The sequence below is a fragment of the Marmota flaviventris genome, chromosome 2, assembly GCF_047511675.1.
Source record: "Marmota flaviventris isolate mMarFla1 chromosome 2, mMarFla1.hap1, whole genome shotgun sequence".
NCBI lineage: Eukaryota > Metazoa > Chordata > Mammalia > Rodentia > Sciuridae > Marmota > Marmota flaviventris.
The window spans coordinates 77604046-77676134 of NC_092499.1; the positions used below are offsets into that span (position 1 = coordinate 77604046).

Below are 72089 nucleotides of genomic sequence, written 5' to 3' on the forward strand. Positions count from 1 at the left end.
TTGTCAAGCTGTTCAGCCTCACCTCAGGCCCAGAGCAATGGAGACAGGCAACCATGAACTGAAACCTCTGACACTGTGACATGAAATAAACCTTTCCTCCTTTAGGTTGTTTTTCTAAGATATTTTGTCACAATGATGAAAAGTTGGCTAACACACCAGTTTGAAGTTAAACAGAATGCACAGTCTAAAGGCCATGAACAGCTGTGATTGATCTTCAGGAGCCAAATTGAAATGTGAATTGGATAAGTGTTAATTCTATGAAGGAAAAAAAAAAAATACCCCCCTCCCCACTTTCTTCCACACTGGGAATCAAATCCAGAGCCGTGTGCATGCCAGGCAAGCCCTCAACCACTGAGCTACACCCCAGCCTGAAAAAAAAAAAAATTAGTGTTGTGAAATATACAGATGCCTTTAACCATTCTTAGGTGTAATATAAATGGCATTCAGTACATTCTAAATGTTGTACAATTGCCACCACTGTCCATTTCCAAAATGTTTCCCTCATTCCAAACTGAAACAAGACCATGAAGCAGTGACTTCCCTGCTACTTTTCCTCTCAGTCCCTGAACACCACTATTCTATGAAGTTGACTTTTCTAGGAACCTCACATAAGTGGAATCACACAATATTTGTCCTTTTTTGACTGGACTTCTTTATTTAGCATAATGTCTTTGAAGTTGTAAAAAAATACTGACATAAATACATATTCTATATAAATATATATATCATTTATAAATATATAAATCTATTTATTTATTTATCTCTAAAACTGGCTCAGGGAGTGGAATGTAGAAGGTACTTAAAAAGTAAGACTGGGACTGGAGCTGGAGCTCAGTGGCAGAGCACTTAACCTAGCAGGCATGAGGCACTAGGTTTGATCTTCAGCAGCACATAAAAATAAACAAATAAAATAAAGGCATTATGTCCATCTACAACTACAAAAAAAAATTTTTTTTAAAAAGTAATACTAAATAATATACCATGAAAAAAATTTTTGAGTCAGCTTTCTCTGGAAAGGAGTTAGTTAAAAAGGGTTAATTATAATATTTCAAAAACTTATATGCATTTCTTTTTGACTGGTTTCTAAACAACATAATCCAAGTCAATTAACTGGTACAGTTATTCAAATAAAATAAAAATATAAACGAATGAACCACAATTTCAAACACAAATGCAGATGGCTTCTCACTTCTTAAAAATAAACAAATGTGTGAAGCATTAATTATAGTTTTTTTTTTACAGTAGAACATGTCATAATGTGTTATATAAACTTTCCAATAAATACACTCAGAAGGTTAAATGTAAGCACTGCAAAACCGCTCCTATTTACAGGATTTATGTAGGTTACGATTGCAGAAGTGAAACTTTTGTATTTGTGGAACTTACGGAGAGATAACTTGCTCTCTGATTGGTATAAGGAAAAGAAAGTAAAAACCGCTTATCCTGGAAGTCATCAAATCCTAATTCTGATCTTGGCTATTGATTCAAGAATTGCCTATGTCATTTTTTCAACTGAAAGTACAATGGAAACAAATCTACAGGGTTAAATAGTTAAGATGCAAAAATTACAATCTAAAATCATATTTTTTAACTTAACCAAAGATCAGCATTACTTTTCCCAATATTTTTTAAACAGCAACTTCTGTTTAAATTGTTATGGGATGTTATGAAAACATCCCATAATTCCTAGTATGAGCAACTTTCTCCTAACCAGGCACTACTGTTGTACAGGATACATTGGATAATGATTAACCCCTGTATTAGTCTGTTATTGTAACAAATACCTAAGACAATAACTCATTAACAAATAAAGTTTATTTGGCTCACAGTTTTGAAGGTAACGGTCCATGATTGACTGACCTCTGTTGCTTTGGGCCTATGGTGAAGTAGCCTGGCAGAAACATGTGAGAGCAACCATTCACTTCTCACCCAGGAAGTGAAAGAATGGAAGAGGAAGATGCTGGAGTCCCCCCATCCCCTTCAAGGGCACACCCCTAATGATGTGAAGATCTCCCACTTAGCCCCATATCTTAAAGCTTCTATACCATTCTGGAGGCAGGCATGGTGACCCTTGCCTATAATCCCAAAGACTCAGGAGGCTGAGGCAGGAAGATCACAAGTTGGAGGCTGGCCTAGCAACTTAGCAAGGCCCTGTCTCAAAATAACAAATAAATAAAATAAGAAGGTCAGGGGCTGTAGCTCAGTTGTAAAACAACCCTGGGCTTAATCCCTAGTATCAAAAAAAAAAAAAAAAAAATCTTCTGTAACTTTCTAATAGCACATGCTGGGGACCAAGGCTTTACCACATGGGCCTTTGTGGAGTACTTAAGATCCAAACTAGAGCAATCTCATATTTTCCACATTTTTGAGATGTTCAGAAAATTTATGAGAAACTGCCTCATTCTATATTTAAATCTTATGGCAAGATTTCTCAGAGTCTTTGTTATGCTAATGTTCGGTGTGAGTCTTTTGAAGAGGCCAATACATGACAGTTTCCTAAGCTTTCTTAAATCCAGAACCTATATTTCACAGGTCTTCTTGTACTGCTAGTGTTGCCTGGGATATATTTTGGGAAATGCTGGGTCCAAAAATGGCTTAGAGAAAAATAATAAAAATGATAAAAGGACTTGGAAATTGTATTTATACCTCCATGTTGAGTAGTCATGTGTTTCTCAGGCAATTTAGAAGGTGACTAGACATTGGCGTTCAGGGCTTTGGGCAAAAACAAAACAAAACTTGGTTCAAATTCCAATTCCACCACCTAGTGGCTGTGTGTTATGGGCTAATTGTTTAATGTCATTTTGTCTCAGTTTTCTGTCTATCTTAGTAAATTGTGCCAGGATGATATGAGATAATAACTAATTGTATTGATTGAAATCCAGCTGGGAGATAGTAATTATTTATCAGAAATTATTAATAAAAAGAGTTGTTAACTGAAAAGTGGAATGGAAATCACAGAGGTATAATAGAGAGAACAATTGCAGGATGCAACTACCACCTACAGGGCTGAGGAAACAAAGTGAAACTGAACTTAGAAAAATTTAGACATTTGGAGGAAGGGCCCCCACAGCACTGAAACTCAGACCTCTGCTGGACTGCAGCTGGGGTCCTGAATCAGGGTGAGGAAGCAGGTTTGGCAAATGTTGGAAGAACTATAATCTTGAACAAAAGTTGCTCTTGGAATAAGTGAGACCTGGGATGATGGTCACAGGAACAGGAAGCAATCAGGAAATCCACAGAAAACAAACGGGAAGGAGAAATCCCTTCTTCCCTATCTTAATTCCTTCTATTGCTCTGATTGGCGAAGCCTAAGGGAGTCCTAACCTCAGCACCACAAAGCAGGGATAGAAGGGTAAGTTTGGAGTTGAGAGACAAAAACTTAATTGCTGGCAATAATACAAAGCATTCACAGCAGAGAAAGATACATACTAGCTGTTCCTTCTCCTCCTAACCTGCTGACTCAGTCCTGTGCTTGGTACATATCTGCAGAATTTCTGTAGGATCTAGCTATGATAAACATAGAAGATATTAACTGCCTGAAGTTTCAATGACTTAAATAAAACAAACAAGGTAGGCTTAACAGTGCACCTCACTCTTACAATGTTTAAGATCGAACTCTTGATTCATCAACTCCTGTCCCCAAACACCTTCTTCCCTCAGATTTTTAAAAGTGCAACTCAGACAAGGTTACCTCCTTGCTTTAACTCTGATGTCTTCTCACTGCACAGACAACAATGCTCACTTCTGCCCATGGCCAGTAAGGCCTGCTTGCCCTCTGTCAAACTCCGCCCATACTGCTCCTCCTTGTTCATTCAGTTCCAATCACAGGCCTCTTCTCAGTTCTTCTTACAACCCCAGCTCTATCTCCTATTTGGTCATTGAACTTTCTGGTCCTTCCACCCAAAATGCTGTATCCAGACTCTTGACAAGGCTGGTTCTCTCTGAACCCTCAGGTCTCAGCAAAACTATAGGCTCTCCAAGGAGGTCTTCCCTGACACCATCATATCTGCAGTAATTGCACTCATCCCCAGGATCAAAATTCAAGTCTTCAGACCCTTTCTGTTCCTCATCTGAATCACTGTAATTGCATCTTTTTTTAAAAAACATTTTTCTTAGTTGTAGATGGACACAATACCTTTATTTTAATTATTTATGTGGTGCTAAGGATCAAACCCAGTGTCTTACATGTCCACCACTGAGCCACAACCCCAGCTCCCCATAATCGCATCTTGATCTCAATTTTCCTACTTCTATAGTTCTCCCAATTCAATGCTAAACCATCCTCCCAACTTGTATGCTTATTTATGTGATTGACATGTTTGATAGCTAATCCAATATTAATAAAATTTAATTTCTTAAGTAGATAAAAATAAACATGAGTTCTAATACCTTCCCTACACTCCACATTGCAGACTGCTACCCTGCAAGCCACCTCCAATCCTGATATTTCTAAACTACGCATATGGTTTTGTTCTGTTTAAAATGACTGTAGATTCCTCAATTCTTTATTTATTCATTCAAGAAATATTTGTTAAATGGTAACCTCTGTGCAAATCAATGGGAATGCACAAATAAGTCAGTACCTCTCCTGAGCAGTTTCTTAGTTTACTGAGAGACACAAAGAAGTAAATAAGCATTTAACACATAATGTGATAAGTGTTAAGAGGGCTTAAGCATGGTCTATTATGAAAACATATGAAAAATGCACTACTTCATATTTGTAAGTCATCCTGTAAGAGACAAGAAACAAACAAAAAATCTATACCTGAGAGACACAATTAGGTGTTGGCTAGGCAGAACTAGGAGCCAAAAGTGAGGTTGGTGTAGAAGGAAAGAAAGGAGACAGGCACAGACATTAATAACATAAAGTGAAATCAAGATTTATTAACTGAGCAAGTGTAGGATGAGGGGTGAAGGACCAGAAGGAGTGGAATATAATTCTGTGGTGTTTAGATAGTTGGGAAGACAGCAATGTCACTAGCTAAGGAGGGGAAAATGGGAGAGAGATTTTTATAGAAAAATATGTTCTACTTTGGATATGTTGGAAGAGCATAAGGGAGATATGAGTAGAACTATCTATTAGCCACTAAGAAAGTTTAAAATTCAGCAGAAAGATCAGAAGTAGATAACTGGATGGAAGAAGAATCGGCCTACAAGTAAAGTTGAACACAACAGTGAGAACACAGGCAGTAAGCTCTCAAATAGGTACTACTTGACTGCCAGGTGCACCACCTGAATAGTGCTTAACAACAAGACATGGGACCAATGAGTGATGTGTGAAACTCTTAGAGAGAAAGAAAGAGAAGAAATCCATGACTGTGAAATCTGTGGGCTGCCTGCATTAGAAACATCTAAGGGCTTATTAGAATAAAGATTCATGGGCCAGATTCCAGATCTATTGAATCAGAATTTAAGAGGAATGAGACTGGGGGCTTGCATTTTTCCCTGTCCTCCAAAAAAACAATTTTTTTCCCCCAAAACAATTGTTAAACACCATTAAAATGTAATGGAACATGATGACTCAGGAGCCAAGGGAAAAGTTAGGTATGGAATCCTTCACGGGACCATGATAAATGAGGCAAGAAAATATCATTGGCTGGGGTAAATCAGAGCTCAGAGCTCAGTGGGCATCCATGGGAATTCAGCTCAAGTAGAACAATGGGAATCTAAAAGAAGAGGTAGAATTAATAATGAATGAGAGACAAGAAAACAAAAATGACTACAGTATAGGCTTCAGAGGCTCCCAGACTTAGCATTGTATTAGAATTACCTAGGGAACTTCTGTCTCAATATGTCAAGGATCACCATCAGCACTGAGAAATTATTGGTGTAGACTTCTTTCTCAAAATATCTTGAGCTAAGGGAAATATAAAAAAGATGGGCACTGTATAGGAATTTCAGGATTGAATGAGAAACAGGGTTGAGGAAGGAATTTTCCTTAGTAGTAGTGTTATCTAGCATAATTTGAGGCTAAAGGAAACAAGTTAGGTTGAAGATGGAAGAGAACAGAAGTACATGTTATTCTTTTGTTTCTCACAGACACCATTCCAGCAATTGTTCCTATTATCCCCAGCATCCTCAATTTTTCCCCTTTCCACTGAAGCATTCTCACAGGCATTTAAACATACTGCCATTTGCTCCCACCTTAAAATTAAATTCTGGTGAACTCAGTATCCCCCTAAGGTTACCACAAAATTTTCCTACTCTCCTTTATAACAAAATCCTCAAAAGAATTGTTTCTATTTGCTGCCTCCAATTCCCCTCCTCCAAAACTCTCCTGACTTCATCTCAAACAAGTTTTTGCTACACATACCACCAAAATTGTTTCTAACCAGACCACAAATCACATCTGCATTGCCAAATCCAATGGTCAATTCTCAGGCCTCACAAAAACAATATCATTCAACATAGATCACTCTCTCCTCTATGAAATTTTCACTTGGTGTCTAGGAAACTTAGTGGTGGTGGCTTAAACTATAATTGAAAATTCTTTACTATTCCTTCCATCAAGAGATGAAATCTGTCTGCTTCCCTTGAATCTGGATGGTCTTGTGACTGCTTTGACCAATAGGACACATTGGAAATGGTGCTATGTGACTTCCAAGACTAGGTTATGAAAGAGAAAGCATCCTAAGACTGACTAGATGCAACACAAGGATGTCCATTCTGCCCTCTTCTATTTAATTTCCAGGGAAATTCTATCCAGGAAAGTTAAGCAGGAAAATGAAATGCATCCACATTAGAAAGGAAGAAGTAAAGGAAACTCTTTTTGCATATGACATGATCTTGCATACAGAAAAGGTATAAGCAATCCACTAAAAAACTATTAGAACTAGCAAACAAGTTTAGCAAATTTGAAGCACACAATGTCCATATAAAATCAGTTGTATTTCTATACTCAGCAATGAGCAATTTGGTGAATAAATTCAATGTGGCATAGATATACAATGAAATAGAATTTGGCAATAAAAAGGAATGAAGTATTGATTTATGTGATAATATGAATGAACTTTGAAAACATTATAAGAAACCAATTGTAAAAGACCACAAATTGTGTGATTTTACTTATGATCCCATGTGATTCCTTTCCATGAAATGAACAGGGTAATCTATAAAGGCAGAAAGTAGACTAGTGCTTGCCTGTGGCCAGGAAGGAATGGGGGAATTGGAGGTAATTTAATGGTCACAGGTTTTTTGAAATTAATACAGAAGATTTAGCCCAGGGGTGTTTTACCACTGAGCTACATCTCGAGCTCCTTTTATTTTTAATTTTGAGACAGAGTCTTACTAAGTTGCTCAGGAACAAGTCACTGGGATTACAGGTGTGCACTACCACACCTGGCTACTGGGTTTCTTTTTTGGAGTAGTAATATCCCAAACTTAATTACTAAAATTCCAATTTCAGTAATATTCTAAAATTGACTTCAGAGATGGTAGTACAGCTTTGGGAATATATTAAAACTATTTAATGATACACTTTGAATGTGGGGGGATTGTATGGTATATAAACTCTGTTGCTTTAAAAAAAAAAAAAAGGCCATGCAGCTTTTGCCAAGGTCATTGCAAACACTTGCTCTTGGAGCTCTAGATCCCTCATTTAGGAAGTTTGATTTCTCTGAGGCCACCAGATGTGTCAAAGAACAAATCAAATGGAAAATGTGTGGCCAGGAAGGGTTGGGGGAATTGGAGATAATTTAATGGTCACAGGGTTTTTGTTTTCATACAGAAAATTTAACTCAGGGGTGTTTTACCTCCTTTTGAGCAACTGTGTTTACTCAGACACTGTCTGAGTCATCATAGCCCAAGGTCCAAATACCTGAGTGAAGAAGCCTTCAGATGATTCTAGCCCTCCAGCCTTTAAGTCACTCTTAGCCATTTAGGTCTCCCCAACTAAGTCCCAGGCAAGGCTACCTACATCATACCCTGTTCTTATACCTGACTACAGAAACTGTGAACATAATAAAATGGTGGTCATCTAAGTACTAATAGATCATCGTAAAGACCATTCTTACGGTTTTCCGCTTTGTTGATTCCTTCTCAGTCTATTGATTCCTCTTTAATCCCCCTGAATATTAGAATATTCAAAATATCAGTCCACTCCATGGATTGACTATGCTAACTCCTATACAGTCTTCTGGCTTTAAATACCATGCTGATGACTCCCAATTTTATATCAGCTGGACCTCTCCTCTGAACTCCATTGTATATTCACCTGCTTACATGGCATCTCTACTTGGATTTCCAATTGTCATTTAAAACTGAATAAAAACAAAATTCCTCTTTTCCTCTAAACCTGTGTTTTTCTAATTGTCTCCATTTCAGTATATTGCAACCCTTGGCCTAGTAAGGGTCAAGATTAAGATGAAGATCTCTTATGAAGATAAACTCATGGCTTACTTCCTGGCCTCCTTCAGGTCTTTATTCTTAAGGAGGCTTTCCCCATATTTGAAACACTACCTCACCTCCATCTTCCACAGGCCCAACACATCCATCCCAGCTGTGGTTTTCTCCATAGCAGTTATCTTCACTTGATACACAGTATCTTTTACTAAGTGATCTGTCTACTAGAATGTGGACCCCACAGGGAAGTGTTTTCACTTGTTTTATTCACAGCTGTATCAGAAATGCCCAAACAAGGGATATCTTTGACATTCAATAATCATGTAATTATTGAATGCACAAAGAGTTCAGGAAGCAAGAACACAAGTAGAGTCTCAAAAGGAGGCAGAGTATGCTCTTCTCTTGGGGAAGAAAGAAAAGAATGTCTACTGGCTTTGAAGTAAGGACAGTAAAACCTATCACACATAGGGCTTACTCTGTGCTATACCCAGCCTAAGCATTTTACACATATTAACTGACACAAGCCTCTCAACAGCCTGTAGGTAGGTTCTATTATCACCATCTTATAGATGAGGAAACTGAAGTAGAGTGAGGTTAACTAATTTGTCCAAGGTGACAAGCAATTTGGGCCCATCATCACCTCACACCATACTACCTCTTGAAGTTTTTCACAGAGACTGATACAGCAGTGGTGGAATATGTAAGTTGAGAAGAGTAGAAGAGATTTGGAAAAACTGAGAGTTTGGTAGGAGGTCCACTGGGACAAATAATAATACATAAATAAAAGCACTTGTTGAGCAGGGCTGGAGATCTGGATGAAACTAAATAGCTTGGCTTTGTAGTGAATTCTACTAATTGGTAAAGTCACTTGAGTTTTGTTTTAATATAACACAGTTAAACCAAGTTTGTGGGTTGGTAAGGCAGGTGGAGTAGAGAAGTTAAGAAAACAAGATAAGCTGAAAACCATTTGAAATAGCTGAACAGGGAACCCAGGAGCAAGTTAATGCATCTTTAGAATACTCAGGACCTGGGAAACAGAAGTCATGGTGACAAGGAAGAAAAGATTTAGAAGAATATACTACAGCAGGTGTGCATACATACATGGAAAGATGGAGATACAGTTGTGGCAGGGGGTGGTCAGTGTTCAAGATCTAGGAAATGGAGCTGGGGAATTATCCAGAGGGATAGGGATAAGCTGAGGCAGGACTGAGTTACTATAGAGTACAGGAGGCTGACGTCACTTCCACCTACTTTTCCCAAATCTTATGTTGATTCCTCAAATTCCCATGAGCCAAGAAAAACCCTTCATTCCATAACTAATGGTAAGGCTTAAAAAGTAGGAGAACCCCATTGGAGATAATTCAATGACTTGTGTCAAGTCCTCAGGTAACAGTTTTTAAGTTCCTTCCTTGGATCTGGTTTAGACATTAAGAATTCTCAGCAGGCACCAAGTTGGGAAGAAAGAAAGAGTCGCTGAGGGAGGAAGTGGCCAGTCACTTGTCAAGTCTGCTGGAATATAGCCCTGGTTGAGATTTTTGTAGCAACTAGCCTATGTAAACTAAACATTTTATATTTCTAATAATCCATTCAAATAAAATGCTTTTCCAGATTGTCTCACACAATGTCACTATTCACTGCTACTGGCAAATTCAGACGTAAACCTCTAGAAGTCAGTGTACAGAGGGTCCTTATGAAAGGGTTATATCCTGATAAACATAAGTGAGTTGAAAATATTGTAAATAAAAAAATGCATTGCATACATCTACCCTACTGAGCATCTTAATTTAGCAACACAGCACACAGCAGACTGTCAGTTGTTTACCTTCAGATGGTGTGGCTGACTGGAAGCTGTGGCTTCTTGCAGATGCCCAGTATTATAGGAGAGTATCATTTTGTATATCATTGGCCTAGGAGAAGAAAAAATCTAAATCTTCAAGTACAATCTACTAAATGTTCATCACTTTTGCAGCACTGTCAAATTCAAAATCATTAAGTGGAATCATTGCAAGTTGGGGGGCCATCTATCCTTGTTTTTATTTGATGCCTATCAAATTCTTCATATTAAGTGCAACAAAGGGCAGGAAAAACAATAACTTTAGCTGCAAGAGGAGCAGAAGGAAAATCACCTTTAAGAGTTAAGAAAAATAATGGATAAATGGATATCAAAATGTAGAATAAAATATGAGAGTTATATTAAAAGGCTCCTTAAAAGGAGTGAAATTCAGATGCAAGGTACAACATGGATAAACCCTGGAAACGTTATGCTAAGTAAAATAAGCCAGTCAGGAAAGGACAAATATTATATAATTCTACTTACATGAGGCCCTAGAAAAAAATTCATGGAAAGGAGGATGGTGTTTAGCACATGCTAGGGGGAAGGCAGAAGGGGGGTTAGGGTTTAACAAGTTCCAAGTTTCAGCTGGTATGATAAAGTTTTATAAATACATTGTGGTGATGGTTGCACAATAATGTGACTGTACTTAATGTCACTGAGTTTTACCCTTAAAAATGGTTAAAATGGTAAATTTTATGTCATGTATATTTTAGTATAAAAAATGGAGTAAGATTCAGGGTAACCCTTGAGAAAGCAACTATGTATCTAGGACAGTTTAGGTACAAGCCAGGACAGAGAAAATGATCTGAGTAACCACCAATTTCCAAAGTGAGTTTTCAGGATTCATTGTTAATTTGTGGGCCAAGTGCAATAGAGACTACAGTTTGGGCTGGCTGCTTCCACTGGCAGAGTTGCAAAGAGCCTTAGGAATTTCCAAGGGTGGGGATGGATGTGTTTCTATCCATCAATACTCTTTTTTAGGCACAAATATTTTAAGGTCAAGAGCCTTGCCTGATCCTTTGTACCCCAGACCCTAAAAGGTATTTATTACATAGCTATTGAATGCAGATGAAAGTTTGATTTGGCTTATAAAACAGAGAACAAGATCTTCTTGAGAGTGTTATCAATATCTGATTGGAATGAAATGATATTTAAAAACACTGATATAAAAGGTAAGGCATTATTTTTAATATAAATAGGACAAAAAAGACTTGAAAATTTTCCTGAATGTTATAGTTCACTTGCCATGGTCTACTTGCCTTGGTGAATCACATTTGACAAATGAGCTAATAAATTTAATTATCCCAGAAGCTTTATTACCCAGGTTTTATATATCTTTCTCCTTTAGATGAGTATCATTTTAATCCATGATACACTGAGAACACTCAATGACTATATTTTGCATTTATGGTTTAAGAACCTATATTAAAAAATTAAGACTTGTATTTGGTAACTATGATGATAAGAGAAATTAGAAACCAAATAGATGGACATTTATAAAAGCATATTTCAAGGAAGGATTTAAAATGAGAAGCCCTTTCTAACTCCTAATTTTTCCTAATATCACTCCAGATTACGTCAAAGGGAAAACAGTTAGGAATCCTGAGACTTTTACCATCTAAAATTTTGGATAGGCTGCTTTCCAGGATGATTTTTCTAATCAACAAATGAAATATTCTAGTAGAAAAAAGGCCAAATGTTTATATTCTTCTCAAGAGTTAAATGAATTTTTATGTATTATCATAGATCATATTCCAACGTTCACCATACTGAATAGGAAGGAATAATTAATTTTCATCATCCATGTACTGTACAAATAAGAAGTTAAAATAGAATTTTCTTTTATGGTCAATACTGTAGATTCCATGTTACGATTAATTCTAAGAACCCAAATTTCTGCATCTTAGGTAGAAAGTGTACTTTTACAGTTGTAACAACATCTTCAAAGAGTTTTCAGTTTGTCTTTATCTTGCTCTTTCTGACTGCAAAGTGCAAAAGATTCCTGCACAAACTGCCTGCACATTGGGCACTGCTGAAAATACTTGACACAGCCGTCACACAGGCACGTGTGCCTGCAGGGCAATAGCACCCAGTTCACACTTCCATTCTGGCAAACCACACAGTCCTTGCTGTTCTCTTCAGACAGCTCCACTTCACTTTCAGACAGTCCAGCCTTTTCCAACAAACTTCGATCTGCATTTTTTTCTTCAGCAGAGGGATTGCTGGAAGGAGGTGAATTATTATTTGCAGACATGAAAAGTTGCTGAAAATCAAAGGAACAAGTGTAAAAATAACTATAAATGACAATTACTCTTTATATCTGGGGGTCATAGAGCTACTCAAAACTTGTGAGCTAGCAAATCCATTAGCAAAGAACAGTTACCTTCTATAATAACTAACTGAAAAATATAATTATCTCTTTGTAAACAGCCGTTCTTTGAAGCTCCATAAACAAAAATGGGAGAGATAAGACAACAGGGTACAACTTACCTTCAGATCATGAAATTGACCTTGGGCCAGAAGTAAATATTGATACAATATTCTGCAGGAAAGTTTATAAGTCTTATCAGGAATATGAATTACTGATACCATGGAAATCTAAAATAAAAATTAAACACTAGTCAATATTTAATCTTATAATATTATTTTAGAATTATGTGAAAAAAATGTTTCTTAGAGTCTATATATTTTTAAAAAATCTAATCTATAAATTATAGTCACTGAAGAACCATTGCTAGTTATACATTTTTGCTATAAGTATCTTAATTATACTCAAATTTATGAATGTGATCCCCATAAAAATTCCAGTGAGCTTTTTTTTATAGACCTAAGGTATTGACTTTAAAATTCTCATATGGAGCTCTTGCCTGGTATGGCACAAGGTCCTCTAACATTAAAACAGTGTGATACTGGCACATGAAGAGTCAGAGAGGTGAAACAGAATAAGCAGTGCAGAGACAGACCTAATTATGTGCAAGAATATGATGAAAGTGTCATCTCAAATCACCAGGCAAAAAACCTTTTTAATAAACAGTATTGGGTCAAATGGATACCTATTTTGAAAAATGTAAAATTAGATGCATTCCTTATGCAAAATATAAGAATAAACTCCAAGCCTGGCACATTAGCACATGCCTGTAATCCCAGTGAGACTGAGGCAACAGGATCAAGAGTTCAAAGCCAGTCTCAGCAAAAGCCAGGCACTAAGCAACTCAGTGAGATCCTGTCTCTGAATAAAATACTAAAAAGGGCTGGGGATGTGGCTCAGTGGTTGAGTACCCTTGAGTTCAATTCCCAGTATCCCCCATCTCGAAAAAAAAGAATAAGCTCCAATCATAAGAAATCAACATGTAAAAAAAAAAAAATAGAATTATACAAGTGATATACAGATGTCCCCAGAAAAACCTCATGTGGTAATGCAGGCATGTCTGGTGGTGAAATTATTGGATTATGGGAGTTGTAGTCTGGTTAGTGGATTAATTCATTTGATGGATTAATAATTTAAGTGGATTACTTGGTGGTAACTGTAGATAGGTGGGTGTGGTTGGAACAAATATGTCACTGTGGGTATGTCCTTGGGGATTATACTTTGTCCCTGGCTGGCTCACTTTCTTCCTGCTACCTGGATGCCATGAGGCAAGCAGTTTTCTCTACCATACCCTCCACCATGGTGTTCTGCCTTACCTCTGGCCCACAGCAGTGAGGTCAGTCAAGCATGGACTGAACCTATATGGGCCCAAAATAAGTTTTTCCTCCTCAAAGTTGTTCTTGTCAGGTCATAACCATGGAAAGCTGTCTAACAACAAGTACTAGAAAAAAACTGGTAAATTTCTTTCGTCTCAGTGTAGGAAAAGACTTTTCTAACTATGACTTAAACCCCAGAGGTAGCCTGGGCATGGTGGCATACATCTGTAAACAGAGCTACTTAGGAGGCTGAGGCAGGAGGATCACAAGTTTGAGGCCAGCCTAGGTAACTTAGTGAACTCTGTTTCAAGATTTAAAAAACAGCTGGGGATGTATCTCAGTGGTAGAACACCCATGGGTTCAATTCCCAGATCCTAGAGGGAAAAACAAAACCCCCAAAACAAACAAGCATAAGAATCAGAGGCAGCTGGTGCGTGCCTGTAATCCCAGAGCACGTCTGAAATCCCAGAGGCTCGGGAGGCTGAGGCAGCAGGATCACGAGTTCAAAGCCAGCCTCAGCAACAGCCAGGCACTAAGCAACTCAGTGAGACCCTGTCTCTACATAAAATACAAAATAGGGCTGGAGATGTGGCTCAATGGTTGAGTGCCCCTGAGTTCAATCCCGGTACCAAACGAAAAAACAAACAAAAAAACCCAGAGACAGGTAAGTTTGATATATTTGACTAGGTAAAAATTTTAAAATACATGATAAAAAGGCACTACAAAGTCAAAGATATGACAAACTAGAATAAAATATTCAGAATGTAAATCACAATTGGTTAATATCCCTAATTTATGAAGAATCTTTAAAAACTGAAGAAAAAAATGACCAAAATTCTATAGAAAAGAGGACAAAAAATACAAATAATTCATAAAAAGATATAAACATGGCCCTTAACCACATCAAAAGACATTCAATTAGAATCAAAACTTTTCTGTTTCTCACTCATCAAATTGACAAAAATTCAGAAGTGACTTTTGAGAAATAGTCACTCCCATATATCACTGGTAAAAATGTAAAAAAAAAAAATGTTAAAAAAATTCTAAAGGTATAATATCCAAAGGTATAATCCCAATTAAGGGAACCTGGCAATATGTATCAACCTTCATTCATACTCCACCTACACAACCCCAGTGATATTAAATTACAAATGCACAGGTTATCCAGTACAAGATTGTTATGGCAGAATACTAGAAACTACCCAAGTATCCAAGCATAGAAGACTGGCTCAATAACTAAGATAACATGCACACCATACACACAATGGAGTGTGGTTCCCAAAGGATAAGATCATGAATGCCATAATTTCAAATGCTGAAATTCCCAAACATCAAAGTCCTCCAAATCAGAAGCCCAAAAGATTAAAACCCCAAATGTTAAAGTCCTAAAAATCACAATTCCCATTTTTTAAAAAAGGCTATATAAATATCATTCACATGGATCTTGTAAACAAGCAGGGGTTTCTATCCTCATATCAGAAAAAGTGGACTTCAAGCCAAAGTTAATCAGAAAAGGAAAAAGAAGGACATTTCATACTGCTTAAGGGAATTGTACATCAACAAGACATAATAATTGTAAATATTCGTGACTGCATGACCAATGTAATTCTGCAACCTGTACACTCAGAAAAATGAAAAATTATATCCCATCTGATTCAAATGTATGATATGTCAAGATAAAACAAAAATAAAAAATAAGTAAATAAATAAAAGAAAAAAATTGTAAATATTTATGCCCCAAACAATGGAGCATCTATGTACATCAAACAAACCCTTCTCAATTATGAGAAACAAATAGACCACAACACAATAATACTGGGTAATTTTAACATACCTCTCTCACTACTGGATAAATCCCCCAAACAAAAACTAAATAAAGCAGCTATAGAACTAAAAGACTATATAAGAGTAAGAAAATCAAACTCTGGGGAAGGGCTTCAGTGTGTTTTTGATTTATCCATAGAACAGTTGCCAAGTTATTTAATTGTGTACTATTTCTGCCCCTTCATACATAGCCCCATGCATCCCTTCAGGAAAGAAAAAAGAATTGGAAAGGCTTAGTGACCTTCTGAACCAAAGATGCTTGCTGACACAGAGGTTCCTCTGTTGTTGAACTATTCCTGGTTAGGTCTTTGACTTCATGGAAAATAGTCAAATCCCTAACCACTTACATTTACCACTAAATCTAACACAGAAAAACTAGTTTGTGCTTCACTTTGGTTAATAGATGACAATTTCAAAGCTATCCCCATTAGGTTTTTGTTTGTTTAATCAAACATATGCCATTCATGCCCCTGTAGGGTCTGGAGGTTCTAGAACTTATCCATGTATGTATTAATGACTAGAAAAAATGAAATACTTTTAAACTCTTATTTGAAAATTTCATAGACTTTGGAGAAGAAAATGGAGTTCAATGAAATCTCTAAATGGTAAAGACAGTTTTGGAATTAAGTTTGATCAAAGAGGGAATTTCAAAGTGTTATCAATAAGGCTTGTTTTTTCCAAGCCCAATACACTTGGGAAAAAATTCAGATGAGATATTTGCCACACCATATAGAAACAATTAAAACTTCAGATTAAAAGTGCCATCATTTATCTGCATTGGCATTCCTTCCAGATAATGAGATTCCAGGGGCTCTTAATGAATTAAAATCACATGTGCCTAAAGAAGCTAGAGGTGTTTGACTGACTGGTTTTAAGTACGTGCACAGAAGGATAAGAAGACATTTAAGCAAGTGTTGCTATTTGATTACCAAATATGTGATCTGAACAAGTGCATGTGGAATGGTCTGTGCATTACCCATATGATGTAAAAGCACATCAAACAAACCAATGATTGGAAAATTAAATAGGGAGTACTCATGGCATATATGAAATTGTAGAAGAATTTCAAAAAGAGAAGCATCATATAGAAAATGTGAACATATTCTCTAAGGACAGCTTTGCCCAAAAGGAAAAAATACAGCTATTCATCACAATGTATAATTTAAAATATAAAGATCATGAAAGTCAGACTGCTCTTATGGACTACCTTTATATAAATACCCATAATCTATCCCTGTAGTATTTCCTCACATGTTAAATTTTTTTTTTCATTTTTTACAATTAGCTATGCTGTGTATTTCAGGTTAGCATTTCCAATATTATAGGCATAAATTATGTAAGACTTTTAGAGAGTTCTAATTTATATATTTTTTTGCAAATATGACTCTATAAAAGTATATTATCACAATGTTGACTTTATAAATATTATAAGTGCAGGTACATTAAAAACACCAAAACTTCAATGAATGAAGCGATGTCCTTTTTGAATATCTACATTTGTGAAAGATAAAATTCTTGAGATCTCAGAACTTTGGAGAGCTGCAAATGTAATGGTAACCCATTATGGCTTTTCCCCCCCCCTTTTTTCTTTTAAGAGGGGAAGAGTAAGAATGCAGTCCCCTGCTACCACAAATTATGCAGTCTAGTTTCCCACATCTGGGAAAATCGCAGGGGTCAGCACATCGCAGTGTAATGGATATGCCTCATCCTGGGAAAACCACCTTCGTGATCATGGTAACTCCCCTGCAAGGTAAGTATCCATTATGGCTTTTGATTATGGTATTTCAGATGACTTCAGTCATACAGCTGGGTGCACACAATTACCATTCACAGTGATGTGTCAGGCATTTTGCTTTTTGACCTATTTCTTCATGAATATGCTTTGTCTGCTCATACCTGTTATCCTCAGCATTAGCATTAGTGTTTAAGCTTGCAAAATATTCAAACAGTATTGCTATTATATTTTATAAAGTGGCCAATGAAGTATTATGTTGTGTTTTTTTTTTTATGTTTCTCAAATAAATTCCCTTTAAAAATGTAAATAAATGTCTTTTAAAGAATTTTAAAAATTATTTTTTCCAAAACTAAAATCTTGGTATTTTTATCTTTTGGAATTTTAATACTCAGGATTATGGCTGTCAACATTGTGTCTTTTGGAATTATAGGTCTGTACCCAATGGAATGCTATGCACCTGTTTAAAAAAAAAAGTGAGAAATATCTCTGGGAACTGATGTGGAATGACTACTGAGATACAATGAAGTGAAAAAAGTCAAATACAAAAGAGCATGTATGGTTATAGTGTGTTACCTTTTGTGTAAGAAAGAAGGGAAAAGAAACATAGTGAAGGTTAAAAAGAACAATGAATTTGGTTATCTACAAGGACTGTGGTATGTGGGGATGAAGTTAAAGAGATGTAGAAGAGAATACCTGATTATATCTCTCAGATTTTTCTGACTTTAAATGCTCAGTCTTGACAGGAAGTGGGATACCAGGAAGTTTGAGCACCAAAATAATTAAATCTAGTAATGAATTATAAACCATGGGGCGGGTATGAAGGTCAAAAAGATAACAAACAGATAAACAAATGGAAGAAAAGGGAAGACTATGACTTCATTAGCCTACTAAGAATTGACTGGAAGGAGGAATGGGGCTAGAGAATAATCATTTTTCATTCATCATAGTAAAGATAAAATCTGGCAAGAATCATCAATGGATATGCAATTCCAGTGGAAATTTTTGATAAAAAGCAGAATATTTACATGGTCTTAAAGTGTCTCCAGCAGAAGACTAGGACTCTCCAGTGATTATCACCACATAAATATCAATTTGAAACTTTCTGCACACAAAAATACCCTCATGAGAGCTAAACTGCCTCTTCACAGATCAAGGGAGAACAAACCAAGAACAATGGAGAAATTATATAATACCTTTTGAGAGATCAAAACTAACATAATCAATGACAGAAAACACACTGCATTCTTCTAGAGGCTATGGCCTGAAAAGGAAGATTCATCACTTAGGCAGTTCATTAGCTGCCAGTGCACAACTCTGATCTGACCATGAGGAAATGTTAGAAAAACATGAGAATGCTCTGCTTATAAAAAGGGTGTGTGCATGCAACTATTCCTCAAAAATGCACTGAATTCTTCAAAAATGCTAAAAACAAAGCAAGGCTGTGGAAATGTTCCAGGTGAAAGGAGGCGAAAAATATATGATAAAGAAAAAACTCTGGATTTAGACTAGAAGTTGGACTATTAGATCAACTGAGAAACTGGAATATAGGTAATAGGTTGGATAAAATATTATGTCAATGTCAAATTTATAAAGTTGGTAACTGTACTATGATTATATAAGAGAACATTCTTAAGCCATATGTGGTGGCACACACCTGTAATCCCAGCAACTGGGGGAGCTGAAGCAGAAAGATTGTGAGTTCAAAAGCCAGTCTTGTGACAATAGTAGAATGAAACAGACATTATTACCTTATGTACATATAAGACTGCATGACCAGTGTGAATCTACTATATGTACAATCAGAATGAAAAATTATGCTCCATTTATGTATGATATATCAAAATGCATAAATGTATTCTGTCATGTACAAATAATTAGAATAAATTTTTTAAATTAAATTTAAAAAGTCTCAACAACTTAACAAGGCAACTTAGTGAGACCCTGTCTCAAAATTAAAAAAAAAATAAAAAAGGGCTGGGGATATGGCTCAGTGTAAGTCTCTGGGTTCGATCCTCATTACCGAAACAAACAAACAAAAACCAACCAACCAAACAAACAAACAAAGACCAGAACATCCTAATGTCAAGAAATACACACAGAAATATTTAAGGATAAAGAGTCATCATGCATGCAACTTGCGCTCAAATCATTTAAAAAATATATGATAATATATCATATGATTACATGAAATTTACACATATAAGATCAACTTAATGATCTGGATGAAAGAAAGTTAACCATATTTAATGCAATGCCAATCAAAATCCCAACGGCATTTCTTGTAGAAATAGAGAAAGCAATCATGAAATTCATATGGAAAAATAAAAGACCCAGAATAGCAAAAACAATGCTAAGCAGGAAGTGTGAATCAGGCGGTATAGCGATACCAGACTTCAAACTATATTACAGAGCAATAGTAACAAAAACAGCATGGTACTGGTACCAAAACAGGCGGGTGGACCAATGGTACAGAATAGAGGACACAGAAACCAATCCACAAAACTACAACTATCTTATATTTGATAAAGGGTCTAAAAGCATGCAATGGAGGAAGGATAGCATCTTCAACAAATGGTGCTGGGAAAACTGGAAATCCATATGCAACAAAATGAAACTGAATCCCTTTCTCTCGCCATGCACAAAAGTTAATTCAAAATGGATCAAGGAGCTTGATATCAAATCAGAGACGCGCCGTCTGATAGAAGAAAAAGTTGGCTGCGATCTACAGTCGGTGGGGTCGGGCTCCAAATTCCTCAATAGGACACCCATAGCACAAAAGTTAATAACTAGAATCAACAAATGGGACTTACTCAAACTAAAAAGTTTTTTCTCAGCAAAAGATACAATAAGAGAGGTAAATAGAGAGCCTACATCCTGGGAACAAATCTTTACTCCTCACACTTCAGATAGAGCCCTAATATCCAGAGTATACAAAGAGCTCAAAAAATTAGACAATAAGAGAACAAACAACCCAATCAACAAATGGGCCAAGGACCTGAACAGACACTTCTCAGAGGAGGACATACAGTCAATCAACAAGTACATGAAAAAATGCTCACCATCTCTAGCAGTCAGAGAAATGCAAATCAAAACCACCCTAAGATACCATCTCACTCCAGTTAGATTGGCAGCCATTATGAAGTCAAACAACAACAAGTGCTGGCGAGGATGTGGGGAAAAGGGTACACTTGTACATTGCTGGTGGGACTGCAAATTGGTGCAGCCAATTTGGAAAGCAGTATGGAGATTTCTTGGAAAGCTGGGAATGGAGCCACCATTTGACCCAGCTATTCCCCTTCTCGGTCTATTCCCTAAAGACCTAAAAAGAGCATGCTACAGGGACACTGCTACATCGATGTTCATAGCAGCACAATTCACAATAGCTAGACTGTGGAACCAACCTAGATGCCCTTCAATGGATGAATGGATAAAAAAAATGTGGCATTTATACACAATGGAGTATTACTCTGCATTAAAAAATGACAAAATCATAGAATTTACAGGGAAATGGATGGCATTAGAGCAGATTATGCTAAGTGAAGCTAGCCAATCCCTAAAAAACAAATGTCAAATGTCTTCTTTGATATAAGGAGAGTAGCTAAGAACAGAGTAGGGTCGAAGAGCATGAGAAGAAGATTAACATTAAACAGGGATGAGAGGTGGGAGGGAAAGGGAGAGAGAAGGGAAAATGCATGGAAATGGAAGGAGACCCTCAGAGGTATACAAAAGTACATACAAGAGGAAGTGAGGGGAAGGGGAAAAATAATACAAGGGGGACAAACGAATGTCAGTAAAGGGGGCAGAGAGAAAAGAGGGGAGGGGAGGGGAGGGGAGGGGAGGGGAGGGGGGATAGTAGAGGATAGGAAAGACAGCAGAATACAACAGACACTAGTATGGCAATATGTAAATCAATGGATGTGTAACTGATGTGATTCTGCAATCTGTATATGGGGTAAAAATGGGAGCTCATAACCCACTTGAATCAAATTGTGAAATATGATATATCAAGAACTATGTAATGTTTTGAACAGCCAACAATAAAAAAAAAAAAAAAAAAAAAAAAGAAAGTTAACCATAGATGATCTGGAGAAAAGTATATGAGTATTCTTTTACTTTTTATTTTTGTAACTTTTTGAAATTATGTATCAATAAAAAGCTTTTAAAAGCCTGCTGTGAATGTAAAAACACAATATATATATATATATATATATATATATATATATATATATATATGAATGTAAAAACACAATATATATATTAAATTGCCAATGGATCTTTATTTTATTTATTTATATGTGGTATTGAGAATTGAACCTAGTGCCTCACACACGCTAGGCAAGTGCTCTGCCACTGAGCCCCTAACAAAATATTCTTTACAGGCTTAAAAGGATATGGAAAAGATATTGAGATATACTATTAAATAAAAACAGATTACAAAATAGAATGTATGACTTGATCCTCTTCTTTAGAAAAGTAGATATATGAAAATCTGGGGAGATAGAGCATATATTCACAGTTGTTATCTTTGGGTGACAGAACTCAGTTGGTTACACTTTCCTCCTAGCTTATCTAGGTTTTCTAATTTTTTTCTGCCACATCATGTTATTTGAATATTACAGAAATAAACCCTAATGTAATTCAGTAAAATTTAACATTTTCAAAATCTTACAGGAATAATTATTGTTTTCGTTTAATTGCTTAAAACAAAAAGCTGGTTCCTAACTATACCATATAAAAGCAATTCTTTCCTATTATAATGGGAAAGGGAGAATTGTGTGTGTGTGTGTGTGTGTGTGTTTTTTTTTTTTTTTTTTGGCTTTTATTTAGACTCCATGACCCTAAAAAAAAATCCCACATGAAAAACAAATATGAAATAATTCCCTTGCTTTTAAAATTAAGAACAGAGAATATTAACATGAACTATACAAACAAGTATGATTTAATGCCAATACTAGCCTCAAACTGAGATAAGGAGAAGGAAAAAAAAATAGGTGGAAAAAGGGGATAGAGCTCACAGACATTAAAAGACACACAAATGACCCAGACAGGGAGATATGAACAACAGATAAAATGTCTGTTCACCCTCAGGAGCCAGGCATCCTGGCTACCCTGTGGAGAGAAGCCTCCACAACTACAGCGAGGCCAAATTCTTCATTCCATTTGGATCAGGGAACCTGATAATAAATTCTTCTCTGTTTATATACCATTAAATTGTACACTGAAAAATGATTAAAATAGTAAATTTTCTGTTATATACATTTTGCCACACACACAAAATCTTTCCCTGCTCAGATGGAGAAAGTAAGTTACAAAACAAAGAAGGAAAACCTGAGCACCTGAAATAAAAAAAGAGCAGTCAGTCAGGGGAAAGGAAGCCCAGGGGAAGTTGGGAAGCAAAATGACTGAGATCAGGTCCTTTTGTTTTGAATAAATGGAAAAATTATGGAACCCAAACCCAAGGAACTCAGAAAAGGTGAGTAACACAATGGTGAGATAAGGGTTACCTTGACGGGTAGGTAGTAAAGAAGGAAGAGACTGGAAATACGTAGCACAAATTTAACAGGTCTTAATTTATCTGCAATTGAAAAAGCAAGGACAGAGAAAGAAAACCAGATCTCTCACATATACTACTTATACATAGGCAACTAAGGTGTTTTGCCATCAAGGTCTGGAAGGTTCACTAACACTACCTGGTATGAAGTACCCCCACTACCCCACTTACTGAACCTTTATTGAGAATCTAGGCACTGCACTAGGTTCTGGAAATACACTACTGTGGATATGATTTTTTTAATTTACATATTTAAGGTATATAACATGTTCTGATATGTATATACATAATAAAATGGCTACTATAGTCAAGCAAATTCACATATTCATCATTTCAGGTACCCCTCCTTTTCCTGTGTCAAAATACTTAATATTTTAGCAAAAATCCCTAAATATATTATTACCGTAGTATACATTAGATCTCTAGATTTGTTCATCCTACATACCTGCAACTTTGACTGTTTGACCTAAATCTCATTTCCTCCATCCCTACTCCATGACTTAAATGAGGGAGGCTGACTTCACCTCAACAGAGCTTCAGTTTGACAATATTAAAAAAAAAAATAGAGACTTAACAGCAAATGATCAGAGCCACATGTTCCAATAACAGTCTGTAGTTTCCAAAGTTCAATGCATTTTTATTTCAGGAAACTATTCCCTTTTTTTTAAGATAGGGAATAGGGATGTAGCTCAGTGGTAGAGTGCTTGCCTAGCATATATATAGGTCCCTAGGTTCAGTTCCCAGCAAGTGGGGGTGGCTGTGGGATAGGGAGTATAAAGGGTATCGACTGGAATTTTTCGTGACTCTGTTAAGTCTGTACAAGGATATCTGCCCTGCCTAATACACAGTTATTAGAAAGAAAAGTAATTTTTGTGAAAGTATTTTTATATTACAAAAGTATCATCAAAAATATTACTATAGGGGCTGGGATATGGCTCAGTGGTACAGTGCTTGCCTAACATATGTGAGGCACTGGGTTCAATTCTTAGCACCACATATAAATAAATGAATAAAATAAAGGTCCATCAACAACTTAAAAAATTCTTTCAAATGTTACTACATCTTTATTAATAAACATCAAACAATTCAGAAAAGTAGTAAACTATAAGGGCAATATCACCATGATCCAATTTCACCAAAATTTATTTCATGTATAGGCTGAGGATCCTTATCCCAAATGTTGTGACAAGAAGAATTTCGAATTTGGGGTTTTTTTCAGATTTGGGAATGTTTGTAAATACACAATGAGATATCCCAGGGATGTGACCAAAGTCTAACTAAGGAATTCATTTATGTTTTAAATATACCTTATACATATACCCTGAAGATAATTTTATACAATATTTTTAATATGCATGAAGTCAGGTATAAAATTTTACACTTGTGGCAACATGTCCCTGCTCAAAAATTTTCAGATTTGATTCATTTTTGATTTTGAGATTAGGGATGTTCAAACTGTGTAGTTTTCTATTATACTTAAAGGATTGTCAAGGCTCAGCTCCTTTTGATCTTTAAGATGTTTTATGTTCCTAAATAGAGATAAACTACCAGACTGAAGAAATAATTTAACACTAATGAGAAAACAAGTTACTGTAGTTACTAAAAATATAGGAATCAGATGTATAAGGTACAGGGACTCTAATGAAAATAAGGTGAGGTGACTGCAACTATCAAAGAAAGAGTGGAGACTCTCTAAAAATTAAGCACTTCAAGCTGGGCATGGTGGTGCACTCCTGTAATCCCAGTGGCTCAGGAGGCTGAGGGAGGAGGATCACAAATTCAAGGTCAGCCTCAGCAATTTAGTGACTCCCTAAGCAACTTAGTCAGACCCTGTCTCAAAATAAAAAATAAAAAGAGCTGGAGAAGTGGTTCAGTGGTTAAAGACTCCTGGGTACCCAAAAGAAAAAAAAAATATGAGTGCTTTAGATCATTACAATGCTTATTTGTTCAGTATTAAAAATGTTAAAAATGGACATGCATCCCAACAGACTTTTTGATATGGTAAACATAACAGAATACAGAGTGATGAGATTAACTTAATAATAATTTATTTCCTAAATACAATCATATTCTTGTGACTAAAAGGGAAAAAAATCATACTCTGAGGGTGCTATTATATGTATAAAAATTGTAAAGGTATACATCCCATGTTTTCATTTTTTAAGAAAATGAGTCCAGGCCAAATACATATCCGCAGAAATTAAAATAAACATTTTTTTTATTTTACCAAATAATTAAGAACCATCATCCAAATCACTTAGAGGTAATGCTTTCAGAATTTTGAAATTACTTACAATATCATAAATTTCTCGGTCATCCTCATGAGCTAAGGTCAACAGCGCTACCAATGGATAACGAGATCTGGGCACTGAACCAAAGTCTTCAATTTTATTATCTCTTGGTAACTGGCAATATATTTCTTCTTTGCTGTCCTTTTTAATACTTTTTGAAAATGTAAAGGCAAATTGCCACTATAGCCAAAAGATTAAAAATATATCAAAAACGATCAACAACGTAGCCACATTTTATTGTATCCATAAAAAGTCTAATTTTCATGTGCTAATGGGTTATCAGATAAAAGGATACAAATACTGTTCTTGGTAGAGATATTCACTATACAGAGCATCTTCTAATGCTTGGGGAGTGCTTATTCTGAAGCAATAAACGTGCTTCTGCAGAGCTTCATATAATTTTTGGACACTGCACCCCCAGTAGCATGTAAGGCGGCTATCTTCAAGGCAGTCTGTTTTTAAGGTTATACCAGCTGCAGAAAATAAAGCAGAAAGAGAACAGAAATTACCTAATGTGACATCTGACACAATTATACAGGGTGAGAAACTCAGGCTTCTTTTGGGATGCTGGACAGGCCTGATGTTGGTTAAAGGAACTTGTTATGGGTATGTACCTAGAAATGAAGGTCCGGCCTCCAAAACAAAATATAAAAATCTCAACATCTATATAGTTTTTTAACAATAATGAAAATTCTTCCTTACTATTTATACATTTAAGCTTATAAATTATCAGATTAATTTTCTTTTTTTGACAATTCCAAGATTTTTCAAAGCACTCTAATAGTGCATATAATCCTAATGACAAGAAACATACAGGAGAGAGGAGATGTCTCCAAAAGTGGATACACACAACCCATGGGGTCCAGAAGATGATCACTGGAGTAAGAAAAATATTAAAAAGAAATTGAGCTTTACTAATATTAATATATACATTGACAACATTAATATACAGTCTTGTCACACAGTTAATGTCCCATGTAATATGCAAAATAGCCTGAGGAAAGAATAGGGATTCAAAAATAGGGAGGGTTTAATAGCAATATCCTTGTTTATTTGTTTTCTTTCACTGAAAGAAATGATATTATAAATTGAGAAGACCTGATAAGTAGATATATAGAAACTAAATAGATATATGAATTATATTTTAGAGGTTTTATTTTTTGTTTTGTTTTGTTTTCTGTTTTGGGGATCAGACCTAGGGGCACTTTACCACTGAGCTACCCACCTGCAGTCTTCCCTCTCCACTGCACCTTTTCTTTAAAATGGTGTCTTGCTAACTTGACAAGGCGGGCCTAAACTTGTGATTCTCCTACTTCAGCCTTCTGAGTAGTTGGAATTCTAGGCATGCATCCTGTGCCTGGCTAGTTTTACTTATTATTCTGCACTCCCCAGGACTTATTATGTACCATCAATATGATTATTTTCTCTAATATTTCCAAATACTGAGTTTTTCACTCTTCTCAGTATAGTGTAGTTATAGCATTATCAAGTGTGAAGGTAGCGACAGCCAATATTGTGGGCAGTGCAAGCTATAACATTTAGTGCTCACGGGCAGTAGTGTACTTGACTAGACCAAAAGGGCATAGTTTTGGTCATTGTTCCTGGCCAAACAGCTTGCTTTCTGATTTTGACTCTCTGAATTTACAAGCAATTCTGTAAACTACTCAATATTCTCTTATTGGAGTTTTTCTGTTGCTTGTTAATAGCCTTTCTGATATAATATTCATTTTTTTTAAAAAAGTGATTCAGAGTATGGAATACACAAATACAATCATATTCCAGACTAATCTCAGCAACTCAGGAGACTAAAGCAGAAGGGTTGCAAATTTGAGGCCAGCCTTAACAATTTAGTGAGAACTTGCCCCCCCCCCAAAAAAAAAAAAAAATTTAAAGGGATGGGGATGAAGCTCAGAGCAATTCAGGATTCAATCCTGAGTATCACAAGAAGAAAAACAAAAAATAAATAAAAGCAAATGCTCCACAGGATTCCAAATATTCAGTATTTACACAGAAAGACTGGGGTTCTGAGTATGTATAGTAACAGTGACACAGCTATTTCTAATCACTTAAGTAAAATTTTAATTGGCAGGAACTATGAATAGGGAATTAGAGCAGAATTTGATTTCAACTACATGATTCTACTCCTCAGGTGTTAACTGAAGAATAGAAAATTTCATTAGCTATTAAGAAGTGGAAGAAAATAATACAAGGGGGAGAAATGAATGACAGTAGAGGGGGTAGAGAGAGAAGAGGGGAGGGGAGGGGAGGGGAGGGGGGATAGTAGAGGATAGGAAAGGCAGCAGAACACAACAGACACTAGTATGGCAATATGTAAATCAATGGATGTGTAACTGATGTGATTCTGCAATCTGTATATGGGGTAAAAATGGGAGTTCATAACCCACTTGAATCAAAGTGTGAAATATGATATTTCAAGAACTATGTAATGTTTTGAACAACCAACAATAAAAAAATTAAATGTGTAAAAAAAAAAAAAAAAAAAGTGGAAGAAAAACATCCCTGATATACAAATTGATACATACGCACATAAAATCACACATATTTTTCTCTATGTCATTGTGGAACCACACAACATGAGACAGGAAAAAAAAAGTTGAATATAGATAAGAAAAAGAAAATATAAAAAGCATACAGAAAAAGTAGATAAAGAAAAAACCCTACAAAGTGATTATTTAATATTGTGACAAAAAAAGTGCAAAGATGTTATGTATTGTAGACTAGATATCATAGCAAAATCCTGGAATCAACCCAAATGTCCATCAATAGGGAATTAAATGAATAAAATACTATACTAGAAAATATTATGTAGTTATTAAAAAAGAACTGAGGCATATTAGAATATCCATATGTACTATTATGCAATGATCTTCAGAGCATGTAAGAAATATAAAATGCAAAGTGGAGATAAGTATATACATATTTTATTTATCTCACATGAAAGGATATCCATATATATGTGTTTATTTACATTAAAAAAGAACAATGTAAATAAGTCTTTTCTAAAAAAAACTTGAGGGCTGGGGTTGTGGGGGCAGTTGTAGAGCGCTTACCTAGCACATGGAAGGCCCTGGGTTAGGTCCTTAGCACCACATAAAAATAAATAAATAAAATAAAGGTATTGTGTCCAACTACAACTAAAAAACAAATAATTAAAAAAAAAAAAAACCTCGACTAATAGAACTTATGTAAGTACTTCTAACTAACTTCTAAAACTTATTTGCTACATAAAAATAATCAGAGCTCTAGAAAAAAAGTCCGGAGACTCCAAGCTGCATAAATAACCCATTTACACACTCTGTATACTTAACTAAAAGGCGGGGGAGGTATCTGATACCAATTGAATATTAATCAGACTTTAATAATGTGTCTCTGAAACTAATATTCAAAATTAATGGAAAAGAACTATAGAGTATAAAATTTTCTCCTCCACAATCTTTTATAAACTTGACCATTATACAAATTGAGAAGAGAATGTACTGATTTTATTATTTGATGATAGTTCAAATACTCCTATGCAAAACTATTTTCCCTTTAGTTTTACCCATTTTTTTCCTACAGAAGAGTTCCTACTTTTACATTTCCTTAGTCTTCTAAATTCCAGTGTACACACAAAACCACTTTAGGTCAATAGCATTAACATTAGTAACAATTGTAAACCAGAAATTTCAGAATAAAAAATGAACAACATGGATGTTCTCTCAACTGCCTTTATCCAACATAGTTATTTTAGGCAAATGAAGCAAGTGTTAAGAGAAAACCTGGTAAGCAATTGAAAAAAATAAGGACTATAAGTCCAATGTATTCAGTCATTTAAAAAAGAGAAACATGGCACACACCTGTAATCTCAGTGATTCAGGAGGCTGAGGCAGAAGGATCACAAGTTTGAGGCCAGGCTCAGAAATTAAGGCCCAAAGCAACTTAGTGAGACACTGTCTCAAAATTTTAAAAACTGGCTGGGGATGTAGCTCAATGGTGAAGTGCCCCTGTGTTCAATTCCTAGTCCTCCCACTCCCACCCCCAAACAGAAAGTGAGTGACAGAGCAAGAAACAATGTATTACAAAAAGAGGAAGGGGATCAAGGGAAGGAGGGGACAAGAGAGAAGGAAGGGAAGGTAATGGGGAGACAGGTATGATCAAAGTATAGCATATGTATGTACAAATATGCCACAATGAAACCACTATTCTATATAATTAAAATGCACTGGGTGGGGGTAGGGAGACAATGGGACAAGAAAGTCACAAATCTTAAAAGAAAAATCTTGAGAGAGAAGTAATATACAAGAAGACCATGCATGAGGATATTAAAGCCAGGGTATGAGAAAATGAAAGTACAGGTCACAGAGAACAGAGTCACAAACTCCTCCCAAAATACTGCATGTGTTATTCTGCCTAACTCTCTTGTTTTTTAGCTCTTACCAAGATAAATAAGCTCAAACACAAGGAAACTGGAAGAAGATGGCCGCTGCGCACGGGGGTTGCTGAAGTGCTGAGCGTGGTGCTCAGAGCAGCGGCTTTAATCGAGATTTCGCACAGCGTGTAAGAGCTCCTTTCACCGTTAATCTGTAGCGGACCACTTTGCCAAGCAGCAGGAAGAACAAAGAGATCGAAAAAGAGACGCTTGGCTCCCGGACACTTTGCCGCCCAGAGCCGCGGGCGCTTTGCTCCCATCTGCTTCCTCTTTTGCTTCGCTCCGGGCAGAGAAGGTGAATGTGTAATCAGCAGTGGATTGTAAGTACCCTAGGCAAAGAAAGCTCAGTGCGCCCCGGCTTTTTTTTTTTTGGAATATTTTTTATATAGGGAGAGTTTGTGGATTGGGATTGTTGGCTGGGCTGCGGTTTATGTGCCGAAAATCCACTCCGCGGGAGCCGCCATTTGCTCTCTGCTAGCTGTCTTGATGGCTATGTCTACATTGTCCGGCAGCCGCACCTAGAGGTTGGAGCTGGGCTGCGTGCCGAGCCCTGTCCTCCAAAGGCTGGACCGCAGCCTTGAGCGCCTGGGTCGCCTGTTCGCCACTGCACCCTCGGGCAGAGCCTGCTCTGGGGTCGTTCTGCATCCCCCTGCGAGGGGACCCGTGCTCAAGAGGAGGGAGCCGGAGAGCTGCGGCGGCAGCCGCTTGGGCCCCGGGGGCTGGGCCCCGGTTGGCAGCGCGGACGAGCGCGGCGCCCCTGAGCGTGGCCCTGGGGAAGAGGCGGCAGGGTTTAATTTCTAGAAATCTGGACTGGAAACAGAAGCAGCAGTTTGTATAATCCCAAGAACTTGCTTATGCCAGGAAGCTGTAAGGGCAACATGAATATCATTGAGGAGATCTAACATGGCAGCGGGCGGGGAGAGATCAAGTCTCTGATCTCTTCAACTGCACGGGCATAGGGAGCTGTAAATTGTATAAACGCTGTTTGCTCAGGATCACTAGGCAATGCTGAGCTGATGTGGATCTGGGGTGTACAGTCTGGGCCCCTCAGAACACACACACCAAGCCCGGATCGGCTGCATCCAAGCTCCGGTTCGCCTGCTTCTCGTGACTCAGCACTAACAATCCTGCTGAAATAACTGGTTGGCCCTTAGGAACTTTCAGAGGTAAAAACCAACCGAGCCTTCATAGGCAGTGGCCACAGGATTGAAACGGGGATTGGGAGAGACAGTCAGGACCCACCCGTTGCATTGGTCACCCGGCAAAGGGAACGAATGGTCACCATTTGCATGTGATATCACCTTGGCAGAGAACTGACGTCACGGGAGGAGGAGATAACTGCATTGAAACCAGCGCAACAGGGCTCCCAGGAGCAGCAGACATAGCGTGTAGCCAGTATTGTGGTGAGCGTCACAGGTGAGCGCGGCCTGGCTTGAGGAAACACAAGAGAAGGCCCTAGGCACTCAGGATTGGAGACCCGCCCAGTCTGTGAGGAAGAGCTGCTACACAGTGATTGGTTCCCACCTAGTGAGAGGAGAAGCTTGACCCAGTGGGCACAGCTCCACCTACTGGAAGAGAAATTAATCGAACTCTATGACTGCATTTATTATTATTATTATTATCATTTTTTTTCTTTCATTTTCAATTTTTTTGTTGTTGTTCTTTAACTTTTTTTAATGTTTCTAATTTTTTTTAATTTTTTTATTTTTATTATTATTATAATTTTTTTAATTTTAATTTTCATTATTTTTATTATCATTATTATTTTTGTAAAAAAAATTTTCTTTTCTTTCTTTCTTTATTTTCTAACTTTTTTGTGTGTGTTTTGTTTTTGTTTCTTTTGTCTTTTCATTTCTTTTCAATTTTCTTATTCCCCCTTCCTTGAATTCTACCTGCCTACGCTCATTCTCTTTAGTGACTTCTTCCCTTCCCTTCTAATATCTTTCCTCCCAAGCATCAAATAAATTTATAAGAGTAAATAGTAACTCAGCAGTCAAACAGAACAAGAAGTAACATGAGCAGCATAAAAAAGCAAGGAAGAAAAGGGGTACAAACAATGAAGGACAGCCTAAATATTCAGGAGGACCTAGAGTCAGCAGAAAAATGGTCATATAAAGAACTCAAGGAATACCTTAGACAGATGGAATGGAACCTTAAAGAGGATACGAGACAGCAAATCCAAACAGTGAAAGAACACTTTGAAAATGAATTACATAAACAGATAAAAGAAGAAGTTAAGCATCTTTATCAGGAGATAGAGATTATAAAAAAAAATCAAACAATAATTCTAGAAATGAAGGAAACGATAAACCAAATTAAAAACTCAATTGAGAGTATCACTACAGAGTGGAGCAAGTAGAAGCCAGAACGTCAGATAATGAAGACAAAATATATCATCTTGAAAAGAGCCTAGCCAACTCAGAAAGGCTGGTTAAAAATCACGAGAGAAACATCCAAGAGATATGGGATAAAATAAAAAAACCAAACCTACGAGTCATTGGGATAGAAGAAGGTACAGAGATTCAAACCAAGGGAATGAGTAGCCTGCTGAATGAAATAATTACAGAAAACTTTCCAGAAATAAAAAAGGAAACGGATATACAAATTTTAGATGCATACAGGACACCGAGCACACAAAATCACAGTAGACCAACGCCAAGACACATTGTTATGAAGATATCCAATATACAGAACAAAGAGAAAATATTAAAAGCTACAAGAGAAAGGAGACAGATTACATTCAGGGGTAAACCAATAAGGTTAACAATGGATTTTTCATCACAGACGCTGAAAGCGAGAAGATCCTGGAACAACGTATTTCAAACACTGAAAGACAATGGATGCCAATCAAGAATTCTGTATCCAGCAAAATTAAGCTTCAGGTACAACAACGAAATAAAAATCTTTCATGATAAACAAAAGCTAAAAGAATCTGCAGCCAGAAAACCAGCATTGCAAAGCATCTTGAGCAAAACATTACACGAGGAAGAAATGAAAAATAATAACCAAAACCATCAGTGGGAAGTGCCTCTATAAAAACAGAGGGCGGGGGGAAAGCTAACCATGGAGAAACAAACTAAATTAAATTAAAAAAAAAGAAGATAAATAATCAAACATGGCTGGAAGTACAAACCATATATCAATAGTAACTCTAAACGTTAATGGCTTAAACTTTCCAATAAAGCGACATAGGCTGGTAACATGGATTAAAAAAACAAATCCAACAATATGCTGCCTCCAGGAGACACATCTGATTGCAAAAGACATACACAGGCTGAAGGTGAAAGGTTGGGAAAAAATATACCACGCACACGGTCCTCGCAAGCAAGCAGGGGTGGCCATCCTCATATCGAATAAAATCGAGTTCAAGACTAAGTTAATCAAAAGGGATAAGGAAGGACATTATATACTGTTAAAAGGAACCATTCACCAACAAGACATAACAATTATCAATATTTATGCACCAAATAATGGTGCTGCGACGTTCATAAAACAAATTCTCCTCAAGTTCAAGAATCAAATAGACCACAACACAATAATTATGGGTGACTTCAACACACCTCTCTCACCATTTGACAGATCCTCCAAACAAAAGTTGAATAAAGAAACTATAGAACTCAATATCACAATCAACAACCTAGACTTAACTGACATATATAGAATATATCAACCATCATCAAGTGGATATACTTTTTTCTCAGCAGCACATGGATCCTTCTCAAAAATAGACCATATATTATGCCATAGGGCAACCCTCAGTAAATATACAGGGGTGGAGATAATCCCATTCATTTTATCTGATCATAATGGAATGAAACTGGAAATCAATGATGAAAAAAGGAAGGAAAAATTCTACATCACATGGAAAATGAACAATATGTTACTGAATGATCAATGGGTTACAGAAGACATAAAGGAGGAAATCAAAAAATTCTTAGAGATAAATGAAAATACAGACACAACATATCAGAATCTATGGGACACAATGAAAGCAGTTTTAAGAGGGAAATTCATCGCCTGGAGGTCATTCCTCAAAAAAAGGAAAAACCAACAAATAAATGAGCTCACACTTCATCTCAAAGCCCTAGAAAAGGAAGAGCAAAACAACAGCAAATTTAGCAGAAGGCAAGAAATAATTAAAATCAGAGCGGAAATAAACGAAATTGAAACAAAAGAAACTATTGAAAAAATTAACAAAACTAAAAGTTGGTTCTTTGAAAAAATAAATAAGATCGACAGACCCTTAGCCATGCTAATGAAGAGAAGAAGAGAGAGAACTCAAATTACTAACATACGGGATGAAAAAGGCAATATCACAACAGGCGCTACAGAAATACAGAAGACAATTAGAAATTATTTTGAAAACCTATATTCCAATAAAATAGAAGATAGTGAAGACATCGATAAATTCCTTAAGTCATATGATTTGCCCAGACTGAGTCAGGAGGATACTCACAACTTAAACAGACCAATATCAATAGATGAAATAGAGGAAGCAATCAAAAGACTTCCAACCAAGAAAAGCCCAGGACCAGATGGGTATACAGTGGAGTTTTACAAAACCTTTAAGGAAGAATTAATACCAATACTTTTCAAGCTATTTCAGGAAATAGAAAAAGAGGGAGCTCTGCCAAATTCATTCTATGAGGCCAACATCACCCTGATTCCGAAACCAGACAAAGACACCTCAAAGAAAGAAAACTACAGACCAATATCTCTGATGAACCTAGATGCAAAAATCCTCAATAAAATTCTGGCGAATTGGATACAAAGGCACATCAAAAAAATTGTGCACCATGATCAAGTAGGATTCATCCCTGGGATGCAAGGATGGTTCAATATACGGAAATCAATAAATGTTATTCACCACATCAATAGACTTAAAGATAAGAACCATATGATCATCTCAATAGACGCAGAAAAAGCATTCAACAAAGTACAGCATCCCTTTATGTTCAAAACATTAGAAAAACTAGGAATAACAGGAACTTACCTCGACATAGTAAAAGCTATTTATGCTAAGCCTCAGGCTAGCATCATTCTCAATGGAGAAAAATTGAAGGCATTCCCCCTAAAATCTGGAACAAGACAGGGATGTCCTCTTTCACTACTTCTATTCAATATAGTTCTCGAAACACTGGCCAGAGCAATTAGACAGACGAAAGAAATTAAAGGCATAAAAATAGGAAAAGAAGAACTTAAATTATCACTATTTGCGGAAGACATGATTCTATACCTAGAAGACCCAAAAAGGTCTACAAAAAAACTACTAGAACTAATAAATGAATTCAGCAAAGTGGCAGGATATAAAATCAACACGCATAAATCAAAGGCATTTCTGTATATCAGCGACAAAACTTCTGAAACGGAAATGAGGAAAAACACTCCATTCACAATATCCTCAAAAAAAAAAAAAAAAAAAACTTGGGAATCAACCTAACAAAAGAGGTGAAGGATTTATACAATGAAAACTACAAAACCCTAAAAAGAGAAGTAGAAGAAGATCTTAGAAGATAGAAAAATATACCCTGTTCATGGATAGGCAGAACTAACATCATCAAAATGGCGATATTACCAAAAGTTCTCTATAGGTTTAATGCAATGCCAATCAAAATCCCAATGGCATTTCTTGTAGAAATAGATAAAGCAATCATGAAATTCATATGGAAAAATAAAAGACCCAGAATAGCAAAAGCAATTCTAAGCAGGAAGTGTGAATCAGGTGGTATAGCGATACCGGATTTAAAACTATATTACAGAGCAATAGTAACAAAAACAGCATGGTACTGGTACCAAAACAGGCAGGTGGACCAATGGTACAGAATAGAGGACACAGAGACTAATCCACAAAGCTACAACTATCTTATATTTGATAAAGGAGCTAAAAGCATGCAATAGAGGAAGGATAGCATCTTCAACAAATGGTGTTGGGAAAACTGGAAATCCATATGCAACAAAATGAAACTGAATCCCCTCCTCTCGCCATGCACAAAAGTTAACTCAAAGTGGATCAAGGAGCTAGATATCAAATCAGAGACTCTACGTCTGATAGAAGAAAAAGTTGGCTCCGATCTACATATTGTGGGGTTGGGCTCCAAATTCCTTAATAGGACACCCATAGCACAAAAGTTAATAACAAGAATCAACAAATGGGACTTACTTAAACTGAAAAGTTTTTTCTCAGCAAGAGAAACAATAAGAGAGGTAAATAGGGAGCCTACATCATGGGAACAAATTTTTACTCCTCACACTTCAGATACAGCCCTAATATCCAGAGTATACAAAGGACTCAAAAAATTAAACAATAAGAAAACAAATAACCCAATCAACAAATGGGACAAAGACCTGAACAGATACTTCTCAGAGGAGGACATACAATCAATCAACAAGTACATGAAAAAATGCTCACCATCACTAGCAGTCAGAGAAATGCAAATCAAAACCACCCTAAGATACCATCTCACTCCAGTAAGATTGGCAGCCATTATGAAGTCAAACAACAACAAGTGCTGGAGAGGATGTGGGGAAAAGGGTACTCTTGTACATTGCTGGTGGGACTGCAAACTGGTGCGGCCAATTTGGAAAGCAGTATGCAGATTCCTGGGAAAGCTGGGAATGGAACCACCATTTGACCCAGCTATTGCCCTTCTCGGACTATTCCCTGAAGACCTTAAAAGAGCGTACTACAGGGATACTGCTACATCGATGTTCATAGCAGCACAATTCACAATCTCCAGACTATGGAACCAACCCAGATGCCCTTCAATAGATGAATGGATAAAAAAAATGTGGCATTTATACACCATGGAGTATTATACAGCACTAAAAAACGACAAAATCATGGAATTTGCAGGGAAATGGATGGCACTAGAGCAGATTATGCTTAGTGAAGCTAGCCAATCCCCAAAAAACAAATACCAAATGTCTTCTTTGATATAATGAGAGCAACTAAGAACAAAGCAGGAAGGAAGAGCAGGAAGAAAAGATTAACATTAAACAGATACATGAGGTGGGAGGGAAAGGGAGAGAAAAGGGAAATTGCATGGTAATGGAGGGAGATCCCCATTGTTATACAAAATTACATATAAGAGGTTGTGAGGGGAATGGGAAAATAAACAAGGAGAGAAATGAATTATAGTAGATGGGGTAGAGAGAGAGAAGATGGGAGGGGAGGGGAGGGGAGATAGTAGAGGATAGGAAAGGTAGCAGAATACAACAGTTACTAATAGGGCATTATGTGAAAATGTGGATGTGTAACCGACGTGATTCTACAATCTGTATTTGGGGTAAAATTAGGAGTTTAAAATCCACTTGAATCAAATGTATGAAATATGATATGTCAAGAGCTTTATAATGTTTTGAACAACCAATAAAAAAAAAAAAAACTGTACAAAAACGCCAGCCATATCAAATCAAATAAAATTTTCCTCATTTAATGAAAAAAAAATTTGCTTTAAGTGAGACCTTTTTATTCTTTTTCATGTTCTTAGAACCATTTAAGATGATTGGTAAGAATAAATTAATAATAAACAGTAACCAGGAAAAAAAAAAAAAAAAACACAAGGAAACTGCTTACAAAGTGACAGCAGAATTGTTGCACCAAATTAATTAAATCCAACTAATACATATTGAGTACCTACTTAAAATTTCATTAAAGTCTCTACATTGGGGAAATGGAAATACAAAGCCAAACACACTATCAGTAAATAACAACAACAAAAATCCCAACAACTTTACCCTAATAAACAGAACTGAATAACCATGATTAAAACTGATTCTTGGGGCTGGGATTGTGGCTCAGTAGGAGAGCACTTGCCTAGCATGTGTGAGGCACTGGGTTCGATCCTTAGCACCCATAAAAATAAATGAAATAAAGGTACTGTATCCGACTACAAATAAAAAATATATATATGTATATGTGTGTATATCTGTATATATATGTGTATTGTATGTGTGTGTGTGTGTATGTGTGTGTGTGTATGTGTGTGTATATATATATATATCTAATTCTTGGCCCTCAAAGTTAGAAGGTCCTAAAACAATATATACCAAGCTCTGAGAGAAAATGGATGCCAACCAAGAATCTTCTACCAGCAAAATTAAGCTTCAGATTTGGTGATGAAATAAAAACCTTCCATGATAAACAAAAGTTAAAAGAATTTACAACTAGAAAGCCTGTACTACAGAACATTCTCAGCAAAATATTCCCATGAGGAGGAAATGAAAAAAAAAAAGAAAAGAAAATCAGCAAAGGGAGAAACTACACTTAAGGAAAAGCCAATCAAAGGAGAAACCAAGTGAAGTTAAAAACCAAAAATAAATCAAAATGACTGGGAGTATGAATCATATCTCAGTAATAACCCTGAATGTTAATGGCCAAAACTCATTAATCAAAAGACATAGACTGGCAGATTAGATTAAAAAAAAAAAAAAAAGACCCAATAATACACTGTCTTCAAGAGACTCATCTCATAGGAAAAGACATCCACAAACTAAAGGTGAAAGGATGGGAAAAAAACATACCACTCCTATGGATTGCATAAACAAGCAGTGGTTTCCAACCTCATATCAGATAAAGTTGATTTCAAACCAAAGTTAGTCAGAAGGGATAAAGAAGGACATTTCATACTGCTTAAGGGAATTATACATCAACAAAACATAACAATCAAATTTATGTCCCAAACAACGGAACACTTATGTACATCAAACAAACCCTTCACAATTTCAAGAAGCAAATAGACCACAACATAATAACACTGAGTGACTTTAACACACCTCTCACCACAGAATAGATATTCCAAACAAAAATTAAACAAAGAAACTACAGAACTAAATAATACAATCAATAATTTAGACTTAACAGACATATATAGAACATTTCATCCATCAATGATCATTTTCTCAGCAGCACATGGATCCTTCTCTAAAATAGACCATATGTTATGCCACAAAGCAAGTCTTAGCAAATACAAAAAAAAAATAGATACTACCCTCCATTCTATAAAATAATAATGGAATGAAATTAGAAATCAATGATAAAATAAAAAATAGAAGTTACTCCAACACTTGCAGACTAAATAATATGCTATTGAATGACGAATGAATAGTAGAAGAAATCAGGTAGGAAATTTAAAAATTCTTAGAAGTAAATGAGAACATCGATACAACGTATCAAAATCTCTGTGACACTATGAAAGCAGTACTAAGAGTGTGTGTGTATGTGTGTGTGTGTGTGTATCTGATTCTTGGCCCTCAAAGTTAGAAGGTCCTAAAACAATATATACCAAGCTTTGAGTTCATTGCATTGAACTCATTCATTAAAAGAATAAAAAGTCAACAAACAAATGACTTAACATTACATCTCAAAGCTCTAGAAAAAGAAGAACAAATCAACACCAAAAATAGTAGACGACAGGAAAAAATTAAAACAGAGCTAAAATCAATGAAATTGAAACAAAAGAAAATTCAAAACATTGACAAAAACGAAAAGTTGGTTATTTGAAAAAATAAATAAAATTGATAAACCCTTAGCCAGCCAACAAAGAGAAAGAGAGAAAAAACTCAAATTACTAAAATTCATGATGAAAAGGGAAATATCATGAAGGACACTATTGAAATACAGAAGATAATTAGAAACTATTTTGAAAATTTATGCTCCCATAAAATAGAAAATCTTGAAGACATTGACAAATTTCTAGAGAAATAGGATCTACCCAAACTGAATCAGGAGGACATACACAATTTAAACAAATCAATTTCAAGCAATGGAATAGAAGATGCCATCAAAAGGCTACCAACAAAGAAAAGCGCAGAACCCGATGGATTCTCAGCTGATTTCTACAAGACCTTCAAGGAAGAACTAACACCAATACTCCTCAAATTATCCCATGAAATAGAAAAGGAGGGGTCTTCCCAAACTCATTCTATGAGGCTAGTATCACCCTGATACCAAAACCAGACAAAGTCACATCAAGAAAAGAAAACTTCAGACCAATATCCCTGATGAACATAGATGCAAAACTTCTCAATAAAATTCTGGCAAATAGCTTATAAAAACATTAAAAAGACAGTGCATCATGGTCAAGTGGGGTTTATCCCAGGGATTCAAGATTGGTTCAATATACAGAAATCAATAAACATAATTCATCACATCAATAGACTTAAAGCTTTAAGATTCATATGAGCATCGCAACAGATGTAGAAAAAGCATTTGACAAAATACAGCACCCCTTCATGTTCAAAACACTAGACAAACTAGGGATAGTAGGAACATACCTCAACATTGTAAAAACTATCTACAATATGCCCAAGTCCAACATCATTCTAAGTAGAGAAAAATTGAAGGCATTCCCTCTAAAAACTGGAATCAAAAAAATACTGTTTTACCACTTCTATTCAATATAGTCTTGGAAACTCTAGCCAGAGCAAACAGATAGATGAAAGAAATTAATGGATGTAAATAGGAAAAGAAGAACTGAAACTATCACTATTTGCCAGTGACATGATTCTATATTTAGAAGATCCAAAAAATTCCACCAGAAAACTTCTTGAGCTATTAAATGAATTCAGCAAAGTAGCAGTATATAAAATCAACACCCATAAATCAAATGCATTTCTACATACCAGTGATGAATCTTCTGAAAGAGAAATTAGAAAAACTACCCCCTTTGCAACAGCCTCAAAAATACATACATACATACATACTATACTTGGGAATCAATCTAACAAGAGAAGTGAAAGACCTCTACAATGAAAACTACAGAACCTAATGAAAGAAACTGAAGACCTTAGAAGATGAAAATATCTCCCATGTTTTTGCACATGGCAGAATTAATATTGTCAAAATGGCCATACTACCAAAAGTGTTATGCAGATTTAATGCAATTCCTATTAAAATCCCAATGTCATTCTTCATAGAAAAAGAAAAAGCAATCATGAAATTCATTTGGAAAAATAAGAGACCCAGAATAACCAAAGCAATCCTTAGCAAGAAGAGTGAAGTAGGAGGTATCACAATACCAGACCTTAAATTATACTACAGAGCAAAAATAACAAAAATGGCCTGGTATCGGTACCAAAATACATATGAAGACTAATGGTATAGACTAGAAGACAGAGACAAACCCACATAAATACAGTTATCTCATACTAGACAAAGACACTAAAAACATACATTGGAGAAAAGACAGCCTCTTCAACAAATGGTGCTAGGAAAACTGGAAATCCACGTGTAACAAAATAAAATTAGATCCCTAGCTCTCACCCTGCACAAAACTCAAAGTGGATCAAGGACCTAGGAATTAGATGAGAGACCCTGCGCTTAACAGAAGAAAAAGTAGGCTTAAATCTTCATCATGTTAGCTTAGGATCTGACTTCTTTAACATTACTTCTAAAGCACAAGAAATAAAATCAAGAATCAATAAATGGGATGGATTCAAACTAAAAAGCTTCTTTTCAGCAAAAGAAATAATCAATAATGTAAAGAGAGAGCTTACAGTATGGGAGAAAATTTTTACCACACTCACATCAGATAGAGCACTAATCTTCAGGATATATAAAGAACTCAAAAAATTTAACGACAAAAGCAAATAACCCAATCAATAAATGGGCTAAGGAACTTAACAGACACTTCACAGAAGATATACAATCAATCAACAAACATATGAAAAAATGTTCAACATCTCTAGCAATTAGAGAAATGCAAATCAAAACTACTCTAAGATTTCATCTCACTTCAATCAGAATGGCAATTATCAAGAATACAAGCAGCAACAATAAGTGTTGGCAAGGATGTAGGGGGGAAAGTACACTCAAACGTGGGATTGCAAATTGGTGCAACCCCTCTGGAAAGCAGTATGGAGATTCCTTAGAAAACATGGAATGGAACCACCATTTGACCCAGTTATTCCACTCATCAGTTTATACTCAAAGGACTTAAAATCAGCATACTACAGTGACGCAGCCACATCCATGTTTAATTCACAATAGCTAAACTATGGAACCAGTCTAGATGCCCTTCAACAGATGAATGAATTAAGAAAATGTGGTATATGTACACAATGGAATATCAGCCTTAAAGAAGAATGAAATTATGGCATCTTAAGGTAAATGAACAGAGTTGGAGAATATCATGCTAAGTGAAATAAGTCAATCCCAAAAACCCAAAGGGCAAATGCTTTCTCTAATATGCATATGCTGATCCCTAATGGGGGAGGAGGGCTAGGGAAGAATGAGAAACTTTGCATTTGGCAGAAGGGAATGAGGGAAAGGAAGAGGCAGTGGGAAGGATGGTAGAATGAGACAGACATTATTATCCTATGTATGATTGCATAAACGGTATGACTGCATTGTGTACAGCCAGAGAAATGAAAAGTTGTGCTCCATTTATGTACAATGAGTTGAAATGCATTCTGCTGTCATGTATAACTAATTAGAAAAAAACTTTAAAAATTTAAAAACAAAACTGGTGGGCACAGTGACACATGACTCTAATCCCAGCAAGGATGTTGAGGTAGGAGGATCATAAATTCAAGGTCAACCTCAGCAACTAAGAAAGATCCTAAATAATTTAGTGAGACTCTGTCTCAAAATAAAAAATAAAAAGGACTGGGGATGTGGTTCAGTGACTAAGCATCCCTGGGTTCAATCTCAGGCATCAAAACAAAACAAAATGGATTCTTTCATATGTTTTCAATTTAAGTCAGATCTCCAGATGTTCCCCTGACCACCTTCCAATATGTCAATCATTTCGGGTACAGAGGTGGAAAAAAAAAAATCCTGGAAAATTAAATTATCTATGTATCAAATGAAATAACCTTTTAAATTGTCAGAAGATTATTTTATCCTCCTATGTAGCCATCTTTAATAATACCTACCTTTCCACAAATTAAACAAATGAATTTTACTCTGCTAAATACAATTCCTGCCAAAATCCTTCCCTATAGAAAACTGAGAATGAATGATACGCCATAGTAATTTAAAAATTAAAAATTCAATCATGCTATAAATCTACACTTTGAAAATTATTTTATGTACTTGATGAATGTTACTGTTGGTTAATGCCTAATATGTGGGCATAACTGAGGTTTACTTACTGGCAATCATTTCAATTACTTCAAACATTTGCAAGGCTGTTTTTGTTTGTTTGTTTGTTTGTGTTTTTTATTTTTTATTTTTTTGGTTGTTGATAGACCTTTATTTTATTCATTTATTCATATGCAGTGCTGAGAATCGAACCCAGTGCCTCACACATGCTAGGCAAATGCTCTACCACACTGAGTCAAAACCCCAGCCCTGCAGGGCTGGTTTTATTTGTAACTATTTCTGCCTAAAAGACAAATTGATGGATTTCCTCACACTTTGTAGCTCATGAATGTCCTGTATTTTGCTCACAATGTATTAACTCTTCTCACTATTTCAGTATATTTCTGGGCTTGCAGAAATGTACTGCAGGAAGGATGGCCTTATACTGGTAAATTTTTTTGTTGGCAGTCCTGCTTAAGAGCCAGATGAAATATTGTAGCAAGTTCAAGTCCAAAGTCAAAGAGATTGGAAGTCACAGAGCTACCACTATTGTGTATATTTTAATCAGGTATGCACAACCTACTGTTTTATAAACAAATTAGTTTTTAATCTGTGTTATACCTTAAATTTACCTGCTGTGAGGGGAGGGCCCTAATTTTCTTCCACTCATAGGGTAGCATTATTTACAGTTAAGGAGGAAGAATAAGAAATTCTATACTTTTTCCTTAATGACTAAGTAAACTGATTTTGACAGATGATTAGATTCTGAAAGTTAGAGGCAGGAAGGATGACTAGATAAGAATGGTCCACAGAAGTCATGAGGCATGACGTCAAGAAGGAAAGGACTGGTCAACTGTTAAGTACTTCAGAAAAAGCAGTGACTCAGGATTTGGAGGTTGTGGGTGGAGGGCAGAAGTGATAAGTAGTGAAGTTGAAGAAAGTCATTTCAGCAGAGGGCACGGGGAAAACATAGACTGTGCTGCATCAAGGAGGAAAAGGGACTAGGGAAGCAAGAAGCTTTTCAGAAGTGAGCAATGAAAGAAAGAAGAAAAATGGGCAGGAGCTAAAATAAGGCAAAAAGCTGAAATTTATTTATTTTTAAGATGCCTGAAAGGTAAATAAATATAAAAGGTAAGAATTTCAGCCCCAAAATCTTTGAAAAGCACAGAATTCAATCTAGAATTGCCCACTCTCTATCTCTATTGAACTGTCACAAAAGCATTTCAAAGTCCAAAAGTTCAACAGTAAATTCAATATCTTTCTTCCAAAGCCTGTCTTTCCTCTAGTACTGCTTATCTTTGTAATAGTATCTGTTTATGTGGGACCCAGGCAAAAAAACCTAAGTCTTCCTGCACTTTTCTCTCTTACCTGTTCCACCCTGTTTTAATCATAACAAATGACTTCTTGTTCCTCTAATGTATTATTTTGTTTCTCACCTATGATAGGTATATCATAGTGCTTTGCTCATGTTTCTTCCTTTACCTAGAAGTTTCCTCAAACCCAAGCTACATACTACTTATTTATCAGTCAAGATTACTCAAAACAAAAACTAAGAGGGGGAAAGGAAGGAAAATAAAAGAGACTCAGCACATTCTCTTCTATGAAGCCTTTCCGAAATATATCTTTGCACCCTAGGAAATTTAACCATTTCTTTGTTTAGTATTCATTCCCATTATTTCTAATGGTCCTGATGACAATTTATTTTTCCAAGTAAGTACAGAAACAAATGGTTGCCATCTATTATTACCATCACAAAAATAACATTTTATATGAAAATAATTTTTATCAAACTACCTTAATGTCACATTAAAAGATGCTTGTTCTTTAGAAGGTTAGCAGCCTTACATTAACTGTACTTAGACATACTACGTCATTTCTCACTTCACTAAAGACCAATGAAAATAGCACAGTGCCCTAACAGATTCTCCTCACTAATACCCTTAACACTTCATTCTTCTCCTTTGTAAACATACCTCCCTCTGTTTACTAGTTGGTAAATCCCTTAGGAACATAGTTTATAAATACTTAATCTTTGTATCTGCAATATTCAATCTAGTCCCTGAAACAAAATAGATATGCAATAAATGTTTGGTAAAAGTATAATGAAGAGAAAGCAATAGAGAAAAAATATATAAGGGCTAAAAAGGAGATGAAAGAATATCTTTGAAAAATAGCCACCAACTTGTAATTGAAGCTATAGATGGATTAGTGATCTCTAAGCCAAAAGGATTCTTGACTTGTCTCATTTGCTTTTTGAAAACTCTTGTGTTGAACTGGGTCTCTTCTGAATTTCTCAGAATTACTGGAACATCCCAACCAAACCTAAAGAAAAGTAAAAATAAAACATAATTTTAACAAATGTTGAAATTTTATTGTCATATGTATATTGTACTTCATGAAGCTAGTCCTTTTAACACAGATTGTTTAAAAGAGGTTGTTACTTTACTTATACTATTTTGCAGAATTAATCTAGTATTAAGAGAGATTAGAGGTCCCATAGCACCGCAACACACAGTTCAGCTGGCTGAATAAACATACTCTTGAGAATAAGAGTTATATTGTTAATATTCTTAATAGCAAAAAGGAACATAGTGATTTTAGGTAAATTATACTTACTAGCAAAAACAGTATAGAATTATTACATTTTAAAAAAGATATGAAAAACAAATATACATTCAATATGCAGACTACTTGCTATAATTTATCAGGCAAGAGAACTTTTAAAATACCAAAGATAGTCCTTCATTTACATAAGCGATTTTCTATTTTTAAATTTCATGTAAAAATGTAAACTCTGACATACACAGTGAACAGATTTGAAAGGAAAATGAGACTAAACTCAGTTTTAGTAAAATTTCAGACTTCGATATACTCCTTTCTCTATATATACATACCAGTAATAGATAAGAAATAAAATTAAAGAGACCTTGCTGAAATGAGTAAGCAAAACAGTATATTTTTAAACAAAGAAATAGTAATATTTAGCACTGAAAAAAACCAACTTTTTGCTATAAGCACGTGAATGAATTTCAAAAACACGATGCTGTGCAAAAGAAACCTCATACAAAGGAGCAAACACTATATGATTCCCTATTATAAAATTCCTGCCAAGAACAGTGGCACATGGCTGTAATCCCAGCAACTCGGGAGGTTGAGGCAGGAGGACACAAGTTCAAGACTAGTCTTGGCAACTTAGTGAGACCCTGTATCAAAATAAAAAGTAAAAAGGCCTGGGGTTGTGGTTCAGTAGTAGAGCACCCCTGGATTCCATTCACAGTTCTTACAGTTCTGAAAAAAAAAAAAAAAAAAGAAAGAAAGAAAAAGGTAAGTAAAGAAAGGAAATTCTAAAGTAGGCAAAACTAACTTCTGGGAGAAATAAAAAAGAGAACAAAGGTTGCTTCTGGGAGTACAGGAGTAGGAAATGAGTGGGAAGGAGCATAAAGAACCTTTACTGGTGATGAAATCTATATCTTGATGAAAGTTGAATTGAATAGAAAGTTTGATAACACTTGGCCAATGATATGCTTGAGAACTGTTCATTTCATTGTATGTAAATATTACTTTAAAAGAAAAAGAACTACGAACAAAACAAACACTGAACTCTCCTAATAATAGTCATGCTCTGGTACTTATGAACGAAGAGCACAACTTCCTTTGAAATGTATCCCAAAATAAGATGGACTGTTGATTGGATAGAAGATGGATGAATGGACAAATATGTAATAAGAAAATTATAATAACTTTGGTGTAGAATCTAAGTGATGGGTAAATGTTCCCTATATAATTCTTTCTACTATTCTGTTTGAAAATTTTTATAATAAAATGTTGGAAAAGAGACATAGCTGGGTTTAAAAATAAGTATCTTAATGGATCTGACAAGGGAAAGAAACATTATGAGTAAAGCTGATGCCATGGTGTGATGGGCCCTGAGTCTTGTAGCAGGCAGTGGCAACTAAGCCTTCACGTACTAGGAAGCCAGTAGAGGTTATCTATCCAAGACAAGGGTCAGATCAAGGTTTATAATAGCAGGAGCTGGGTTAGGCAAATGTCAATCTTGAGCACAACTATCATTATAAGTCTCAGTCTTAAGACTGATCTAAGAATCTAGGTGTAAATAATTATAAAATCATACCACGAAAATTTAGGTTGAAAACTAATATGTCAAAACATGACAATAAACCTAATGCTGAGAGGACATCAATAAAATTAACAAATAGAACAGAAATCCATTCAAGATGATGAATTTAATTTTATTGGACAGTTAGAAAAAGCTGCTCTGGCCCTGCCTAATAAAGCTGGGAAGTAAGCATCTACCAGATCAAACTGTTTGCAGGCATCTTAACTGTGACCCAGAGAAAACCTCAAGAATACAAAAATACCCAGCATCTCATAAGGTAAAATTCACAATATTTTTGCATCTATTGAAAAAATTAATAGGCATGCAAAGAATTAGGAAAATATTACCTATAATGAGGAGGAAAAACTAAATAAAAGGTAATTAAAGTTTGAACATATTATATAGAGACATGGACGATATAAAAAAGACCCAAATTAGGGCTGGAGTCATAGCTCAGTGTTAGAGTGTTCACCTAGTCCATGTGAGGCACTGTGTTTGCTCCTCAGCTTCACGTTAAAATAAAATAAATGTATTATGTCCATCTACAACTAAAAATATCTTTTTAAAAAAAGACCCAAATCAACTTCTAGAGATGATAAATACAATATACTGAGATGAAAAATACACTGGATGGGATTGACTGCAGAACAAAAGATGAGTGAATAAATCTGAAGGCAACATAATAAAAAGTACCCCAATGAAACAGGAAAAGAAAACTGAATAATAATAATTTTTAAAAAGTCAGTAGAACAAAGGACAATTTCAAGCAGCCTAATATACATGTAATTGAAGTCTACAGAGCAAAGTCAGAGGACAGATAAAGCATTTAAACATATAATGGACAAATTCATTGAAAAATATAAACCCACAGATCCAAAAATTTAATGAACTCTAAACACGAGAAACGAGGAAGAATACGCTCAAGCACATTGTAATCAAACTGCCTTAAACCAGTGATAAAGAAAATATCTTTAAAGAAGCACTGCATAAGACAGTAGTTATTCTTGCAGAATTAATGAAAACCAAAATATCTTTAAAGACATAAAATAAAAAGCTGTCAGTCAGAATTCTATACCTGTATTTTTTCAAAATCAAAAGAAAAATAAATATTCTTTTCACACATAACAAAAGCAAAAAAAGAATTCTTTATCAACATCATTTCTTGCACAACAAGAAATATTAAAGGAAATCTTTTGGGGAAAAGGTGAATGATACCAAGTAGCAATTTAGACTGATACAAAAAATGTACAGCACAGAAATGATACTGATGTGGGGAAATATAATGTTCTTCTTATTTCTTTTTTTTTCCTTCTTCTTTCTTAAACCTCTTTAAAATATTACTTGAAAATTAACAGAATACCACAAACCCTAAAGCAATCACTAAAAAAAGTTATTGCTAACAAACCAACATAAATCACTTAACTAATGCAAATGAAGAATGAACAAGAGGGGAAAAGGAAGAAAGTACAGACAGGACAAATAGAAAATAAGTAGCAAGATGGTAAACTTAAATCCAACCTTATTGATAACAGCATCAAATATAAAATGATTAAAAGACAAAGATTATCAGATTGGATAAAAACATAAGACCTAACTACATGCTGCATATACAAAACCCACTTGAAAAATAAAGACAAAAAAACAGATTATAAGTAAAATATGGAAAAAATATACCTGCTAATACTAATCAAAAGAAAGCTGTAGAGGCTGGGGGTATACCTCAACAGAAAGTACTTGCCCAGCACGCAAATGTCCCTGGGTTCAACTCTCAGCACTGCGGGGGGGGGGGGGGGGGGGGGGGGGCTGGAGTGGCTATATTAATGTCAGACACAGTAGATATGAGGGCAAAGACTATTACCAAGAGTACAGATGGCCATTTCATAATGACAAAAGGATTAATTAATTAGGCAGACACAAGAATTCTAAATGTTTACGCATGTATTAATAGAACTTCAAAACATAAAGTAAACCCTAACACAATTGCAAAAAGAAACAGAAAAATCCACATAGTCAGCAATTTAGACTCCTCATGAACTCAATAATTGGTAGCACCAATAGATAGAAATATCAGTAAAAATAGCAAAGACTTGACTAATACTATCAAATCAATTTTACCTGACAGGTATAGAACATCTCACCCAATAATAGCAAAAAATATATTCTTTTTAAGTGCATTAGGAAATTTACCAGAGAGGGAGGCCATATTCTGGATATAAAACAAATCTCAATTCATTTACAAGGTCAAATCATAAGAACTATATCTGGCCACAGTGGAATCAAATAATAAGTCACTAACAGATATCTTGAAAGCTCCCAAATATTTAGATTAAATAGTAAACTCCTAACTAAGCCAGATTTCAAGGAGAATTTTAAAAATTATGAACTAAATGAAAATGAAAATATATAAAACAAAATTCATGTGATGTTGGTAAATCAATCCTCTTAGAGAAATTACAAATCCTAAATGGTTTGCTCCTGAGCATCATACCCTCCCCACCAAAAAAAGAAAAAAAGCACCAAACACCGGCTACTCAATCTTATTAAATATAGACCTCCAATTAATCAAGTTTCAGTCAGATAAACAAGTACAAGATAACAAATTGTTTCTTTCTTTTTGGTGGTACTGGGGATTGAACCCAGGGGTGTGCCATCATGGAGCTACATCCCCAATGCCTTTTTTTTTTTTTTAAGACAAGGCCTCCCTAAATTGCTCAGCCTGGCCTTGAACTTGCAATAGTCTGCCTGCCTCTGCCTCCTGAGTTGCTGGGATTACAGGCACCTGATGATGAGTTAACATTGTAGATCCAGAATTTCTTGAGAATATATCCTGGGCCTAACAAACTAATAATCCATTCTCACACATATTCCCAGGTTCCCACAGGTACAATTTAGCAAAATCTTGCAATTCTTTTATAGGAAAAGGTATTTCCAGCCAGACCTGATTTTTGCTCCTGTACTGTGGAACATGCAGAGATCTCCATCTCAGGGCAAAAGGTAGGACTAAGTATGGATATCCCTTTGCAAGGAGACTGCTCTAACTGTAGTTATCACAAGATCTTCAAATGAGGGAAGACTAGATTTCTAACACATGAAAGACTACCTTCATCAAAAGGGCAGGCACAGAGTAACTGGGGTTTCAAGATTCTCAGTGTGTCCATGTCTATCTAGATGTCCCCACTCTAAGTTTAGAGACCCACTTCTTTCTAATCAATGTGCTAAATAAGACACTAAAAGGCTGTAAAGTCTATAACCAGCACAATTAAAACTGGGTTAAATTTTTAGCAAGGTTGACCCCGTGGCTATACAAAATAAAGTGCTTTAGAACCACAGAAACTCTGATTCTCCGAGACTTGATTTGAGAGTTTCAAAATTTGAGTTGGTCATTTTCTTTCTGTAAGCACTCCAGTGAACTCAGCAGCAACCAAATCAGCTCTCCCTCAGCCCCTGTAGGCACTGTTCCTGCTGTAACAGTCAAACGCTTTAACTACTTGGTCCCCCAAGGCAGCTGCTTCAGAAATAATTTTATCACCATTAACCAAAGGTAGTAATTTAATAAATTAAAATATACTACATGCCATAGATTATTAGAACCTTATTTCTCATTAGCAAGGAGCTGAAGAAATAACCAATTCAGCCCCCAAACCCTATCTCTAATGATTTTTTCTTTCTAGGATTCCATTCTTAGTAACACTTTATCAGCCAGGGTCCAGCGAAGAGAACAAAACCACACCAGTTATTTTAACAGAGAACTTAAACATTAAAAAATGTTAACCAGGGCTGAGGATACAGCTCAGTATAGAGTGCTGACTTGGCATGTGTGAGGCCCTGGGTTAGATTCCAGTAAGAAGAGAGGGTTAAACCAAAAGTTGAAGGAAAAAAAAGGCAAAAAGGGGGAAACTGAATATCAAAGAAGTAGTAATAGCAGGAAGCAGTTATTATTCCTAAGACAAAGGAATAGAGGGAAGAGAATTACAACAGTGCAGAAATTTAGAGTAGCGACTCCATGGAGCTAGGATTCAGCTGAGGAAAGGATATTGGTATTTTTAAGGGGTTGTAGAGATTAGTTCTAGAACAGTAGAAAACTAAACTGGAATAACTTGAGACCACTGCCAGAATAAAGACAGATAAGAAAAGGAATCAAACAGAAATCAGAAAGCCCCTTTATCCTCTTGAAAGCCTTCCAGCTCTCCCTCCTTTCTTGGCAAAGCCTGATACACAGAAAGCTAGCAAAAGAGAAATATGGTTTAGAGTTCTGCCCCAGATTCACAGAGGTATGGCATGAAGAGAGGTGGTTTGAATATGTCCTGGCCTAATAAACTAGCTATCCATTCTTATACATATTCCCCAGGTTCCTACAGATACAAGTTGCAAAATCTTGCAATTGTTTTTATAGATAAGCTGCTTCCAACTAGGTCAGAAAAGGTGGTATGAAGTTGAGAGACAACAGTTTAATAACCCACAGTTAAGAGGAAAGCAGGGGGTAGCTGCTGAGTCAGGATCCTTGAGTATTTGAGACTGTTAAAAGATGTATATGGCATTTTGGACTCCTTTCTGCACAGTGACTGACAGGAGCTAACAGAAACTACCATGTAGATAAAAAGAAATATCACACATCCAATGGCATGATTCTTTCCTATTGCTATTGATATCTAGTAATCAGATGATCCTATTCTTTCTCTACTTTCACCAGTATAGGTGAACACAAAGCAGTAGAATGAGCAATAGGAAAGAAACTACACTGAGGTAAAAACCATGACAGAGAAAACAGATTACCAAAAGGGAGGCAGGTCTCTTAAAAAGTATTAAGGGAGGTCTTTTAAAAAATGAAAATTATGGTGGGCTACTTAGTTTACCCTCTGGCCCTGTTTTTGTGAGATCAAAATAGAATCCAAATTTTCTTCATTTATAGTCAATAAATCTGTGACCTTGGCTTAGGTTTGCAAATAATAGTCAAAAGTTTAATTACATGGGCAAAACTAAGCCACATGAAAAGAATGGTTGAGTTAGGCTCAATGAGGCCTAATCAGGATGGAAATGACTGCCACATACATGGATGGTCTTGTGGCTTCAGCAGTGCTTTGGGAAGCAGAACTTCCACCCTTATACCTACATGGATGATTGAGTAATTGCTAAATATTGAAACTAAGCCTTAAACCTGGCAGAGTCAATCATAGTTGGGCATGGTGGCACTCATGTGTAATCCCATCGACTTAGGAGGATGTAGCAGGAGGATCGTAAGTTCAAGACAAGCCTCAGCAATTTAGTGCAGCTCTAAGCAACTTAGCAAGACCCTGTCTCAAAATAAAAAAGTCTGGAGATGTAGCTCAGTGGTTAAGCACCCTGGGTTCAATCTATGGTACCAAAAATACAAAAAGTGAAAAACCTGACAGTCAGGATTTGAACCTCGGTCTGTCTTATGCCAAAATCTCTCAATATCTCAATCTCTCAATTTAAGTACATAATATAATTATCAACTAGGTATTGATTTTCCTAATGGAGAAAAATTATGTTTAAGAGGATTACAGCAACATTATAGTCATTTTAAAAACTTGTGTTAAGACTGCTTTTCACACTTGGGCAACACCTTCCTAATTTCTAGTTACAGATTTTCTTGAAATGAATAATAGCAATAAAACTTGATGGGTCAAGAATAACAAATTATGGAAGACTGGTTTTCATCTTTCCCCATCCACATACAAAGAATTTTCCATTCTTTCACGGGCAGGTTGGGGAGCAGTATGGAAATGCTAAAACTTCGATTAGTTCCTAAAGATGCCATGTATTTTCAGAAACTGACAAGGGCCTGTGTTCTTTCTTTAAAGTAATGACATAAATAATCAAAGGGTATTTTTGAACTTGTTTTACAAAGCCTGCTTTAGTTACTAGAATGTACTTCTGTACTCAAGTTGTGTTCTCTGAAATGCCTTCTCTTCTCAACTATCCACACTCAACTACTTTTCAAAAAAATTCATTCTCCAAAATTCAGCTCATGTCTTTCTCTTCAGTGGCGTTCTCTCAGAAGGGTCAGGTCATAGCTGTTATCACTTAGAACCACTATTAGACACATTTGGAACCACCATCTTTTCAAAGGGTCTTATGAAGGCTGCAGCCTTGTGGGCTAGTAAAATGATTCCAACTTTATTTATAAGGCTTGACTCAACACAGTACAATGGCATCTCCTCAAGAGAGAAAGATAATCTATGGGCCAGAAGAATTGCTTAGGAGTTATTTAACAATCTGTCCTCTTTGTCTCCAATAGGCAAACTGCTTCAACACCATAGTGTAACTTATTTCTAAGGTCTCTTCCAGCTCTAAAATTTTTATTTTTATAATTCTATCGACTATTCAAAAGGTGTGGAATTGTGGAATGGGCATAGAAATCATTAAATTCTCAAACGGTAACTGATTCTGAGAAAAGTTCCACTTAAAGATCTGAGGTCAAGTGTTTAGGTCGGTCAGAAACATTAACAATCACTTCTTGTTACTGTCCATGACTGTACACTGAACAGCAGGTGACTGGTTCACTCTGGGCACACAGTAGGCCTCAATCGGGGACAAAGCCTGTCGGACAAGTACTTTATCCCAACATCAAGACCAGACACTTCCTGGCGGCTTTATCCCCTAGAAACAAAGCTGGGTAAAATATCCCAATCCGGTACCACTCCAGAAATCCGCAGCTCCGGGGGCCTGACGGCGAAGCCTGGCAGTGACGCAGGTGCAGTGTTCACCTGGTTCACCCTCAGCAGTCAGTCGCAGTGCTCCTCACCGATTACCCAACAGCCTCTCAGGCGCCCCAGTCCCGTGGGTTCCTGCTCCTGCGCCCACTGGTGCTCGCCGCGACCCCTCTCCAGGGTTGTCTGTCCCTTCGTCCCTTGCTCCTAGCCCTGGAACACTTACCATCCTAGTACCAGGCCGGTGGTCACGATGAAGCAAGTAAAGACCACCGCGATGTAGAAGAGCGGTGAGTATTCATAGAGCGTTACCAGAAACACCGCAGCCATTAGGGTCCCCTGGGCTGAGCCCGGCTCCAGCCGCCCAGCCCAGCCCAGACCAAACCGAGCCAGCTCGGCCAGGGGTAAAAGCCACTACGGTGCCCCAAAGCGGACAAACTTTCTAGTTCCTCCCTCACCAAGGCTTCCCGTGAGGTGGAAGTAGAGGCAAGCTCGCAGGAGGTGGGAGCCTGCGTACCAATCACGGCGTCGCCAACAGAGCGTGCCACGCCCCTCCCGCTCCCGCCTCAAGCTATTGGCTTCGTGGAGGGGCGGAGCCCCAAATCGCACCGCCCCCAACTCCGGGGATTGGTAGCCTGCAAGCACCTCCTTCGCTAATCTGGTCCAATGGTGATCACTGTTCTGCCGGCAAATTCTAAATAAAAATTGGAACCGACTCCAAAATGTAGGCAAAGGCAGGTGTTTTGGTGCCCAAGAGAAGCAATCCGAAATCCACGTGCATAGTTTCCAAATCCTGAAACTCTACATAGGCAAATTTGGGAAGAGAAGGTCAGGCACCTTGGGTTCTATAAAATGAAATAACCTCACACCTATTCTTTTTTAATCTAGAAGATTTACGCATAGGCACAATAAAAAACACAAAAAGGAGTCTTCACCAAGCAATTTATGCACGCCTTGCCATCCTTTTCAAGTTGGAAATAGAGGAAAATCAACGTTGCGTGTCCAAAATTCTCTTTAAAATGAAATAACCGGGGAGCGGAGCGGTGGCGCACACGAGTAATATCAGCTACTCCAGAGGCTGAGAAGGAGAATCCAATTGGCTGAAGAGGCCAACCCAGGCAATTTAGCTAGACACTATCTAAAAATAGAAGAGCTACGGGTGTAGGAATTGGTAGCACTTCTCAGGGTTCAATCCTGAGTATTGAGGGCCGGGTGGTGCGGGAAGAAAGCAGAAGAGAAAGGAAGGAGGATAATCGTCCTTCTCCCTGCTCCCCTTTCCCCTCTTCCCCCTACACTCCTCGAATTAGAATTCATTTTCACTTTCATAACTTTAAAACGTTTTTTTTAAAATTAAGTACAAACTATAAAGTACAGGAAGTAGCTAAAAGTCCACTCCCTCCCCTCACCTCCCATCCCCTCTCAGCTCTGACTCTAATCAGCTTCTCAACTCAAAATACTTCCCTTGTGTCACTTTGGTTGTATTTAATCCTAAAGCCATACGTAGTTACAGCTGAGACCCTAGAAACATTGTCTTGTTTTGGGCAGCAATATCCCCTGCTACAAATCAGGATTTGTTACTGAAGAAGAAAGGGAGAATGGACTTTGGGACATCTCTGCAACACTCCAAAGTCACTCTTAAAATTCATGCTTGGTAAAGATGAATCAAGTTTGTCCTCTGACCTCGCATATCCCTTGGCAAAGGATCATGTAGTAGTGCTATTTGAGAAACTTGCTTTTATCACATAATTTTTAGTTACTAAGTATTTGATTTGTGAAAGAGCAGTTTACTTCATCCGTCCTCAATTGTTGGAAATTTCTTACTATAAACTGCACTGCAATGCTTGTCCTTAGAATTAAATTATTCCTTAAGATAAATTACAAAAGGTAGGGTTTTAGTTTTTAAAACATGTACAATTGTAAGACTTTAAAAAAAAACACACTGCTCTCCAAAAATGTATGAATTTGTATTCTCACCCTTTCAACAATAGGGCTTTTATTATTGTTTTTTACCATCATATGATATTGGCACATCTTGGTCAATCTGATAGGCAATTTTATTGCCAGGAAACAATAAAGAATTTTCATTATGAAATAAAAATGTAGGAAGTCGCAAATTAAAGTGGCATTAAACATATATATCTAATTTTGTTCCCTCCTAAACCCTACTAAAACTATAGTAAAGAGATTTGAAATGTAAGGAAAAGATGAAAAAAATAAAACACGAGAGGTAATATACTGGTAGATAAAAATCAGGCAAATAAGGATAATTCACTAATCAGACCAGGAAAACCAAATCCCAGACCAATAATAAAGAAAACTGAGGCTTTGAGGTTGGAGAGATCACAACATACTTGAAAGACTGAAAAACTCATTTATACTGAAGAATTCTCTAAAAGAACAGAAACTAACATAAATTTAACTCAAGCCTTACCACTTCCCACTTGTTTATCTGCTACAGCCACTGAAACTTGTCTCTACTTCTAACATAGATTCTTCCCAATGCATTCATTCTGCACAGTGCTGGAAGGTGAAATTTTTCCATAGCACATATTTTACTCCACAGCCCAAAACTTGAATTCTCACATTGTCTTTCTTTGAGGATAAAGTAGAACAAGGTTTTTGTTTGTCATACCCATTTCTACAGGACTTGACTTCCACTAATTCTCTCATTTATTTGTTTAAAAAGTGTTACTGAGTGTTAGGTAAGTGCCATTGTAAATGGCATTAGAGAAATAATAATAAAAATGACATATTCCTGTCCTTATGGAGTTTTTCAACTAATGGAAAAAATAAATATTAACCAAAGAACCTAGAACAAAGTATAAAAACAAATTTATGATAAGTGCTATTTAAAAGAGGTACATGGCCAGCCGTGGTGGTGCACACCTGTAATCCCAGTGGCTCGGGAGGCTGAGGCGGGGGACTGTGAGTTCAAAACTAGCCTCAGCAAAAGTGAGGTGCTAAACAACTCAGTGAGACCCTGACTCTAAATAAAATACAAAATAGGTCTGGGGATGTGGCTCAGTGGTCGAGTGCCCCTGAGTTCAATCCCCAGAACTCCCAAAAAATAAATAAAAGAGAAACATGGAGATGAGAACTCATGATGGAGGAATATAAGATAGATCAAGGAAAGGTTCCCTGAAGAACTACAGATTTAGATGAGATGTAATGAAGAAAGGTTTACCAGTCAGTAGGACAAGAGGTCAGAAGAGCATTTTGGATCTAAACTACAGAACATACCAAGGCCTTGAGGTGGGAGAGATCACAACATACTTGAAAGACTGAAAAACCAGTGTAGCTGAAGCATGCTGAGTAGGGAGAATCACTGAGAGCTGAAGATGGAAAGATAGGTAGGGTAAAGACCATTCAGGAGTCTTGCCATTTTAACTACTTAAATTTACCCAAACAGCAATAAGAAACCACTGGTATGCTTGAAGAGGTCAGGGGTGACAGTCTACTTGCATTACAAATCAATCATTTTGGGTAGTGTACAGAACATTGATTTGAAATAGCTGAGGTAGATATGAGTAAATATAGGTATGTCAATTACTAGATTTTTTTTCAAAAGGCCATGTAAGAAATGGCTAACTCTGATTAAAACAGTGATAAGGACACACAGAAAAGAGGATTATTTGTTAGAAATGTTTTTATATGTGAGTGACAAAAAAGTAACAATAGTATCTTACTAAAGATAAAGGTTTATTTATCTCTGAACTTAAAAGTCTACAGATAGGCAATATAGAGCCAATATAGTGCTTCACTATATTGCAAGAGACCAAGACTCCTAATTTGTTCCAACCCACATGGCCCCAATTCCTAATGTCTCTCATGGTCCAAAATAGCAGTTCCAGCACCAGCCATCAGGTCTATATTCTCACTAGCAGGAAGGGGAAAAGAGAGGAAAACTGGGACACCATTTCCATTTAGGATACTCTAGGGACACAGACTCTAGGGACACACCACACTTCCCATTGACCCCATCTCAGCCTCATATCTGCATTTAATGGCAAGAAAGACCAAAAATACAGTCTTTGTTCAAGGTAGTCATGTGCTTGACTAAACTAGAGAGTTCTGTTACTTATATAAGGGGGAAAATTTTTTCAAAGAGAACTACAAGTCTCTGTCATAGGAGAGGTATGTGGGTCTTAATGATTGAACCTGAAGCATGTGAGAGAAGCAAGAGCTGAAATTCTGGCTTCTTCCACCAGAACAATGATATATTTGTTTTTCACTGAAATTGAATTCTAAATCTCCAATATCTCACCATTTATTCCTGTTCTCCTTTCCTCCTCTCCTACAAACACTGATCTTAGCCCTATTGAATTACCAATCATCTAAAACACACTTAAGTTGAATTCAGGTTTGCGAGGCCTAAAGCTTATAATTTGGGGAGTCCATTCTAAGATGAATACAAACTTACAAATACAAAATTAAATATAAAGACTTTGGAAGGAACCCATGCAAATGAGGGCCCCCAAAACTTACCCTTCATTCATGAGGGTACTTTTAGCTGCACCTTTGTCACTAAGAAAAATTTTAAGATACCATGGATTTTTAGGTACGTCTTATTCTATAAAAATTAATGAGAGAGAGAGAGAGAGAGAATTGGAGAAGTGTTTTTTTTTTTTTTTTTTTTAAGATGGGGTTTTCCTGTGTTGCCTAGGCTGTTCTCAAACTACTGAGCCTAAGGGATCCTCCCACCTCAGCTTCCTGATTAGTAGCCAGCATTACAGATGTTCACCACCATGTGTGACTGGGGTATGGGTGTGTTAATCTTAAAATCATTGAAATGAACTATTTGCAGATCTCAGAATTGGCCATGCATATTCTTCCTCTGCTCTCAAAACTCTTATTCTTTCCTCCCCCTCCCCCTCCTCCTAATTTCTAGGTAAGTGTAAGGATTCATCTCTGAAGCTTCCTACTCCAGGAAGCATTCCTGGATGTGCCCTAATCTTTAGGAAGTTGTTTCTTTCATAACATCCAATATATTTCTGTATGGGAGCCCTCCTCTCCCTGTGTATATCTGTTCACTGGTCTATCTATCCTGCTTGTTAGCAAAGGAATCTCACCTAACTGATGTTTGTGCCACAAGCATCTGGTTGTTACATTTGGGATGAACAAATGAATGAAAGAGGTTCTTCTCTATGAGATTACTTGGCAGCACTAAGGATACTAGGGACGAAAAAAAAAGTATAATTCTCACAGCAATAGGAAGAATGGGCTGGGCACTGTGGTGTATACTTGTAATCCCAGCATTTTGGGAGACTGAGGCAGGAGGATTGCAAGTTCAAGGCCAATCTCAGCTATTTGGAGAGCCCTAAGCAAGTTAGTGAGACCCTGTCTCAAAATAAAAAATAAAAGGTTGGAGATGTGGCTCAGTGGTTAAGTGCTCTGGGTTCAATCCCCAATACCCCTACACCCAAATAGGAAGAAAGGCTCTTCTTTATCTGTAACTGATCTAGTTTTGCTCTTGAAACAATACTGTACTGAATAGTAGTAGGGGAGAAAAAAAAGAGAGGACAATAGAAACTAACATTTATCAATTGAAACTATCTTAGTTTCCTCTAATTTAATCAACTCTTTTAGGAATCTGATCTATTTTAAGAAAATTCTTAGTTTCTCCTCCTTCTTCTCCTGCTCCTCCCTAAGATAATATCTGATTGCAAAAAATGTTCATGGGATCTCATGGAGGGGGCAGGAAATGAGATCTCAGCTCTGCATGATGCTTGTAGTTCTTCACTAAGATGAAGAAGTTTTCATCTGGCCTTTGGTGGCCCCAGGCCAGACCCACGGCTGAAATCCTGGATTTTAGCCATTTACTTCTGGTTGTAAACCTTTGTAAGCTATGTCCTCTTAGCTCTGCTGGGTCTCCAGACTGTTTATCATCTCCATTTTTACTTATTGGGGGAACGTCTGAATATGGAGATTCTCCTACACCACGTGCAGTCTACTGAGAACAAGCAGTTATCTCAGGATACCAAATTAAACCACTTCTGCCACTGAATGTCATTGCCCAGGACCAAATTCAAGGGCCCTCTACCTTCTTACAGTGAAAGTAGACTACCAGCTTCATTTTCTTTAGGTTCTCCACTATCCTACCTTAGGATCTTCTCTCCTTTTCCCCCTTGGCAGGTACAATTCTGTTCTTATTGTATCTGCTTCTCTCCATGCTCCACCAGATCAAAAGTGAAAGGCTTTTCCTTGCCACTGACTTTCCTTATGTTGTAGCCTCTTTCATGTTATCAATGTCTGTTTCTCTCTCTCTCTCTCTCTCTTTCTTTCTTTTTTCAGTGCTAGGGATTGAACCTTAGATCTCTTGTATTCTACCACTGAGCTACATCACCAGCCCCTGAAATTTAAAAATTTCATAAAACCTTTCTTAACTGTGTCTGGCTTTTTCCAGATAATTGTGTTTCTTGAGATTAAAAAATCTTATTTTTGAAGTCAAAAGCTGTCTCTCTCTTTTTTGTATTCTTTTTATTTATCTCTATTTATCTTTTGAGACTGATAAGTGCTTCTGGATGACCAAGGAGAAAGTCCCATAAAAGAATGCAAGAATATTAGCATGTTTAAAAAAAATTATTATCTCCATGATATATTTTTCTTGAAACTACCAACTTTTTCATTCATATGGCCTTTTTACATCTCACATTCTTTCTTAGAAGGCAATCTACCTCAATTTTGGAAATATCAATAGGTAGGAATATAATGTGTCTAACTTTGAGGTTCAAACATTGAGACAATAACTACACAATGGAACTGAATGTATCAATTTGGCTTTTGATGCCATATGTGACAGGAATTGTGAAAAATTGTCACTTTCACAGAACCTAACAGTTTAGTCCTTTATAGACTGAACTTTCAAATTGCTCTAGTAAAAAACTACAACAACAAACTTTCATGGTCTTAGATGCTGAACATTGGTTGCCCAAGCAGCAGGAGGCTACTTTGTGGGTTAGTGCACTCTGGATTGTAGGACTGGTCTTTGGTGGGTAGAGGCTGGGAATGCTGCTAACCTTCCTACAATCCAGAGTGCACTAACCCACAACCAAGAATTGACCTAGCCCAAATATCAATATTGCTGAGACCGAGAAACTGTAACACAGAAATTTGTATTGGCTCTAGGCTCTTCTCACCAAACCACTGTATCCACCTGCATCCAAGTCATGTCTTCCCCTAGATTACTACAATAACATCCTTAAAAATTTTCTGGATTCTGCTTCTGCCCTCCACAGTCTATTTTGTTTTACACTTTAAAAAACGGAATCTTTAATTTACATATAGTAAGATCCACCATATTTTGTGTAAGTTCTCTGAATTTTAATAGATGTAGAGAGGTCTGTAATGGCATCCTAATCAGGATAGAAAATGGCACCTCAGTTTTCAAAGTACAATTAGGCAGTGGCCCATAAGAGTGCCCATTTAAACATCAATCATCATTCAACCATACTTCAGTAAATAAATATTATTGGGTAAAGAAATGTATTAACCAGCTTCCTGTGATCCCAGCAGCTCAGAGACTGAGACAGAAGGATCTGAGTTCAAAGCCAGCTGCAGCAATTTAGTGAGGCCTTAGGCTACTTAGTGAGACCCTGTGTCTAAATACATTTTTAAAAGGACTGCGGAAGTGGTTCAGTGGTAAAGCGTCCCTGGGTTCAGTTCGTGTTACCAAAAAAAAAAAAAAAAAAAAAAAAAAAAAAAAAAAATATATATATATATATATATATATATATATATATATATATATATATATATATATACACCAAGCCCTGGCAGGAGGGAGTAGGATGGTGGGCGGGGGTGGGTCAGAGGTGGAATTCTGCAGTGTTGGAGGAAGGAGGGCGTGCCTAGATTGGAGGGAGATTAAATTTGGGAGGTAAGCTGTGACCAATATACACATTTACCAATAAAATCATTGACTCAATATTGTCACTTTGAAATTGCTCTCAAAGGTTGAAGTTTAAGGATAACAAGATCTGGCGCACGCTTGAAGCCAAGCTGAGCAGTGGGCGCTCGCGTTCCAGTTAATTTTGAGCCGCGCCTCCCGCCGTCTGCTGTCACGTGCCGAGCAGCTGCGACCGAGCTGATAGGTGGGGGCGGCTCTGCTGGGCGCCGGGGCAGGAAGGGAGGCGGCTGCCGTGCCATTCTTAAAGGGGCACGAGAGAAGGCGAGGGGTTGCTGCCGGCCGGAAGGAAAATGGTGAGTTGCGGTGGGGAGAGCAGGGCCCAGAAGGCTGGGCCAGCACGCCGGTCTTAACTGTTTTCTACAATCAGTCGCTGCAGACAGCGGCCGCTTCCACCCCAGCTGCATGCGGTTGCTCCCACTTAGAAACTTGGCCTCCGCAGGCTCTACTGCCGCGCGTAGTGTAGCATCCTCCATCCTGCCCCGGGGTCGACCCGCCTTGCAGCCACAGCCGGCGGAGGCCCCTCTTCGCCGGGCCCCTCCCGTTGGAGGGCTCCAGCTCCTGAGCTGAAGGTCGGAGGGGCAGGGGGTCTGGCCCTGCAGCAGGCTCCCCGAACGCCAGCATTTCTTCGACGGCGGCTGGGGAGGGCCAGGCCTAAGGAGCTCTTGAGCCCCCTGCACCTTCTGCCTTGCGGCGTTTGCAAGGAGGTCTCGAATCTGATTACATTCTCTCGGCCTTGCCTTAGCTTCTTTCTGTCTTCCCCTTCCCCTATCTTACACTGAACATTTCTCCTTATGCATGCATTCTCCGATTTAAGGCTATGGAAAATCTTTTGACCCAAGGCTTTGGTGCTTGACCGTAAAGAAACTGTCAGAAATTTCGTTTTGTTGAATAAGGAGATGATGGCTCCCTCCAAGCATAAAAATTAAGTGGAGAATTAAATGAATTGCCATCAAGGATCTTCTGGATCCTTCCTATTGGGTTTTTAAATAAGCTCAAGTTTCATTAGAAATAACATCAGAAAAACACTGCTGTCTCTCTGACCTCCCACTCTTTGTCACCACCCACTCTATCGAATAGATCTTGTCATGGTCACTGAATCCAATGGATTCTTTTCAGTTTTTATCTTTTCTGACCTTTCAGCTGCATTCCAGGGTGTTGACATTCTCCAGTTTTTGAAGTATTTTCTTCCCTTATGCTTTTTTCTTGGCTTATGGAATACAGAACTCCTGGTTTTCTTCCTGTTTCTCCTCTTGGTCTATCTGCTTCCCATGCATATTATCCTTTCCCTGGACAGTAGGTACATGTAGGAGTCCCAGACTCCATTGTAATCTCTACTTTTCCATTCTGTATCCTTTCTCCTACATTCATGGCTTCAAGTATCACCTATATTCAGATGATTTGTGAACTTGTATCTGAGACCTTGCTTCTGAGATCCAGTCCAGATATTATATTCCACTTAGTTTTTAACATCCCTGGAAGCTTTTCACCATTTGGGTGCCTCAGAGTCTCCTCATTTTGTCTAGAATCCTCTTGTTATTTTGCCTCAAATCTGGTCTTGACTCACTGTTTGGCAACTCAGTGAGGTTGGGCCATTCAGTATGATATACAAACCAGAAGCTTAGGAGACATTTTTATAACCCTTTTTTCCCTTACCCATTTCTTTTACCTCATACCCAATCCATTCATCAGCTCCTTTGTAATGATTAAGAGAGTGGGCCAAAGGTCAGGCTGCCTAGGTTGAATCCTGGCCCCATTAGCTGCATAATTTGGAGGAAGATACTTAATCTGTCCTAGCCTTACTTTCTTGCAAAACTGGAATAATAACTACTCATTTCATGAAATTGTGTCTAGCATGAAGAGAAATTTGTGTAAAGGATATGACAGTGATTCTCATGGTGTTTAATACATGTTAACAGTTATTAGCATTATTCACTTCTCTTTACTCTTTTCAGTTTCTCTGAACTACTTTTTATCTCTCATTAGGACTAGTCTTGACTGTTAACTAGGTTTGTTGTAATCATCCTGGCTCTCAGCCTGTTTCCTGCATACCACAGCAAATGTGATCTTTTCAAAATGCAAATATAATTGTGTTTTCCTTCCCTATCCTACTTAAAACACCTTATTGGTTTCCCTTTACCTATGAGATAGAAAGCAAAATACTTAATATGACCCAATTCTTCCTGGAGCATGTTCCTGCTCATTGTCTGTGCTTGAGTTCACTTGAATCAGGTCTTTGCACAGGTAGTTTTAGTACTCTAGATGCTTTTTCAGGGAATCATCCTATCACCGTAGTATTCTTCACCAGTCACAGGTTCTCATAGTCTTGTGTATCTCTCCTTTCTAGCTCTTGTACAAATGTACATATTTTTGCCTGACCCTTTGGTGTAGGTTCCTTCTCTCCTAGATTGTGATATAAGCTACCTGAGGAAAGGGATGATATCTTTCATTTCCTTTTTACATCATTATATCTCTAGCATATAACACAGTACTGCACTAATTTAATATTCATTATATGGATAAACAAATAAATGAACACTTTACCTCAACTCTCCACTTTACTTTGTGTGGTAACATTTACCATATAATTTTTTTTTTTAATGACATTTTACTTCTTTGCAAATGCTTCTAAGTGTAAGCAGTTAGAGTTGGCCAAGCCTCAGTCCTCCTTGTAGAAAGGAATTTTGGGCCTTATTGTGGTTTTGAGAAGGGCAAAAACACAAAAATGAGTTATACAGGTTAAATCAGCATATTTTTTAGTATGTTAAGCTTACACAAGCAGCTCTGAGCATCAGAACTGAAAGATAAAACTTTCACAATAAATTGATCTTTGCCTAAACAAAAATCTGAAGTGTTTATTAGTTTCATTAATGGATTCTGCCTTTGGTCAAAGAGAGAATAGAAATTTTTGTATTCTGGTTTTTGTGATCTTTCTTGAAAGAGAGAATAATAATGAAGTAGGATTAAATCTTATCTTCAGGAAGCTCCCAATGACTTAGCATCTCTGAAGAGAATGAAAAGTTTGGAAATCCATAATCCCCGCGTGATTGTTATTTACTGGATAATATACTTTGATGGGATGTACTTTCCAATTGTATTTTAACATATCCTATGGTACATATCATACCTTATGTCTTACCATTGTTCTGAATTTAAAGGGCAGTTAAAATTGAAAGCCATTTTCTGCTTTAGCATATGCTGTCTTTTACCCAATACAGGATCAAGCAAACAGGCTCTTATTATTATTTTATTTTACTGTAAAATTGGAAGCTTTAATGCTTTGGGGTTATGATGAGATGTGTATTTAGCATTTCAAGGAGGAGGAAGGCAGGGGGAAAACCTATATATGAAATGAGACTAAAGTGAATGGACCTTGTATGGAACCTGACTCAATTAAACCAACTATTAAAAAAATTAAAACAAAGAGGGAATTTGAAGACTATTTGGATATTGGAGTCTGGAATTATTGTCTCTTTTTTTTTTTTAGGTAGGATAATGTTGCTATCTATTTATTTATTTGGTACCAGGGATTGAACCCAGGGGTACTTAACCACAGAGAAAGATCCCCAGCCCTTTTCTGAATATTTTTTTATTTTGAGACAGGTTCTCACTAAGTTGCTTATGGCCTTGTTAAGTTACTGAGGCTGTCTTTGAACTCATTTCCAAGTGAAATTACTTTTGGCCTTTGTTGTGTCATAGGTTGCAGGGGCATTGTTGAGGGTATTGAATGAAATATAGTTAAATGATTGAAACTGAGTAGTATACATAGGTGTCACTGTCCTGCTTTGTCCTTTTGTATGTGTTTGATATTTTACATATAAAAAACAAAAATATTTTTTCACTATCATTTGCAGTAATGCATTGTACCACTAAAAGAAGAGTGCTTTTGATCATTTCCTTGCCAGATTTCTGAGCAAGTTTCTCTAATATTTCTTCATAATTTCTAAACAGTTCTTTAAAATTTTATTTTTGTTTCATCTGGTTTTGCTTTTGCATCTTATTAGCTCATTTTACATGTTCATAGTCAATTAAGATATAAAATATTATTCATCTTTCCTCTTAGGACTTGTGTTTATACTTTTGTTATTTTTATTTAAAAAAAAAGATTTATAAGATATTTTCCTGTTCTTCCTGCACAGTGTGAAAACATGATGCTTGCCTTATCTAAAAGCACATGGTGACCCTTGACTTTTCCTGTTTCCCTCCCTTCCTCTACAGTTCTGATGAGATACATATTGTGATGTTTCTGATTTTTTTCCCCACTTTAGTACTGGGGATTAAACCCAGGGTCACTCTACCACTGAGCTACATCCCAGCCCTTTTTATTTTTTATCTTGAGACAGGGTCTTGCTAATTTGCCTAGGCTGGCCTCAAATTGTGATCCTCCTGTTTCAGCCTCTCAAGGCACTGGGATTACAGGAATACACCATTGCACCTGGCTTTGTTTCTGATTTTTTAAAATTTATCAACCAAAGAGACTGTTAAAATATATCCTACATAGAAGGTGAACAAAAGTGTATGATTAAACAATATAAATCCAAAGATGGGTGAATTTGAAAGTCTTTAACATACATTTATTGAGGTCATGGCATTTTATTTTTTTTCCTCTTTTATAGAGCGAGTCTTTGGTGGTTTGTGATGTTGCTGAAGATTTAGTGGAAAAGCTGAGAAAGTTTCGTTTTCGCAAAGAAACGAACAATGCTGCCATTATAAGTAAGCTAAAAGTGATTGCTTCCAAGTTACATGATCTAGCTTGTTTTTATCTTATAGCTGTGTTGAATAAACTGAACCTTTAGAAAGTAGTGTTGCTCCATTTGTTACATCCCTTACCCCTACCTTTAAAAATTAAGAAACAGCCAATCGTACACAGCTCTGGAGAAGATGATCTTCTTGTTCACTTGGGGAATGAGGATTCTCATGTGTAGTGACTGGTCTCTCCATCCTTCTTGGGAAACTAAAAGCCTGGAAGAAATCTGTGCCTATACCTAGAATGATAAAGTTCATCATTGTGTCCAGAGTGGCTTTGGGCACTATTCCAATTCTAGAACTGAATTCTAGTTTCATGGAGAGTGCTTTTAAGTGTGAATATCTTCTGTAAATGGAAAGGATAATTCACAGACTGCCTCTCCACTGTGAGCTATATGTGAAGCTGTGCAGAGTTCCTTGTATTCATCCGTAATATTTAATATGTAGTTAATGATTTAGAAAGGTAAAAGCTGTGAAAATGTAGAACTACATAGACTATGCTTAACAGAGATGCTCTTGGCAGGTGTGAATTAATCAGAAGTGGTGATACCTTGTCATTAATTCTGGTTCTGTTACAAATAATTTCTGTAATGTGAGCATATAATTCTTAAAAGTGAATGTGTGTATTAGTACTATTTTACCACAGAAGATGAAGTGATTTTGAGACCACGTTGTATTTCATAGGATTTGCTGTGAAATTCATGCAAAACTACACATAACCAGCTCTTCAGACTAGTTAAAAAAAAAAAAATGTATAGGTTATCTAAACATATTTTGATTTGACTTTTGATTATGTCAGATGTATTTTAATATGGATATCAGTGCTATTTTATAGTTTACTTTCCCAGACTAATGATAATGCAGCATGAAATCCTGACTCTGGAGAAGCTGGCAAACACGAGGTTTCTCTTTCCTGACCTGACCCCAGGTCCACTCTTCCTTGCAGTTCTAACCACCCTGCCCATAGACCAGTCACATTTACCTTTGGACCTTATCTAGGAAGTTGTGTTGGAGTTACAGAATTCTTCACATACACAGTAAATGTAAGGAGTTGACATAAGTTCTAAATAAGCAAACTAGGTGTTGAAAATTGTGGGTAAAGTGTAAAAGCTAACTGCTTAAAAAGCAAAGCTACCAAATAGACCATAAACTAAAACTATGAATGAGTTTTATGCTTGTGTTTCTTAGTGTTTAAATTTTAAATGCCCCAAGAAAGATTGAGAATGCATGCATTGGTTAGATCAAGGTCACATTAGAATCACAGTTTACTCATATTGTATTTTTATTTTAGTGAAGATTGACAAGGATAAACGCCTGGTGGTACTGGATGAGGAACTTGAGGTTTGTTCAATAAGCTAAATACAATTTTTATAGTAAAACAGTTACTATCATTCAAAAGATACTTTATATTAGTTACACATACCTTTAAAACAAGTTCTAAACCTCCTTTAAGTACATACTCATTGTGCATGAAAAGCATGGATTAATTATTATGTATTGCATTTTCTAGCTAATTTAACTGTCTTTAAGGCATTAATGGAATCCCTTTTAATAAGGGATAGAAGTTATGTCCAGTAAAAAGTGAGTCAGCTTAAGGTAATAATTAAAAACTAAAATCCTACAATTCAAGCATTTAGTTACTAAGTAATTTAGAATGAAATGAATTAACTTGTTTTTCTAAAATGAGATATTTCCTCTGAGGGGTTAGCTTATCCTGACAGTTGGAACATAAACAGAACACTATGTCTCACAGCCCCATGTTTAGCTATTAATTGAAAGTAAATTTGTTTTGTGGCATATGCTAATGAATTTATAACTTATTAGAATAGGCTTAGCATATCTCCTAAAGACTTATGGGAAAGGAAATGTTTAAAAGTTGTTTTTCTCTACGGTACTAGGGCATTTCACCAGATGAACTTAAAGATGAACTACCAGAACGACAACCTCGATATCCTTTTCTTAATGCTTTGGAGTGATTTGTTTTCTTTAGTGGTCAGAATTTCATTGTAAATAGCTCATTTGTTAAACTTTCAAAAGATATGTTTTACCAGAATTCCTTCTATATCATGATCAAAACTGAATTAAAATATGTCTGTACAGATCAGACTTTAAGAAAAATGAAAAAGTTGATGTCTTAGTGGGGTGAATTATTTTCTTTTAAAAATAATTCTCTATTATAATGTATGTACAATAGAAATTAAGAAAGAAAAATCTATATCAAATCCATACTTTAATAAGTTTCTTTTTGACAAATTACATGATTTTTTAAACTTACCTTTGAGGCCCATTTATTATTTTGTAGAAAGACAATAATGAAAGTGTGACCTAAATTAATAAAATATTAATTTGCCACTCAGTAGCTCCCCTGGTGTTGGTAAGTACGTATCTCAGAGCAGTGACTTTAGTTTCTTTAACTTGAGAAAAACCTTCATTGTATATAGTTATAAATATCAACATGATGATGGAAGAGTTTCATATCCTCTGTGCTTTATTTTCTCCAGTCCTGTTGGTAAGTAAATTTCTTTAAATAATGTATATTTGCCTCTGATCTAACTAAACCATCTTTTTTTTTTTGGTACTGGGAATTGAACTCAGGGGCACTTGACCACTGAGCCGCATCTCCAGCCCTATTTTGTATTTTATTTAGAGACAGGTTTCAGTGAGTTGTTTTTTGCCACACTTTTTGTTGAGCTTGGCTTTGAACTCACAATCCTCCTGCCTCAGCCTCCCAAGCCGATGGGATTACAGGCATGTACCAGCCTGTAATCCATCTGCATCCAGCCTTAAACCATCTTTTATTAGACAGATTTTATGCTTTTTTAAAAATATTAAATTGTTGAGTAACCTAAATTGAGGTGTGTGTGTGTTTGCATACACCTCTGTGCATACCTAGAAAGAAGGTATTACAAAACCATCATCTTTAAGAATGTGTTTACTTTCTGAAGATGAATTCCTAGAAGTATAAGTGTTGGGTCAAACCTTACATGTATTTTAATAATTATGGCATATAATGACATAATTTAGATATCAGAAGTTTATTTTAATCTTGTTTATTTAATCTTGTTTATAAGTATATGAACTTTGTGTGGTAATAATAATATATTTTTTAAAAAACGAAAAAAATAATAATATATTTATGTTTATCTTTTAAATAGTAGTCAGCAGTGATATACCTATCACCTTGAAAGTGATCCTGGAGTAGCTTACATTGGATATTAAAATGGATTGGGCTGGGGTTGTGGCTCAGTGGTAGAGTGCTTGCCTCACACGTGAGGCTCTGAGTTCAATCCTCAACACCACATAAAGATAAATTAATTAATTAAAGGTATTTTGTCCATCTACAATTAAAAATATTTTTTTTAAAAAATGGAATGGGGGCTGAGGATGTGGCTCAAGTGGTAACGCGCTCACCTGGCATGCTCGGGGCGCTAGGTTCGATCCTCAGCACCACATAAAAATAAAATAATGATGTTGTGTCCACCGAGAACTAAAAAATAAATATTAAAAAAAATTCTCTCTCTCTCTCTCTCTCTTTAAAAAAAAAAAAAAATGGATTGGGCTGAGGATGTGGCCTAATGGTACAGTACTGGCCTAGTGTGTGCCAGGCCCTAGATTTCATCCATAGTATTGCAAAACAATAAATAAATGAATAGTACTTAAGGAATTTATTATCATCTGAATTTTTCCATTATTATTGAGTTCTTTTCTAAACTTGATTATTTGTATTTTTAACCTTTAAAATATACTATATTTTTAACCTAATACATAACCAGACAATAATTCACCATCTCAAAATTTATGTATTTAAAGCATCCATAAAATTGATCTTGATATTTAGTGTCAAACTTAAGAAATAGTGCTAAACACTATTTGTAAGTATTTGCAAGGCTCTAAAAGTCAAGATCTACAAAGGTGTAGAACCATTTTTTTGCTTATATGTGGACTTATTTATAGCTGTGTCTGTGCAGGCAGTATGAAAAATAAGATTCAAAATATAGCCCATGTACATTTAGAACACACTTTTTCTCAACTCAAAAGTTAAGGAAATACTAAATATGTAATTTTTTAAAATGAAAATTCACCATTTTTTTCAAAGCCTACACTTCATTTCTGTTCTAATCTCTCTTTTCCAGGATGTAAGCCTGAACAACAGATGATGTATGCGGGGAGTAAGAATAAGTTAGTCCAAACAGCTGAACTAACCAAGGTAGTATTTATATTTGATTTGTTTGTTGATGGTATACTTTCCTTTAGAGTATAGACAATAACTAAAGCAGTCTAGATAGTTAAGTATTTTCTATGCAGTTAAGGGTTATTTTGATCACAGCTGTAAATTAGCAAAACTTTTTATTATTTTTAAATAGAATGATAGTGGTCTTTTTTAAAAAATTATAACTTTATGATTATACATAATAGTGGGTTCATCTCTACAAATTCATACACGCATGGAAATCAATTTCAGTTCATGATGCCCTCTTTTCCCTTCTGCCTCACCCCTCACTCCCCTTCTCCTTCTTCTGCTATACTAGATTTGCTTTTGCTCATCTATTAATTTGTATTGGATTGGTTCTTTGTGTAATAGAATGATAGTAGTTTTTAAACCAAAATGTGTTTTTTGTTCAATAAGTTGAATATAAGAGATCATATTCAGAATGTGAACAACTTTAGAAAATCCAGTGGAACTATTAAGTTTATTGCAAGCTCTTTATCTTCCATAAAGTAATGTCTAATAGGTAAAGATCAGCATTCAGATTTCTGTGCTGGAATTCTGTATTGTGTAGCTAACTGTATATGAGACACTTGCTTTAATTTATAATATATCTCCATTTCCTTTATGGTATTTTTGAAGCTTAAAGGTAAGGTGTACTTGTCTCAAACTTGATTTAGTTTCCACATACTATTTTAAGTTGTAAAAGTATATACATTTAATCTATGAAATAGAATATTGTATCGTCAAGACCATATTTAACAATATTTTCTTTCTGATTTTATTTTAATGACAGTATCAGTGTTTCCCCTTGGGTGCTTAAGCATTAATTTGGGGATTGTCTTTAAGTGCCATCTGCTTTTTCTCTCCAGCCCTTATGATTATCATTGATACTATCAATTTATAGACACAATTTTTTTTTTCCTAACTTCTATGCTGGGAACATTCTGGAGTTGCTGTAAGGGGTTGGATGGTTAAGGAGGAACTCTATAGAGTGCTTGTCTAGAATGTGCAAAGCCCTGGGTTTGATCCTCAGCACTGTAAAATGTGAAACAAAACTAAACTAAGGGAAAAAAAAAACCCAAATTCTGTTAATAGCCTTAGTCTTAAGTCTTTTATAATCCTTTGTGTGTTCTAAAGTGCTACAGTTGAGACATTACAATTTACAAGTTATTTTTATAAATACTCTATTCAAATCCTTATAGCCCTGTGTGGCTAATTAGTATTTCTATTTTATAAATAGGAAAAACAGGTTCAGAGGCTGAATGCTTTGCCTAGGGTTGCCAGGATTCAAACTCACATCTGATCCATAATCCCATCCATTCTGCTGTAATATATTGTCTCTCCATAGCCATTATACTTTCTGGGCCTGTGTTAATTCAAATTCTTGCTATGGACCTCCCTTCTATTCTTATCAAAACAATCTACAACTGGTATTTCCATTTGCCAAATTATGGAGGACTCATGGTATGTTCTTCCAGTTCATGACTGATTTTACTTGTATATACTAAAATGCGTCTCTTCTAATGAGTAAGTTTTATAAAACTGCTATTTTACAGTGTTTGTCTTCTCTCATCTTGATTGCTATACTGAGTACTTAGCTTTTAAAAGAAATTAAGTACTGCTAAAAAATATATCTAATTTGCCAGGTGCCAAGACACATACCTGTAATCCCAGTGATTTGGGAGGCTGAGACAGGAGGACCACAAGTTCAAAGCCAGCCTCAGCAAAAG

The 72089-nt window shown here is 36.4% G+C and overlaps 2 protein-coding genes and 1 non-coding gene across 4 annotated transcripts in view; 1 reads left to right on the plus strand and 2 right to left on the minus strand.

Annotated features, from left to right (window-relative positions):
- Positions 1 to 410: 410 nt before the first annotated feature.
- Cgrrf1 (cell growth regulator with ring finger domain 1) lies at positions 411 to 53946 on the minus strand. Its single transcript, XM_027929798.3, has 6 exons — positions 53727 to 53946; positions 44895 to 45034; positions 25555 to 25732; positions 25263 to 25410; positions 12665 to 12772; positions 411 to 12437 (listed from the first exon to the last, which is right to left on the minus strand). Exons 1-6 carry the CDS (start codon positions 53828 to 53830, stop codon positions 12117 to 12119), a joined length of 999 nt encoding a protein of 332 aa, XP_027785599.1. The 5' UTR covers positions 53831 to 53946; the 3' UTR covers positions 411 to 12116.
- Positions 17277 to 17440, minus strand: LOC114088282 (U1 spliceosomal RNA). The gene has a single exon (XR_003581951.2). It is a non-coding gene; the product is annotated as a U1 spliceosomal RNA (small nuclear RNA).
- Positions 53947 to 61604: 7658 nt separating the features above from the next.
- Positions 61605 to 72089, plus strand: part of Gmfb (glia maturation factor beta) — a 14477-nt gene continuing 3992 nt past the window's right edge. The window contains exons 1-6 of one of the 2 annotated variants that reach the window (XM_071608037.1): positions 61605 to 61699; positions 66020 to 66116; positions 67441 to 67490; positions 68048 to 68097; positions 68573 to 68658; positions 70283 to 70356. In XM_071608037.1, coding sequence (XP_071464138.1) covers positions 61697 to 61699; positions 66020 to 66116; positions 67441 to 67490; positions 68048 to 68097; positions 68573 to 68658; positions 70283 to 70356 — 360 coding nt within the window. In that variant the 5' untranslated portion in view covers positions 61605 to 61696. The remainder of the gene's footprint in view (positions 61700 to 66019; positions 66117 to 67440; positions 67491 to 68047; positions 68098 to 68572; positions 68659 to 70282; positions 70357 to 72089) is intronic. The other variant, XM_027929774.2, reaches the window with a different exon arrangement.

Bases quoted from the DNA above. Each gene is read 5' to 3' on its own strand.
- Cgrrf1 (XM_027929798.3), bottom strand. From the start codon at position 53,830: ATGGCTGCGGTGTTTCTGGTAACGCTCTATGAATACTCACCGCTCTTC. The intron at 45,035-53,726 runs GTAAGTGTTCCA...ACTTTTCTTTAG, and splicing joins ACCGGCCTGGTACTAGGATG to GTTTGGTTGGGATGTTCCAG. The intron at 25,411-25,554 runs GTATCCTTTTAT...ATTTTCAAAAAG, and splicing joins CTCTACCAAGAACAGTATTT to TATTAAAAAGGACAGCAAAG.